Source organism: Centruroides vittatus, unplaced genomic scaffold (genome assembly GCF_030686945.1).
Source record: "Centruroides vittatus isolate TY-2023 unplaced genomic scaffold, ASM3068694v2 contig_726, whole genome shotgun sequence".
Lineage (NCBI taxonomy): Eukaryota > Metazoa > Arthropoda > Arachnida > Scorpiones > Buthidae > Centruroides > Centruroides vittatus.
Window position 1 is genome coordinate 193,332 of NW_027122463.1, and position 72,089 is coordinate 265,420.

The window sequence follows — 72,089 nt, forward strand, 5'->3', positions numbered from 1 at the left end:
GGCGGCAGAGGCAAAGATGACAAGCGTCTTACAATAACCGTTTATTTTAATTTCAAAACAAACTTACCAAGTAGGCCTACAATACAAGATGCGATCTAGATCGTCTGCAGCAGAAGGCGCTCCGGATGACGGCGATCGGAGAGTGCTGTCGGGGTCGTCGTTGAAGCTCCGGGGCAGTCGGGTAGAAGAGTCCGAGGGGTCGGTGACGGACGTCGACGAAGGAGTAGGTGGCTGGTTGGATTCCCGTCGTCCACTTCCTGGTAGAAAGCTCCGTCGTCTCCCCTTCGACCTTGATTCGGGGGTTTTTATACGATTTTCCCTCGAATCTTCCCCTCTTGATTGGTCTCAAGTCCCTTTTTCCTTTTCTCGATTGGTCAGTCTACTGTTTCTAAGCAAGACGAAAACCAAGTTCGGCCGGGGACGGCGCCCGGGCGTTGACAGCTACTCACATAATTTACACTGTTTGCCCCCCTCTCGCGGACATCTGGCTGAACCGATCAGCCAAACGTTCTGTGGCTGCCCCCCCTTCGAGACGATCCCGGGCTCATATGGTCTAACAGGTGTCCTTGACCATCTGTCTCTCTTCTTTCTCCCCTTTTTGTTAATTGTTTACATCGCGACTCTTGTATACGAGCACCGCGACATTCCCTTCGTCGTTTATTACCGCGTTGTGTTTGTTTTAGAAGAAATGCTTTACAGATGTCCGGTTTATAGCCCGATGCGCGTTCTTGCTCCGATTGACTTTCTGAAATTTTCCGATGTAGCGATCTCGTAAACAATCGAATTCCCGGCGCGATTTTAGGATCTTCACACTCTTTATATAGTTTTCGTTTTAATGTTTGTTATAGTATAATGTTTGATTTATATAACTACAAAGATTATCTTATGAAAGAGTTTATTCGTCTACTGTACACAATTTAAAAATTTTTTAAATGTGTTCGATTGGTCACTCGGTGCGATAAATCTTCGTACATATAAATAAAATACTATAAAGATTAGAAGTACGAAATAATCTAATAATCTAATCAATCCCTTTGTTGTTTTGTTTTACCCGGGCAATCCGCTAGTAATTGTTAAATTAATAACATTATACTATCTATCCTTAATAGAAATACACTATTACTACTTAAATAGAAATAAGTTGAAACCGGTTACTTTGTACTCGAATATCTGTAGTCTTGGGAAAGAAGTGGAAAGAAATTTTTATGACAACCGATACATAAATCGTAAATTTAAGGAAAATAAATTCTAGAGCTTTTTTTGTACCATTGTACGTCTCATTCATTAAATTTGGTTGTAAATGATGCTGCCAAAGTAACAGTTAATTTTTTAACACTGTACTAGAATTGTACACGTTTTTTCTGCATCCCCTTACGGATGGGACATACTAAATAGTGATATCACCGGTTTAACCCTCTTGCAGTCGTGTAGCGGGGAAGCTGTTTTACAGACCTGCACTAAAAGACTCGGGGCAGGTTGAAGGTCATTTGAGTGAATGTACTTGTATTATTTAAAAAATTCGTATAAAATCAAATTTTTATATTAGAAGTATGAAAAAAATATTGCTAGTACGCAAATATCAGTAGTTTTGTTTGGTATACTTTACATCCGCTTGTATTTTTTACTTTTTTCAAAAAAAATTCGTTTGTTTTGTTTACATTAACGACTTGTAAAATCGTGTCTAATCAAATCGCAAGAAAATCATTTAAACTCATATTTTCTGTTTCGCTATATGCTATTTAAATGAAGAATTTTGTTTTCTACATTTTCATATATATTATGTTTGTATAGTTATATATCTTCGCGAATTATAAGACATTATATGAAACAATCCCCTGACCTGTAAACACAGATTGTCAGAACAACCGTTACGTTAATGATCTGTAAATTAATTGCAATTTTATCTAATCTAATTAAATTTTAAGTTTGGTTAATGTAGTATTTGATAGTATACTATTAATTCTATGTTATATTTAAGTATTAGTTTATTACATTTATCGTAAATTATGTTAATTTTAATTTTAGTAAATTTTAGTATACTATTAATTCTATGTTATATTTAAGTATTAGTTTATTACATTTATCGTAAATTATGTTAATTTTAATTTTAGTAAATTTTAGTATACTATTAATTCTATGTTATATTTAAGTATTAGTTTATTACATTTATCGTAAATTATGTTAATTTTAATTTTAGTAAATTTTAGTATACTATTAATTCTATGTTATATTTAAGTATTAGTTTATTACATTTATCGTAAATTATGTTAATTTTAATTTTAGTAAATTTTAGTATACTATTAATTCTATGTTATATTTAAGTATTAGTTTATTACATTTATCGTAAATTATGTTAATTTTAATTTTAGTAAATTTTAGTATACTATTAATTCTATGTTATATTTAAGTATTAGTTTATTACATTTATCGTAAATTATGTTAATTTTAATTTTAGTAAATTTTAGTATACTATTAATTCTATGTTATATTTAAGTATTAGTTTATTACATTTATCGTAAATTATGTTAATTTTAATTTTAGTAAATTTTAGTATACTATTAATTCTATGTTATATTTAAGTATTAGTTTATTACATTTATCGTAAATTATGTTAATTTTAATTTTAGTAAATTTTAGTATACTATTAATTCTATGTTATATTTAAGTATTAGTTTATTACATTTATCGTAAATTATGTTAATTTTAATTTTAGTAAATTTTAGTATACTATTAATTCTATGTTATATTTAAGTATTAGTTTATTACATTTATCGTAAATTATGTTAATTTTAATTTTAGTAAATTTTAGTATACTATTAATTCTATGTTATATTTAAGTATTAGTTTATTACATTTATCGTAAATTATGTTAATTTTAATTTTAGTAAATTTTAGTATACTATTAATTCTATGTTATATTTAAGTATTAGTTTATTACATTTATCGTAAATTATGTTAATTTTAATTTTAGTAAATTTTTAACATTACATAATTTACGATAAATATAATAAACTAATACTTAAATATAACATAGAATTAATAGTATACTAAAATTTACTAAAATTAAAATTAACATAATTTACGATAAATGTAATAAACTAATACTTAAATATAACATAGAATTAATAGTATACTAAAATTTACTAAAATTAAAATTAACATAATTTACGATAAATGTAATAAACTAATACTTAAATATAACATAGAATTAATAGTATACTAAAATTTACTAAAATTAAAATTAACATAATTTACGATAAATGTAATAAACTAATACTTAAATATAACATAGAATTAATAGTAAAGTATTAGTTTATTATATTTATCGTAAATTATGTTAATTTTAATTTTAGTAAATTTTTCCAACGGTTCTTTTTTATCCAACTATCGAGTCGACAGTACTGCCATTTTAAGTACGTTTTTAACATGTACGTATTCATTTGGATTTTCCTTTGTCCTTTTAAACCGGTTATTTAAACGGTGACGTCAGACTAGGGTGACGTAGCGGAAGTGTGGCGTCACGTGACTAGGGTAGTCTTATTTCGTTTATAAAGCTTTTATATTCTTTTATAAATGTTTCAAATGATTTATTTTTTTAACAAGCGAATAATTTATGATATGTTTGTATTAAAGTATATCAAAAACCTTTTTATTTATATTATTTTCGATGCATATGTTGTTTTTAATATAGATACTTTAAACATGGAATTGGCTCTATAATATTAATTATGTTTTATTGTTATTTTATATGATGTTAGCAAATTTCTTAATAAAAATATATTTTATTTACGATTTTTCGATACAAGTTTAAATAATTCAAAATATATGCGATAGATGGCGGCACATATATAAAATAGAAATGACTATGGATATTTATAAATTATTTATTTTAAACGAAAGATGGCGCTGTGTATTTTTTTGAAGAAAGTTCAAACTGATAAGATTATTTTCGTGGAACATATAGATATTTTATTAATTAAAATATTTTTTAACAGAATCAAATTTAGAGATAAATTAAGCGAAAGATTAGATTCATATTATTTAAAAATTTCCATTGGATACTTCTTTATTTATACAATATTAAATTCCATTATTTGTAACTTAATAAAAAAACTAAAATTTATTTGATTAATGTAATGTTATACACAGATTGTCTACTTAGATACTTTAATTTTTATCTATATAGATCTCATCCAGTTATATCTGTGTATGCAAGAATGGAATTATGCATCCAAAATATTTTAATAAATTCTATTCAGAGTAAATGTAAAACTAATCATAAAGAAGTATCTTGTTTTCATCTTAAATATTGTCCTAAGTATGAAGGAAATCAAGCTCCTGAATTAGTTCTTAAGTAAAATTGGATCTCTTTTTAAAAAATTTATCTTTATTTTATAATATAAAAATCAATCAATCTTTATTAACAAAAAAGGATTATCCCTGTTATGGGGGTTGTATAATTTTAATTTATTCAAATTCTTTGATAATAGAACATTCAATAATAATGTAACTGTCAAGAATTTTTATACAATAGATTTCAAATTAGTTTATTATTAACATAATTAATAATTAATAACAATAATTGATAATCATCACATTATATCCAAACAACTTAACAGTATTATCATAAGTTGACTCTGCTGAGTTAACTTTCTAACATTTCTGTCGCCTTGATAAAATAGTTATATAAATTGTAGAGATCTTTTTTATTCAAATTATTTAAAATATTTCTATAGTCTAGGACAATATTCCCTATTGGACAATTTGCTCCCTTCTCATTCGAGATATGTATACATACACCAATTTTTCAAAAGACAATTAAAAATAAAAAATAAAACATATAAAGCTGATTTCTGGAAACTCTCCTGAAACTTCATCATCACAGCAGTTTAAAGAGAACTGTATAGAAAGGATATCTCTAATGACAAAATGGGACGTGAAAGAGCTATTTGAAATTTCTAATCTTGTTCGTCTCCCAAGTTATGCTTGACTTTAGAGAAATCAAAATCTTCTCCAGTACCTCCATGGAAGATATCCAATACATCAAGACAGGTAGTCTCAAAATGAGTAGTGGCATCGTAAGATTCAGAGATAAATATCTGACTTTCTCTGCCATCATCTTTTGGTCTATAAACATCACTCACCCATATAAATTTTTGTCTGATTGGTCCCAATACATCAAGTCCACGCTTAATCTCATTCTCCGGATTATTGGTTTCCACTGTAGTACTAACCATAGCTACAAACCAACCTTTAGCTGCAACTTGATGAGTGTAAGATACTAATGAAACATAGATATCTGATTTTTGGCCTACTTGTTTCTGTGGAATGATGATTTGACAAGATAATGCATCCTTAGTATTTGGAATAGGATGGTTCATCAAACAAATACAACAAACAACTTGTCCTACTTTTTCTGAACAATCAGGAACATAGGATGGGTCACAATATACTTGTTTGCATTTTGCAATCTCTTTTCCAGAACGTACACCAACTACTTTACCATCCTCCAGGACAATTTCATCAATAGGTTTATCCAACATGTACATACCACCATAAATAGCACTCAATTGTGCAAATCCTTGTGGCAGTTCTCCCAAACCATAAAGTGGATACAAATATGGGCTTTTTCCATATCGTGCCAGAGAGTCACTGTACAGCTTAATTTTTAAAATTGTCTCAACACAAGGTCTATTTAAATACTCATCATCTCGATACAAAGCTAAGGCATGACCAGTAAAGTCAGCTGTATCCTTATCCAATCCAAACTTCTCATACATTTGAGCAGTATTAGTTTTATTGGGGTCAATATCCTTCCATGTTTTTGGATCTTCCATGCTAAATTCTTGTATAAAAATCAAGAAGTTCCTGAAACGACTTTTTTCAAACATACCCATGAGATTTGATACTAAAGCTTCTTTTTCATCTGCAGGAAGTTCAAAAATTTTTCCACCTTTATAAACATAACTTCCTTCAACAGATTTAAATTCCAGGTAACATGTTACACCAGTGTGAATGAGCAATTTAACTAACTGACCATTAGCCATGAGAAACTATGGAATAAGGTCAATATTCCAATCTCTTGAGCATCCATATTCATCCAACTGTGCTGATGGCAAATTGAATTTTGCAAATAATTCTTCAAGTGGAGTAATAGAAGCACTTTCACCTCTATAATACTTGTTTCTATCAATGTGTAAAACTTTTTTCTCACTTACTGATAGTAGTCCACTAAGGATGCATTTTTTAAGACCAGTACCTAAAACAATAGCATCGTATTCTTCATCCATGATTTTATTAATGAAAAGATTTTAAAGCTCGGATCCGAAATACAACTAATTTTTTTCCGACTTTTATCAGTGAACCAACCACACCGCCAGCAGACGAATGGCTGCTCAAGCCCGTACAAAATGCGACCTTAATCTAAAATTATTTAAATTATTATAATTATTAATTCTAATAAGAGATGGTGCCTAACACTTACCTCAAGTGCCAAATTTTATTTCTAATCTTTAATCGTATATATCCAAAAATTATTAGAATTAGGACTATAGAATCAAATGGTGAATCAAAACTTCATATGGAATTAGAAGGTCATAATGGAAACATCAATGCATTATGCTGGAATACTAAGGGAAATAAATTATTTTTAGCATAGTGTTGGAATTATTAGATTTTGGAATGCTTATTTGTCCCATGATAATATAAAGTAGATTTTTATATAAAGTAATAAAATTTAAATGAATTATTTTTCTGTAATAATTATTTCTAAATAGTATTTTTTTTTAATTTTTTAAAAAAGTTAACTTTTTGTTTTTTTATAACAAAGTACTAATTAGAACATAGAATGAAATTTCCATTAAGTGATTAGTAAAATCTACAGCATTGTAAGGAATTACTGGTCTGTAACCTCCAGTGTCATCTGTTTTCCGGCTATAATATAAAACATCATTTACTAGCCGGTAATGGGATAACTTACCTACTATTTCTGCTGACATGGCTGGGTCATTTGGTAAGTTCCCAGTCGCTAAGTAATCGTACAGTCCGCTCCACTGTGAATCAGTTCGTTGAGCGTCTATAAGGTCTTTCTCTCGTTCAAATGTTGTTACCGCTAACAATTTTGCGGTTATGTCTAAGTCGTTACTTAGTTGTGGATCTTCCAATGGACGTCTAGATAAAGCGTCTGGCAATTGATTGTCCTTTCCACTTCTATGTTGGATTTGGAAACTAAATTCCTGCAATCTTAATGCCCATCTCATTAACCTACCTGAGAGGGATGTAGAACTATTAAGCCATCGTAATGCAGAATGGTCTGTTACGACGGTGAATTTGGTTCCGTCTAGGTAGATTTTGAACTTCTCTGTAGCCCATACAATGGCTAGACATTCAAGCTCCGTGGCCGTATAGTTCCTTTCGGCTGCGTTTAAAGTACGGCTAGCGTATGCAATGACTTTCTCCTGGCAAAGCACTGCTCCCAGTCCTACCGTGCTAGCATCTGTATATAACGTATAGGGCACACCTGGCCTAGGAAGCTGCAAAATAGGTGCAGTTATTAACTTACTTTTTAGCTTTTCAAAAGCTTGCCGGCATTCTTCTGTCCACTCCCATCGTTTCCTTTTCCGCCGTAATTGATACAATGGTTCGGCAATAGTTGCGTAGTTAGGTATGAATCTACAGTACCAGCTGCACATTCCCAAAAAGGTGCTAAGATCCTTCGTATTTCTGGGCGTCGGAAACTCTCGAACGGCCCTTACTTTTTCATCTTCCGTCGCAATGCCTTTATTGCTGACTTTAAATCCCAGGTACTGAACGTCTGGGCGGCAAAAGTTACTCTTAGCCAACTTAATGGTTAGTCCTGCAGCTGCCAATCGTTTGAGCACATTGGTCAAATGTTCGATGTGTTCTGTAAAAGTAGATGAGTATATAATAATGTCGTCTAAGTAAACTTGGCAATACTTCCCTTTTTCTTCCTTTAGGACTTTGTCCATTAGTCTTTGGAATGTTGCCGGGGCGTTTTTGAGCCCAAACGGCATGACCAGGAATTCATACAAGCCACTATTCGTAATAAAGCTTGTCTTCGGTCTGTCTTGTTCCTTTAATGGCACTTGCCAGTAACCAGATGATAAGTCCAAGGTAGTTATAAAGTTCGCTTCCTTAAGCGAAGTCAGTAATTCTGAAATAATCGGTAAAGGATATTTATCAGTCACTGTTACCTGATTTAGCTTTCTATAGTCGATACATAATCTCCAATCGCCCGTTTTTTTCTTGACCATGACGACCGGGGATGCCCACGGAGAATTTGATGGTTGGATGATACCATCTCTTAACATTTCCGCTATCTGGCGGTTCATTTCCTTTAACTTTACGTCAGAGTATTTATACGGACGTCCACATACTGGTGTCGCTTTGTCAGTGACGATTTCATGTTCTATCATATTAGTTAGTCCCGGCTTATCTGTAAACAGTTGCGAGTATTGCAATAATACATTTTTCAAAGTTACTAACCTTTCACCACTTAAAGTGGTTTGGAGTTCGTCCCACTTAGGTGAAATTCTCTCTTTGGGATGACTTACATCCAAAGAAATTGTCAAATTTTTAAAATCCATTGTTATTCTATGATTCTTGGCGAAATCACGCCCTAGTAAGCATGGCATTATAAGTCCTTTTACTACTACGCACGCCTGTCGAAGGGTAACACTTCCAATCTGGATTTTTGCCAGGAATTTTCCAACGGAGGTTCCCTTTCCTCCTTCAATGGCTAACTTAAAATTCGGCCCTACTTGTAACCGAATATTTCGATTCTGTAAAGAAATTCTCCTCCACACTAACTCATTGATTAAAGTAAAGTCAGAACCCGTATCAATCCGGGCTGAGGTTAATACTCCATTAATAAAAATATTTACCTCAGGCAACTTGGAGGCTTCACTCACGATTAGTCCTACGGTGGAGGTATTTGGATCCATATTGGAGACAGGATCCTCCTCTCGCTGTCTCCGGTTTAGTTTAAAGGTTTTCTTTTTCCATTACCCTTCCTTTTCCAGGTTACTTTTCTTTCGGGACTATTGGGCGTCTTGACATTTGTTTGGTCATTTTGTCCTTTCCCTTTTGGACAATTCCTCGAAAAATGTCCCACCTCACCACATGAATAACAGGTCATGGGTGACTTTGCCGGTGCAAAATTTTTCGGCTCTAGCTGCTTACTTACTTTTCGACAGTCCTTAATCTGCTTTGCACTGTCAGGAGAACCTTGGTCGTTTCGCCTAAATTCGTACTCTTTCGCAGTACGTACTAACTCGTTTAATGAATAAGAACTGCGATTTTCCAGATACTCACGTAACGGAAGAGGCATCTGGGCAACTACACATTGTATAATTTCCTCATCCCGAGCTAAAAATCTCCACGTGCGGTATAGCTGTACTGTGGTCCATATAAACTGCTCGACTCCATTGGTTCCTGTGTATTGTCGACTAAATAGTTCTTTAGCGACAGCTACTTCGTCAGCTAAAGGAGCGTAAAGATCCAGAAAAGATCGCTTAAACAACGGCCAACTGTTGCCGATTCGGTGGCGTCCTTCATTCTTCCACCACATTGCTGGGCTACCGCGAAGACAACTAGCGGCAGTATCAACCCATCTAGCGTTCGGTATTTGGTTCACCAGGAAATGCTGTTCGAGGTCCTGCAAGAAATCATTAGCAGTTAATGCTGACCTACCGTTAAATTGGATGGCTGGCAGCGGCGGTGCAGTCTGAAGCCAGACCATCGATGCATTAGATGTAGGCACTTCCTGTCTCAGAGTAGAAGTTTCGGGCCGTACAGCACTTGTAACGTTCGGTGTTGTTGGCTCTACAATTCCAGACGTGACACATGAAGTCAGATGAGTCACGGTGTTTGACAAGGATGACACTTGTTGCAACAGTACTGACAATTGTTGTTGCAACTGGTTATATTCGGCTCGGGTGACTGGTGCACTATCTTCCATTTTTTTTTTTTTCAGAGATTACGAGGTGTTATTCCTCTAAGCTAAAGTCAAGATCAACAAAGAAAGCAACAAAGTTTAATATTAACCTTTAAAGTCCCTGTTCGGGCGCCAGTTGTAAAGTACTATTTTAGTTTACAACGATTATCGACTCTACCGTGTCGGGAACAACCGTTAACCTACCGGGTACTTTACTCGGATTCGCGTTAGCGTGCCAGGCCTGGACTTTAAGCGTGCACCGAATTAAATAAAGACAATATTTGTCAATAGAAAAAAACCAAAGATTTAATTAATCGTTTAGCAATAACTATGTACAATATTAAGTAAAAATCAAACAATAATTTATTGAAAGAAATTCAACAAAGTCAACCCGACAATTCTCAATTCAAATCTAAGTCTAACTTAACTCTATCCCCTTTGGAATCCGACAAAACCAAAAGTTTAACTTATAACAATAATTCTTATAAACTAGAGATCCTAATCGTCACCTCAATATACTCGGAACCTATTTCCTCAAACTCTCAAGACTTTCTCAGACTGTCGATCCAAACTTCGAATCACTTCAAAATCACCTTGGAACTATTCGAGATCCTATCGGACACCTCTCTATTACTGCTGCGAAGCTCACCAAGCTCGTTGCTATCAGAATTCACCTCACCGTCTTCACTTGAGACTCGGGATTTATAGTGTGAGGTGACGTCACAATTCTAAATGCGGTCACTCCCCTCATTTACATACTTAAATGCTAACAATAACGTTTTTCATCGTCTGGCAGCCTTTTTTCCGACAGTTTACTCACTAACCTTTTACATTATTTGTTTTTACAATTCTTTCCGGGACGTTTTTATTACTTAAGGTTTAGCGAGTTTATTTCGTGCTTGTGGGTTCTCCCCCCCCTCTTCTTGGTGCGGACCTATTCTTTGCCGCTCGGGGAGCGCAAATGTGCGTGAGTCCTATGGCGCTTTTCTTTCGTCGGTGAGTTGGGTTTTATTTCTTCTCTTTTTAAATACTTAAGGTGAATGGTGAGGAAACCTTCGTCCTAACAAAACATAAGCCCCAAACAAAAATAGAATAATAAGCAAAATAAAAGTAAAATAAAAATAACGCTCGGACTTGGTTCCTTACAGCATTATAACATTCCATCCAGAGTTTGGTACAATATTAATGGCATATTATCACATGAGGAGATTAAAAATCTTATAGGAACTAGGATATCTTAATGGCGGTACTAGAATCATATCATTTTAAAAAGTGTAAAAAGAATATGACAGTTAAATTTAAACAAAGTTGATATGATATTGTCATCGATTTAGGGATCTTTACCAATATATAAGTTTTGTTCTCGCAAGAAAGTATTAGGGTCCTGAAATGGATAATACTTCCATGTGTTGCACATGATTACCAATGTAAATATCAAGTACAAATTTCTTCTCGTACAGCAGAATTGTAACTATAATCTAATCAATTTGTTAAAATTTTTGTAATTAAGTTATATAAGATGTTATTTAAAAGATTCAGCTTTTATTAATGTATATATGTGTCAATGTTAAACTAAATAGTTAAGATGTATTATACGGAACTAATATGTTGTTGTATGATTGTGATTGGTAATAATTGAAACACCCCATGTAACAGGTTTAATCCTATTACAATAAACATTACTTACTTACTTACTATATTCTATTTGTAAACTTAAAGACAATTATAATACTATCCCCCTGTAACAAGGTTCTCCTTATTACAAATAAAGTTTGATTGGTTGATAATTTTTAAATAATATTAAAACAGAAAGTATAAAAATTAATAAGAACAGAATTGGTTAGTTTTAGTTGCAGTTATACTTTCAATATTTTTTGAATGATCTTATGAAAAAAAAAGGTTTAAATAATTTTATTATTAGGACAATTACATTTCATTATTTCTATATATTTTCAGGTATCAAACTCATCAAACCAAAAATCACATTTAAATATGTAAGTACTATGCAACAAATTTTTCATTAATTTTGATTTAATTGCATACAGTATTTTATTAAATATTACACTTGAGATACGTGATTAATATTTATATATATTATTATCAGAAAAGTTTTGTATATAGAGCCATAATTTATTTTAAAAGTGTAACATTTTAACATCTTTAACACTTTACTAGTTAGGCACAATGAACAAAGAGCAGGGGATCAAGTTTCCTTTATATACATATGAACTGTTGGAAGAGGAGATTCATAGACTATTGAAACCTTTAAATTCAGGTAAACTTTTAAAAAAAAAACACTTCTTTTGACATTGATGAATATCCATGAATTACACACAAATACATCACAGAATTAGCAAATTTACATCAATTTTGTAAAGTTGATGTAAATTTCTTATATTTCCCATTCCCTCTTCCCCATTTTTTCAGTGATGAGCTTAGCCAATAATTTTCATTCTACCTTCAGAACAGTCAGCCTGATACATTGTGGAATGGAGATGTATTTAATGAAGATCCATTTAGGAATTAAATTGTGCTGATGGGAACTTAATAGATATTGCAGCTGGGTATGCTTGATGAGTCACTTCATCTTTAAAAGTGAGAACCATTTTGCAGTTTTTGTAGTAAATAAAAATATGCTTTTTAACAACACCAAACTTAGATTAAAAATAAACCAAATGGCACATTTGGAACCTGTTAATATACTTTTATCAAAAATTGTAAATTGAATGGTATATGCTCAACCTGAAGACATTTTGAAATATCAAATTGTAATTTAAAAATCTTTGCAAGTAAACAACTTCAACATTGAAATACAGTTTGGTTTATTCTATGTTCAGCATTGTTAAAGAGCATATTTTAGTTAGTTCAAATGATAAGCAAATAGAAAGTAGAGTGAAATAAAATTGTAGTCATTGTTAGAGAGGCTTCCAATGTAGCGATCATATTGACATACCAACAAACAAATACATGGTGTCAATAAAACAAAGAAAATAGAGACTGGAACCTATCAATTTTAAAAAATTGTCTGGCATTTTTACATTTTTTAAAAAATCTAAAAACATTACTTTCTTACAGCATGTCTAATTTTTTAATAAAAATAAAAATATTTATAATGTAATATAAATAGTTGTTATTAATTTTTAACGTTGTTAAAAACATGAAATTAAATTTTGCAGTTTCCAAGAATACTTCTTTATTAAACCATTTTCAAACTTTTATTTCATTTTAAATCTTTTATTCAATCAGTTTATAAATTAATCAACAAATAATACAATTAAATGCAAAAATTAAACTAATTTTCTCTAACGTACTACTACGTACTCTACGTACTGTCGGAACGTACTACGTTAGAAGAGAAATTGACGAAATTATCGATTAATTTGAAACCGTCCAGAAAAACTTTGAGAGAAGGAAGGACAAATATAAGGAAGCTGTTTCAACTTCTCACGATTAAAAGCCAATTCAAGATTAACAGAGGTAGAATATGTGGCAGCGTCAAGAAAAATACAGCAGTTAAATTAAATTTTGATTTCGACTGTGTGATTTTTATTGACGATGTTCTACCGCCTTATGACGTTGTCATTTGTGATTTCGAAGATGTTATATCGATGGAAGAGGATTTTAATGGCAAAATCGTCAGAAATCGGAATTCTCTTCAAGTGATGATAAACAATATCAAGTACGACATAGTACCAGCCACAAACTTTAGTGTAGACCAGAATTTGCAAAGAGAGCTAATAATACGAAAAATAAGAAATCTAAAGAATCCTTCTACACACGAATTCAGTAGCAGTTTGGGCAAAACTCAAGCGGAGTTCATAAGGAAGCAATCGAAATTTGCACATAACTTTATCAGGGTAGCAAAATTTTGGAATAAAACTTTATTCATCAATAGTTATTTTACTGGAAGATCGTCGATGATCGAAGCAATTGCACTTTACGTGGCCAAGGAGGAAGAAAGAAAATATTCTACTGTGTTCATATTGAGAGCATTCCGTGAGTTTTTGCAACTAATGACAAATTTGGAAAATTTAAATATTGTGTTCGACGAGCATTACAGTTTCAACGAAGTGGATTATCGTATAAGAGTGCAAAGACCGTTAGTGCTGGATCCTAGCAATCCTTATAATAATCTTGCGTATCCTTTTATACGTAATGAAACGGTGAAAGATGATTTTGAACAATTTGCAGCCATTACTATCAGTCGTTTGGAAGAATCCTTTCATGATTTGAATTTAAATGCTATTTTTGACCCTCAACCACTAGAAGCTCCAATTGAAGATGTTAGAAGATCGGTTCCCCCTATTGATAATTGGCTTTTTTCTGTCGAAGAAGAAGAAAATTCTAACAAAAATCCAAATGTGATCATCAGAGACAAGACAAAAGCTGTAAGACTAGGAGTGGAAATAATCAAGCATTATTTAGTAAGGAATATAAACATTTTTTATTCTAATATTCAAACAGAAGAAGAAATAGAAAACAAAGTAGTAAAGATTGTTTGTGAAAATATACTTCATTATCCTGCCGAAACAATATACCGTATTAGCCCGAATATAACGCGATATTTTTCGACCATTTATTTTCCGTTAAAAAATCGACTCGCGCTAAATTCGGGGTTTAAGTAATGGAATGTAATATAAACAAGGACATTTTCCTACAGAGGTTAAAACGCGACTGAACGTTTGACCAATTCCTAGCTCGACCGACCACTTCAAAACAAGCATGTGATCTAGTTAGTAGGCCTGCGCTTTTGTTTGCATAGCGCTACTATAGTAAGGCTATGTCTCCACTCGTTAACGTCTCACGCAACTGTTTTGTTTCATTTATTTTTTGCTCTAGTGACTAGCGACGGTTACTTTACTATTTTCTTTACTGGCCATAAAAAATGAGTGTGAGTAATAAAGGTAGTATTGACAAAAAAGGCGCATCAAAGAGTCAAATAAATAAAGGTACCAGGAGAACCTACGATATGAATTTTAAAATTATGGTTGCAAACGAGGCAGAAAGAACGAACAACTTGAGAGCTTCGAGGAAATACAGAGTTCCAGAAGTAAACATCCGCCTACGGAGAAAAGATTTAAGGAAATATAGGAATGCAAATTCTTCAAGAAAATCTTTTAGTGGACCTAAAAAAGGAAGGTTTAATGAAGTTGAGCAGCAAGTGTTAAAATTCGTAATATAAAAGCGAAATGAAGGGTGCCCAATATCCCGTGAAGTCATAAGATTTAAAGCGTTAGAAGAGGCTGCTAATTTAAACATTCCTAGAAAGGACTTTAAGGCAAGTATGGGTTGGTGTAGAAGAATGATGAAAAGGAATGGTTTATCACTACGACGGCGGACAACTCTCGCGCAAAAACTTCCTGACGACTTTAATGAAAAATTGCTGGCTTATCAGCACCATGTTATATTATTACGCAAAAAGCACAACGACAGTCTCGGAAATATGGAAAATGCAGACCAAACACCAGTCTATTTTGACATGCCTTCCGACCTCACGGTAAGTAAGAAAGGTGAAGAAACGGTCTTATTGAAGTCAGCTGGTTATGAAAACTTCAGAATTACTGTTATGCTTGCTGTTACTGCTGACGGACAAAAGCTTCGACCTTACGTTATATTGAAACGTAAAACAATGCCCAAAGAAAAGCTGTGTCCAGGAATTGTTTTTCGGGTCCAAGAAAAAGGTTAGATGACAGAGGAGTTGGTATTAGACTGGTTGAATGTGATATGGGGGAAACGGCCAGGTTCTCTGAGAAACTCCCGCTCCATGCTAGTCCTTGATGCATTTCGAGGCCACCTTACGACAAGTGTTAAGGAAAAAATTGAGGCATTGGATTCCGATCTTGTAATAATACCGGGTGGTATGACTTCTCAGTTTCAAGTCTTGGATGTGGTGGTTAATAAACCATTTAAAGAGAATTTTCGAAAAGAATACAACAATTGGCTATTATCGGGCAATCATCCATTGTGTCGACACCTTCAGGAAAAATAAAAAAAACCCCAGTCTCTCTTTTAGGAGAATGAATTGCCACTGCCTGGCAGAAGATCGAACCTGAATCGATAGTTAAAGGTTTCAAGAAATGCTGCATTTCCGATGATTTAAATGGGACGGAAGATGACATTTTGTGGGAGACTGAAAGCAAGAATGAAAATACTGATGATACCGATGCGACATCAATGAGTTCTCATTCTGAAAACAGTTCTGATTCTGAATAAACATTTCCGTTTTTTGTTGTTACTTACGTAATATTAATTTTGTTTTACATTACTTAATTTTATTGACATGAATTTAATTATTAGCTATAATTACCTAAATAAATGCTTATCTGATTGAATTTTACTTTCTTTGAATTCTTTTGTTGTACTAGAGTCCAACGTTTCAGTCTAGGGAGAGCTATATCACTCAAATCAGATTCTGGAATAGCAATCAAGGGTGCACCTATTAAAAAATGACCAGGGGTTAATACCTGCAAGTCATTGGGATCGCTTGACATTGGACAAAGGGGACGAGAGTTTAAGCATGCTTCCACCTGGGTTAACAACGTTACAAACTCTTCGTACGTTAACAATGTAGATCCTATAACTCTCTTCAAATGGAACTTCATTGATTTTACGGCAGATTCCCAAATTCCTCCAAAATGTGGGGCGGCTGGTGGATTAAAAATCCAGGTTATACCTTCACTAGCGATGAAATGAGCCAATTCACTACTCTTGTCGATAAGTGACACATTTTTATAAACTTCTTTCAGTTCTTTATCCGCCCTTTTGAAGTTGGAAGCACAGTCACTCACCATTTTAACTGGTTTTCCTCGACGCGCAATAAATCTCTTCAGCGCAGCTAAAAATGTTGGTGTAGATAGGTCACTAACCAATTCAAGGTGTACAGCCTTTGTGGAAAAACATACAAATATAGCAACATAGCACTTTGAAGATCGAACACCTCTTCCACCTCGTAACTTAAACAAATAAGGACCAGCATAATCTAATCCAGTAATAGTGAAGGGCCGACTGGGTTGCACTCTAGGGGCTGGTAAATCACCCATTAACTGAGAGGCAGTTCTTCCCCTGGTTCTTACACAGGTAACACACTTATGTATAACATTACGAACTACACTTCTTCCGGACAATATCCAAAACTGCATTCTAAGAATACTCAAAAGCAACTCTTGGCTAGCATGTAGGTAAACTATGTGATAGTACGTTATTAAGATTCGTGACATGACTCTTAGAGGGAAGCAAGACTGGATATCGTCGTGTTTCAGGAAGATTGGCATTCTTTATCCGACCTCCCACGCGGATAACGCCTACAGCATCCAAGAAGGGAGTCAACTGAATTATTCCACTGTGAACACTTAGTTCCTTGCCTAATCTTAAACAAGACATCTGCTCCCTAAAATATGATTGTTGTACAGACTTAATTATTGACATAATGGCTGTCTTTACTTCACTAGTAGTTAGAAAACCATGTAAACGGTTTTCTGGAGAGTTACGGCAATTATGCAGGAACCTCAAACATAATGATACGACGCGATATAATCTGGACCATGAAGAAAACCTTTTAAATATCCCATCTTCTTCAACTTCACAAGTAGCCGTCGTGTATGTCTTCTTCTCCTCAAGGTATATCTTCTCATCATCAACAGATTTTTCAGGTTCAGACCAAAGTTCAGGATTAATCTGTCTTAACCAATCTGGTCCCTGGAACCAAATCTCACAGTTAACTAACTCAGAAGGAAGAAATCCTCTTGTCGCACAGTCCGCAGGATTATGACTTCCACCAACGTGTCTCCACTTCACGGTAGGAATTGCGTTCTGAATTTTTTCGACTCTATTGGCAATAAACGGTACCCAACGATAAGACTCAGATGAAATCCATGCTAATACAACGGTGGAATCCGACCATGCAAATATGTCACGTATGGGAACATCAAGATACTTCAATACGGTTTGCAATAAATTAGCCAATAGGACAGCAGCACAAAGTTCCAACCTGGGAAGAGATTGTACCTTAAGAGGAGCAACCTTGGTTTTGGATGTCAGTAAAGTGACCTTTACGTCACAATTAGTTGACATTGTTCTTGTATAGACTACAGCACAGTAAGCCTTCTCTGAGGCATCGCAGAATGCATGGATATCAAGGACGTTTAACCTTGGAAGTGAAACAAACCTCGGAATCTTTAAGTTCCCAAGAAGGGTTAACTCATTTCGAAATAACTTCCACTTATGCTCCACTTCAGCAGTGATGGGCTCATCCCATGAAAGTTGACACTTCCACAACTCTTGAATCAGAATCTTTGCATATACAACACATGGAGCAAGCCAGCCCAAGGGATCAAAGATTTTTGCTAAATCCGAAAGGATTTCTCTTTTAGTATAACCTGCTTGCTCATCTGAATATGGAATAAAAAATCTGAAACAATCCTCCTGAGGAATCCAGTTGATTCCTAAGATCTTGATTCCATTATCCTCTTGAAGCTTTACAGACTCAGAAGAGTCTCTTAATTCCTTAGGTATCTTCTCTAGTACCGATGGGTCATTTGAAGTCCACTTGCGTAACACAAATCCTCCTTTAGTCATCAGGGCCGTTAATTGGTCGACCAGCAACTGACACTCCTCGGTGCTTTGTGCACCTGATAACAGATCATCTACATAAAAATCTCTTATAATAGCCTTAGAGGCAAGGGGAAAATTGTCTCCCTCGTCATCCGCAAGTTGATGAAGCGTCCTTGTAGCCAGAAAGGGTGCGGGTGTTGTGCCGTAGGTAACTGTAACAAGTCTATATTCATGAATTGGATCACTAGCATCATTTCTCCAAAATACTCTCTGAAAATCTCTATCCTTTTCGTTAATCAATATTTGTCTAAACATTTTCATTATATCAGCAGTAATGACGATGGGAAAGGTTCTAAACCTCATCAAAATTGGGAATAACTCTTGTTGAATCCTAGGACCAACCATTAAAATGTCATTCAATGACACGCCTGAAGAAGATTTCGTCGATGCATTAAAGACCACACGTAACTTCGTTGTTGTGCTAGATTCCTTCATAACTGGATGATGCGGAATATAATAGGAAATACCGCTTGATCCTGACTGATCAACTAATTCCATATGGCCTAGCTCTATGTATTCTCGCATGAACTCCTTATACAACTCATATGTTTCTGGTGTTCGACTGAGCTTATACTCTAAAGCCTTAAATCGTTGTAACACCAACTCCTTAGTATAGCCCAAACACGAGGGGTTCTGTTTAAAGGGAAGTCTCACAACATAACGTCCACTCTTATCCCGGTAATGAGTATCTCGAAAATGATCTTCACATTCTTGGTCCAACTTAGACATTCGCCTTGCCTCTGGGACAGAGTCCAATGCCCAAAATTTCTCAACTAACTCCTTAGTGGTCAATTGAATATTATTCACAGAGAATATAGGTTGATTGATGGTATGGAGAAAGGCAGTTCCCGCAATAATCCAGCCGAGTTTGGTGCAAACAGCAAACGGCAGTGTCTCCTTTCTCCGTATTATATCTCCCTTTAGCATTGTAAAGAAAACATTAACACCCAATAGAATGTCAACTGGTCTTGTTTCAAAAAAGAATGGGTCGGCCAGAACTAGGTCATTAAAATTGTTCAGAAGATGTGGAGGGAGAGGTACATTAGGAACATCCGACGTTATTTTTTTAATCACGAATGCTTTTGTACTAAATTTCAAGTCTGAACTAAAATGGGGGGTAAAGGTCAACTCTATTTCACCAGAAGTCACAGCATGAAAAGATCCCAAGCAAGAAATCCGAACATTAGCACTGTTTTTCGTCAAACACAGTCTATTGATACAGTCTTCTGTTACAAATGATGCCTCAGAACCGCTATCCAGTAAAGCTCGACAAGTTACGAAATTTCCAGATGAGTCGCTTACCTTGACTAGAGCAGTACAAAGTAAGACCTGTTTAGTTCCTTTAAGACCTACTCCGATAGTACTCGAAGGATCAAAAAGTCCAGCACAAGTAGTGGTAGTTGGACTCGATAAATCATATGGCGTCGATTGGGAGGGAGGAGCATCAGTCAAGGGTGGACTAAATGCCTTCCCAGAATTCAGAGTTGAAGACACTTCAGAGTCTCTACTGATATGTAACATGGTATGATGTAATTTACCACATATTCTGCATCTACTTAAGCTCATGCAGGTTTTAGCTTGGTGTCGAGCAGTAAGGCAATTAAAGCATAGTCTATTCCTTTTAACTACATCTATCCTCTTCTGAGTGCTCATCTGTGTGAACCTTGAACATTTAGATAAGGAGTGCTCATTCTTACAAAGAAAGCAAGTATTACTACCAGATACCAATGATGTCACTTTGGGATATGAACCACTTCTCTGTTCCTTAGGTGGCAACTTAATAACTTGAAGGGTTCTCGCATGATCCTTCAAGAAGGTAAGCAAGGTCTCTAGCGTGCCCAGCTCATCCTTCTTTAAGGTACGTTCCCACCAACTCCTAGTATTTTTATCGAATTTTTCCGTAATTAAATAAACTATTAGCACTTCAGAAAACCCGGTAATATCCTGGTCAAGCACACTCAACGATCGGACGCATTCATTTGTAATATCCACAGCTTGCAATATAGACTGAGATGAATCAGTGATACTCGGAATGGTTATTAATTTCTTGATCAAAGCATTTACCAGCTCACGTTTATTAGAAAACCGCTCGCGCAAGAGCTCCATTGCAGTTTCATAGTTAGAATCCAATATCGGAAGTGACTGTATAATTTTCAAAGCATAACCTCTACAAGATGATTTGGTTAATGTTACCTATGGTAGCCAAGATGGCGGCGGAGAAATTCTAGAGGCCGACGGGGAAATTCTGGACCACGGTGGGGAAATTTTTTCACTCTCCGTTCGAGATTGCGACCGGGATTACGTCATGATTTCGTCATCAACTGAAGATATCCGTAGAGGGCGCTTTGATTCTTCGAATTGCGTGTTATCGGAATTATGCAAATTTTTCCTCCGAGTATGAGTGGGCGTCTTGTCGTGCCGAGAGATTTCGTTGGTTTTTTCTTACTTTTGGAATTTTTGTATTACGAGGTAATTTGTAATGTTCTTAATTTTATTTGCGAATTTAGGCTGTTGGAAAAGTTGTTTATATTGAAAAGTAGGCTAAGCGTTTTCTGTGATTTTTGGAATAGATATTTCGCAACCGAGTCATGGCGGATTGTGATTTAGAATCGGACGGATTTTGGAAACAGTGTACTGGACGACGTTTTTATCAGTTAATCGAAGCGGAGTATTCCGAGTTGGGATTAGACGAAAGAATTGATGGCGGACTGAAATTCGCCGTGAAATTAGGCCTCCAACACGCCGAGGAAGTTTGCGAGGAATGCGGCCAAACATGCAAATTGATTTATCGCAGCGACCGGAATTCTTGCGCGATGCGTTGCCGAAAATGCAGGCGGAATAGTTCGGCTTTCGATGGAACGTTCAAAGGGAAATGCGGCAATGTTTCGTGGGCCAATCTGTTGGCATTCATATGGCACTATATTGGTTTAGAGTGCACGACGAGTAATTCGGCAATTTCCTCGGGCGTTTCTAAAAAGGCAGGAATAGACTGGGCTAACCACGTACGTTTCGTTATGTTAGTGTCCTTACACAATCTGACATCGTTTAAAATAGGAGGCGTCGGCAAAACAGTGGAAATAGACGAAACAGTGATATGTAAACGAAAATACGAGAAAGGAAGAAAGATGAAAAGCACTAAATGGGTCGTCGGAGGTTTGTGCCGGGAGGACAAGACTTGTTTTATATGCCAGGTTAATGACAGATCTGAAATAACTCTCAATTGGATCATTTCGAAATACGTTAACTCCGGCAGCTCAGTGTTCACAGACGAATGGAAGGGATATAACCACATCGACGATTTAGAAGGTATAGAAATTTCTCATAAAACAGTAAACCACTCTGAAAATTTTGTCAACCCGATTACAGGCGTTCATACTCAGAATATCGAAAGATTGTGGGGTCACTTAAAAAACAAGAAGAATTTGCCGAAACATTACACAGAAGATTTGTCGGATTCGTATATGTACGCATTCATGTATAAGAAGTATCACAATTGGACGTTAAAAAATCCCGGCGAAAAATTCCACACCTTTATCAAACACGTCAGAATGATATTTCCCGGTCGCGGAAAAGTACCTAGTTGGAAAGAACCGGAGACCATTCCGGCCGCTCCCGCACCTATTGCCAAGAAGAAAAAGGTGGAAAAAAACGAGAACATTGTTAAAAGAAAAGCGCAAAAGAGATCCTCTTCTCATGCCGGAGAATCAAGTTCAGTCGACGGGAAACGAAGAAAAAGAGGAAAGGCTCAGTAACAAAGTAAGTGCTCTTGTTTTTTCGTTCGTGTGTTTTTTAGTATTCTTAATATAGACCGTCGGGTAGAAATAACCTTCACGTCGCCGTTTAAATGTACGGTAGAAAGAAAAAATTTCGCGGTCGCCGCGTGCAATATACGGGCGGGGGAAAAATCCCTGCCGCCGTCTAGATTGTAGGGTAGAAAAATTTCCCCGTCGCCATCTTGGATACCATAGGTAACATTAACCGATGATTTTAAATATTGCAATTTCTGACAATTCGACAGATTAGAATTATTGTCCACACTAGCCTTAAACAGGTCATGGAACGATAACCAGTCCTCAACATTTCCACTAAAGGTCGGAAGAGACAATTTCGGAAGTCTTACATCCGGTACCTGTGATTTTAAACTATCGGCATCACTTGTGGAATTAACTCGTTGCTTAGAGTTCTTCCGTTCTACCGTTAACCAAAGTTCGTCAATAGTCTCTTCAATAGATTGCTGTTCCTCTATATACATTTCAATTTCCTTATCGTTACATTGCGAAAAGACCTCGTGAAATACGTCATGTAATTCAACCCTAAGTTTCTTAATTTTAGTTTGGAACAGTTCTATTTGGGTATTGTCTGCGACCAGCACTTATCCTTTCCCTAAGCTTGGTAGTGTTGGACTTAAGGACTTTCTTTTTGGTCAACGCACACTTAAGACCCTCCATAACACCGGGTAATAATAAAAGGTCAACTCACTTGCTCGAGCGTATTAAATCCTATCTCTGCGGAGTTAATCCAGAAAAGGGGAGTACCAATACTCGAAGGAGAAAGTTTCCAAAGTTTCCAATCCATTCCAATCCAGAATATGCTACACGTCCATTACAGTATCCGCTGCACTCCGTTACAATCCGTTGCGATCCGTTGCCATCCGCCTCGACGGACCAAATGTTTACGACGAAAATGGACTGTATACAAGCACACACAATAATTGCACTATTAAAACAACTTTATTACTTACAACAATCCAAAACACTGCGATAATACTGGCCGGACTCCTCTCGAATCCGTTCCACAGTCAAGATGGCGTCCGCGCCCCCAGGAACAACCAAAAAAACGCGCGAAACAAAAAAGCGCCCTCTCACAACATTAAAGTTTTCCAAAAAAAATAAAAAATAATTTAAACATACGGTATCTATGTAACGAAAGACACGAATATTACCATATCACTTTTGAAATGCCATCTAATAAGTTTTTGGTGTATAGTGAGTACTAAATGGGATTAGAATGTTGATAAACAATCTTAATTTGTAAATTCCTGTTCTATTGAAACAATGAATACATTTTAACTTCGAATTTCATACTCTCGAAGACGATAGCGTCGACGGTCTGGAACCAAAATGAAGTTTAAGAAAATTTGATAAAATTTAAAGATATTGATTGATTGCGAAAGTTATTTAACATTAATATTTACTCAGACGGATGAGTTGTTAAATATTGGATTTTTCTTAATTTTTATTAATAAAATTTGTTTATTAATTTAGTTTGTAGTTTCTCATTTCAATGTTTAAAAATATATAATCCAGCTGGAAAACGATTTCCTCCAAAATGATTAAAAATTTTTCAATTTGTATCGATAAAATATTTCGTGATTATTGGTATACAAACTGAGTTTCGACGTCTTGTTGTCGAGATTAATTATTATATGTTAAAATGGCGTAATTCTGAAACACATTCGCTTCTTTCCCTGTGGGTGGAGCTTAACTCTGCCTCTGGGTATCCGTAGATGACAACGGGTGTAATCGCAGCGTTACGCGGGCCTCTGTTGCCGTCTGCTAGTCATTTTTACATTGTTGTGAGGGGCTAGCCGTGGGTAGAGAGTCTGGGTTAGTCTCTATACCACTTATTCGGCAGCGCAATCGGTAAGATTGATCCGAGGATGGCTTCCTATGACCTTGTTAGAAGAGCAGAAGTTCGTGAGAAACCCCTGCAAGTTTGTTTTTCCTGGCACAAGCCTAGATATAGCGTTAGGCATGCTCATATTCGTTTAAGAGGAATTTCGAGTGGGAAGGTCGCGAGTAAGTGGAGTGGATGTAGGTTCGGATTTGAGTCAAGAACGAGACCGTGTTAAAATAATAATAATAAAATTATTTAATAGAATAAATCAAAAACAAAATTACAGGATATTCGATTCGAGACTTAACTCGCGAGAAAGAGAGAGAGTTTACATAATTTCTATGTCATACTATCTCGTCGTCAGTTTGAAGATATAGCTTCGGAGGTTTCACCAGAAGAATAAAAGCTTCGTGATGATCTGATTGGGTTTCGGCTCAGGTTCTTGTTGAAGACGGGAGACGGCTCTCTCTGGATGTATATAGCAGTAACCTTTCGGTGAGGAAGGCTCTGGACGGGGCGCTTTCTTTCGGAGTATCGTTTCGGGTAGATCTTGACCTTTCGAATATCTCTAACGAACTCCCTCGGAGCAAAGGAAATGATTCGCTATATTCCCACACTTTCCTTCAATTAGAATGGAGAATTTTCCGCACGTCAACAGGATGTGTAGGGATGTTCAGAGGTGTTGAACATCCAGTGTTGTGCCTAAGATTTTGAGATAAGGGGTATAAGAAAGCAAATTCAGCTTTCCTTGTGTCAGAAGTGTGAGACAACGTTTCCCTTTTTTTGTAACCATTATGTGGAAAGGTTTTATTTATTAAATTAATTATTTTATTACAAAATTTTAGGAAAATTTTATTAAAAGGTAGCAGTAGAATCTCACATTGTTAAAAGTAACGTCTTCAATAATTTTATTCATTAATTATACATTAATATAATTGTGAAGAATTTTATTTATAAATTGCAAAAATTTCTGCGAAAATATCAATATAGCGATTGACGAAACAATAAACAATCGACAATATAAATAATAAGAATGTAATATAACAATCGGGCGTCTTATTTAATTGTTTGACTTCATTTAATGCGGAGAGACGAAATACGCGTCTGTCCGGACTAAATGGGGGCAAAACCCAAATCCTCCTAGCCTTACCTCCTCGTGGTGCCACCGGGTTACTTCCTGTCTGCCACACTGTCGCGTTATCTAACCAGGACGTTTTCTTTTTCTCTCTGTATTCTATCTTTTTCTTTAACTTTCTTTCTTCTTTCTGTAACTTTCTCTCTTCTTCCTGGTTGGTGAGTGGCAGTGGACCAGATGGGCGGTATGCTGACAAGGCGGGGAGTATTTTTTCCTCCCCGTCGTGTCTCCACCTTGTCGTGGTGGGGAGGCTTGGTGATCTGTGCTGCAGTGTCTCGATGGGATTTCTCGTCAGAGTGTTGCGGCCGGATCCAACTAAGAGAGAGACATGCCTGAACTTGGGAGGCACGGTGTAGAGGTAGTGTTCCGCCTCAACTTTAAGTACGCATTGTCAGAAAAGTCATATGGCTGCTGACGACCACTCTTTTTATTACCGGAATTTTATTACTTCAGTGCTTACTATAACGATGTTTTATCTGTATATTAACCGTAATAATTTATTTATTTCAAATACAATAAAAAATGTCGTTTGACAATAGACTTCACTTCGATTTCAATAAAAAAAAAACCCCTTTAAAAACAATTTAAAAGTCAAAATATATTCATACTAGCAGATGAGCACAGTGTTTTTCGGGCAAAAAGTAACGATAGCGAAGATTAACATTATTAGATTATAATCGATCTTACACCGATCTTACACCCTTTACACCGGGGCACGAATTAGGTTCCCCTTCTTTGAAGACTTATTAGAAAATTTTTAGATGGGTCTAAAAATATGTCCGATTTCCCGCAAAAATGCATAAACCGCATCTAAAATAGTACAGTAGAAGCCGAGTTCTTCAGGTAAGTCTTAATTCTTTTCTTTTTCCCCGCTGAGAGGAAAACACGAAAAACAATTAAAATATAACAACGTTACAAATAAAATAAACAAATAGATTACAAACAAAAAAAAATTACATAGGCATATTATAGAGCAGTGTTTCCCAAACTTTCGACATCTGTGTACCCCTTCTATAATTTTCGTAACGCTGAGTACCCCTCGTCAAAAAAAAAAAAAATTGCATATACTTTAATAACAATCAAAATGCATTTATTTTTTCCTTTTTTAGTACATAAACAAAATAATAATAAACGAAAAATTAAATTTATTCATAATAAAATATAAATAAAAGTTACATTGTAAATAACATTTATTAGGATCAATGAGAAGGATGAAATTGTTTACGTTGAGACGACAGATCATCATAATTTGGTTTCCTGGTTGTTAATTTTAATCTGAGATGCGGTTCCACATCGAAAAGTCTGGTTTTTTTCGACTTAATGTCTACAAATGCTGAAAAAGCAACTTCACATAGATATGAAGTTGGAAAAGGCAAGATGTATTTCAGGACTTTTTCTGTTAAAACCGGATACCCACGTTGCATTTGTAACCAGAATGATGTTAAAGTACACTCCTTATGTTTATTTTTCAAGAATCCGTCTGAAGCTAATTCCAACAATTGGTCTTCATTCGCGTGTGACAAACCTTCTGGCATGTATTAATGTTGAACGGATATCTTATCCATTCAATATTTTTGTTTAAATCAGGAAAATAGTTTTTTAGGCCCACTTGTAAACTCTTTACATGCTGTGTTATGCATTTCAGAGTATCAGCATCAATTTTAGCAGCCGAACTAGTTATAAATTCATGACGAGAGGAAAACGAGTCCACTTCTTCATTATCAACTCTCTTTTGCCATAAATGGTAGCATTCACTTTATCTTGAACGTGAAACGATGAAATTTCTTTACCTTGCAACGATAAGTTGAGGCAATTTAAAACAGAGAATATATCTGCTAAGTGTGTCAGTTTACAAAGCCATTTCCAGTCATGTGACAATTTCTCAGCTCAAATCTATCATTAAGAAAAACTTGAAGTTCATGTCTAAGTTCAAATAATCGGTTTAGAATTTTCCCCCGAGATAGCCAACGAACATCCGTATGAAAAAGAAGCTGAGTATGACTACTTCTCATTTCTTCACACCTTTGCAAGAGTCGTGCATTCAAAGGACGGCCATTAATGTAGTTAATGACTTTCACTTTCATCCAGAACTTTCTGTAGATCAAAAGCCTTTCTCTGTATGAAACAATGTGTAGATATGACATTTAGGGCAACATTCTGAATTCTTGCAACGAGCCCTTTATTAATTCCGACCATACTTTTTGCTCCATCTGTGCAGAGAGAAAGTATGGCGATCGGTCAAAGAATGACCCTTCAAGATTTTTACATTTTTGGACTCTGTGGACCTTGAAACGTCGTGAAATGAAAAGAAATTACGGGGATTCTGTATGTATGTGTGCCATCATATTGTTCACTCTCTTTCAAGCTTAATAACTCCTGTACTTTTTGTCGAAAATTTCCGCAGGAAAGTTTATTTGTTATGAGGATTGATGCTTTTCAATTTTAGTGTTTCAGGGTCGAGAGGATGATGAAATAATGGGGATCGTGTGTATCTCCAGTAGGGTTGGTCTTAATGACGATTTTACTCATTAGTATCCACAAATTATTATTATTATTATTATTAAACTCATTCCTACCTTCAAAATTAAGGTTTTTGCCATTTTATAACAGTTAAAAATTTTTAAAATAAAATGTGATAAAAGATGGCTCCATCAAAATTTTAAATGTTTCAGGGAAAGTTGATCAACTCGTTTTTGGTTTATTTTTAATTTTTATTTTATTATGTTTTAGATTTAATTAACTGACTGTTACCTAGTATTAATAAACTTTTGTTATTTAAGTTAAGCATCTTTAAACACGTAATCGCGAATATCAATTAAGGTGGTATTTAATTAATTTGATATAAATTCAATTGCGACGCCTACGGATAAAGGGAAGTCGTGTCTTAATCGCAGGAGCATTGAAATAGAATTTGAATAACAACGTCGTGTCGTGACGTCTAATGACACGAGGCGATTTCGGCGCCACTAACTTCTGAATCGGTATTCCTGTCGCTGATTGGTCGGACCGTTGACTTTCTTGAACATACAAAGTATAGAGATTTGACCGTCGGTGGCCAGATCTTGTCGAGTATCTTGTTCGGCAACTGGAACAAATATGTTGTTCAAAATTTGTTTGTAATCCGAATTGTTCAAAAAGCGAGGTGTTCTAACCTCGAGGTTTGACTGTACTTGGTACTTGGACCAAATTAGTACACATTGCGTACTAATTTGGAGTGTCTTAGGAGTGTTCCAAAGTTCTGGAGAATTATAATAATCATCAATATACAACTTATGGTGTTTTCCAGAATAACCTCAAGGAGAGTGAGCACAATACTTCCAGATTGTCCAAAATCTTCATATTTTTCTGAAAATTTTGTAGTTTTTCTTGTTTAGACTATTATATCTAAAACATAATTTTTTATTCAGCTAATATATAATTTTATTCCATATCAGGAACGTTTTAATGGGATATACTGTCGAAATGTAAGTCATCCCTTCCAAAGGAAAAGATTCATCAATGCATAAATTTTCATATAGATAGAAATTTGTATTCTAGGAGGCTTTTAGGCTTTGGAACACGTTTCAGAGTTCGGAAAGTCAGTCTGTTGGATTTTGTGTTGAAGTGTTGACAAAATGAAGCATTCTAAGGAGAAGCTAAAATCTATTTATAGATATAGTTTCTGGAAAAAACAGTGTGAAAATTTTGGGGTCACTGCTCCAATTGTCATAAATAGAATTTTTTCTAATACTCCCCATTAGCATGCACAGTCCAAAAAATATCATTATTTCTATAGTTGTTTGTTTCTTAGAACCACATATAAATTATTAGGAGATAATAAATTTTTTGCACTGACCTGCTCAAAATGATTTGTTTCTTCTATTATTATAGAGATGTTATCTTGAGTGAATAGTAGTTTGAATATATTCAGTTCAGAAGTTGGTCCTGACATTAGTCTTGATCCAGATATATCACCCTGGAAGGAAGAGGACAGAAGAGAAAATTCTGAATCTTCAATCCACTTGTAACGATAAACAAGTCCAGATTATCCAGTGCTTGTACTTTGTCTACTTACTTATGAATCTGATGAATCATCATCAGATGATGATGAAAGCAGAAGCATATCTCCTTCATCTGAATCCGAATAAAAAAAATATTCATGTAGGTCTTCTGAACTATGTAGTTGATGCGACACATACATTTTCAATTTACTCCTGAAAATCTACTTGAACAAATCAAAACAAACCTAGAAATAATTAGATTGTGAAAAATATGACAGACGACTTATATTTATAATGAGTGCTCCATTAATGTAACCGTTTTAACCAATGAAATAGACACCAATGCATACATATACATATCCATGGAATTTTTTGCTTTTTTTTTTACTTTTTTGGGTTCAGGGGTTTCAAAACGTGACTTGAGACTCCTGATTTGAGACTCGGAGGGTCAAATTTGACCCAATTTCAATACTTTCAAATATTTTCAATACAAAATAAAAGTAATATATATATATAACAATAATTCCATAACAATATTAAACACATTTCGAGTTTTTTTATTTAGTACAGCTTTGAAAACAATTTTGTTTTAATAAATTTAGGAACATAACGATAGGTTAATGAAATCCTTCGATTACGTTTTAAATTCGAAGGATAGTTACTTAAATGATCTCTTATGTTCACAATGTTGTTATTTATTTCGTCTTCAACCTTTTCATCGATGCCGTGAAGATACTTATGATACATATCATCTTTAACTACTAAAAGGCTTCGTGGTTCTAGCAAAACTGATGCTAGAAGTCTATTGGAATTAGTCTACAAAATATACAAAAATTTTTTTAATATTTATAATAAAACAATTATACTTTTAATAATTTAGAATTCAAATGTCTAGAAGCAATTATTTCATTGAACTAACATTCAAAAACATTTTTCATAATAGCTGAAGGAAACAAAATGAGTGAAAAATATAAATTATAAAATTTGATAAAATCAAAGATTATATAGAAAGAATCAATACTTAAACCAGGTATGTCAATGATGGGCCATGACTGGCCCCCGAAACAATTACTTGAGGCCCATGACATGAATTCAATAATGCTATTTGTTTATATTTTATTATCTTGATACCATAGAAAATGTGATATTTTGTACTTAAATAAATAATACTTAATAAATAAAACTGTTGAACTCAATAATTATTATTATTGATTTTATTTTTATTTTTATTTATTCCTATTACTTAGAGACATTTATTTGATTTAATTTTATGTTTAATTTATTGTTTACATTATGTTTTCTCTATTTCATCTTTTGAATTTTAATTTAAAGTCAGTCTTTACAAGATCATTTATTACATAATTTGCACTATTTTGCATATAAAATAAGTGTTTACGAAATATTAGTAAATTAGTTTATTCTTGTACTTTGAGTTTTGCAATCCTTATTTTCAGATCAGTTTACAGACCTGCTTTAAGCCTGTAAATTGGCCAAAAATGTTTGTTCTGTTTATTAAAGGTATTGCTGAAAAAGTACAAATGGTGTTTTTTAATTTATTGACAAATCCTGGGTTATTAAAAAGGAGTTTTTTGAGTGGGTACTTTTGAAAGCTTCAAAAAGCTAAAAGCTAAAAAAGCTAAAAACATCTGGCCCGCTGTCATACTCCAGACAAAAAATTGGTGCAATTAAGTAGTTTGAGTTTGACACCCTTGATTTAAACAAATTATAAATGGTTTAAAATAAATTTTAAAATTTAATCATATTGTCAATTAGTTATTACATAATTATTCATATTTCTATGTAAAAATTTACAAAATTACCTCCTCTTTTTCATTGTTAGAAGAATCCTCTTCCTTTATTTTATGATAATAATTTAAAATGGTATGAGATCCTAGATTAATAGTGGTAATAGTTGGATAAAAGAGGGGACCGTCTTCATGTGGCTGAAATTATTAGTAAATTTAATAACAAATTATTTATATAATGTTTACATTATTAATAATGTAAATATATTTAAATTTATAGTGTATTAACAAATTTTTAATATAAATTACAATATTATTTATATACTTTATTTAATTTCAACTTACTGATGTATGATTTTCATTGCTTTAATTTCACATTTAGATATTTTGAAATATTTAAAAATGCTTCAAATAGTCTATAAAACAGCTTTATGAATTCAAGAAACAATAGTTCTGCCATGGAAATTGATGATTAGTGAGCTAAGAATTTCTTGGTTGTAATGACTAACAGCAATTCTTGTTCATATGGCAAGATATTAATCTCACACTCCCTTCTGGTGTAAAATGATCATTGTAATGAATAAGTCACTGAATAAATGTAAGTTGATAGAATAAAATACGATTTTCCCTATTTTAACATAAAGAAACATAACAACACTAACTATTTTTGACATTTTTATGTAAGAATATAGCTCTATTAGACATAAAATTATTGAAAAACTATTTCAGCATTTATAAAATAAACACTTAATAACATAATAATATGATTATTAAAACTTATAATTAGAGGTTTGGTTATAATTGTTAACTTCAAATGAATACAAATTTTTAAGTTGTCATTTCATGCTATCAGCCTTAATATGTAGCAGAGATAATGCTCAATAATTATCATTCTTTAAACATTTAACAATTAAAGCACCAATTACCAATGTAATTACAATTTTTTCACAAATATAATAGTTTAAATTGCTGACATTTCTTACTTCAGTCATATTTTAACTGTTGTTAAAGACAGTACTGCAAAACTGCAAACAACACTTCACAAATTTTTATTAATTAATAGTAATTCATAAGTAATAAATCTTCAAGTTATATAGTTTTTCATTGTTTTAACATGTTTTAATGTCAGAATCAGTAAAACTAAAAATTAGCCGTAATTGTAGTCTTATTTACATACTCAATAATAATTGAATGATAAAATTAAATGATCTGTTTAGATAAGTTTCAAAGTGATTACAATGATCAGATAATAGTGTATTTTATTCAAAAAATTGAGATTATTGTTCTAAACGTCATTAAACTATAATGATTAATTATCGTTATAAAAATAGTCAATTGTTAATCGTTTCAAATGCTTTTGTATTGATAATATACACTATCCTACCAGAAGTAATTGCACACCTATGCAAGTATCAGAAATAGTATTTTATTACAATTTTAGTACTTAGTGGAATCTGCTTTGGCTTTAATGATAATGGACAGTCTGTGAGGCATACTTTCCACTAACTTTCTGATACATCTGAAATGGTATTTTTCTCCATTCTTCCTAGCCAGTTCTCTAATAGATGATAATGGTTTGCATAAATCCTGATCCTTACTTTTCTCTCCCCATCTGATGATTATAAAACTCACTGTTGATCTGGTGACCTTTCATTTATGAATATCATCAGCAAACAAATCATTAATGTGAGAACTAACAATGATATCATATTCAGATTGCAAGTTCCTTGGATCAACTCATATTAACTGTGAATGGCAGATACCTGAGGATCCACAATTTATATTGTACAGTGTTGAACATATAGTTGGCAATTAAAATACAATTAACATTTGATTCACCTTGCAAATATGAGTGTCCAATTACTTTTAGTATGATAATGAATATTATAGACTGATTTTCATAACTAACTGACCTTGTAGAGAATTGCATTGTAATTCATCAATATTAATCAATTATATTAATTTTAACTTGATTAAAGTATTTCAATCACTTTGATAATAATTATTTCCTCAAAGCATTTTTTAAAAAGCATATAAAAGTATTAATTTTTAATATTTAAAAATATATTTTCTATATACTTAATATACAGCCCAACATATACTATTAATTGAAAATAGATATCAGTTACACAAATATTTTCATTATATAAAGTTTAAAAAATAAAATAAAAACAATTTATTTTAGCTTTTAAAATTCTATTAAAATATTTTCTAATTTTGCATAATACAAAAAAATATTTTCATTTAATTATTTAAATATATTTTAACAAAATTGTAACTGACAAAGTATTATATTCTAATCTCTTAAACTGATTGATAACTTTGCTAATGAGATAAACTGGTACACTATGAGTTATTTGGGTAACTATGCCCTTTTTGAATAGATCTTATATGCCAGGGGTGGCCAACTTTTGTGTACATAAGATCTACTTTTTATCTTAAAAATGTGTTGCGATCGACCTGTCGTCATAGGCATAGTCTAAGTCGGGCGGGGAGGTGTGAAATACATACTATGTTTATACACTGTGTTTCAGTACGAGGTGCACTCTTGCGAGCTATGGGTAGATAAAAAATAGTTTTGAACATATAGTTTGCTTATTTTCTAAATCACTTATTAAGTTTTCGAGATATAGACTCATATATAAAATAAATTTCCAGACCCAACTTTTGATATTTGCAGCTACGAGTTCATTCCGTACAGGCGGTACCTAAAAAATTCGATTTTTGGTCACTTTTTCAAGATAAATTATATTTTAAGTTACGAAAAATATAATTTTTTTATCAATTGCAATGTGTAAGTTGTGGTACTATTTGTTCGTAAATATGAAAAAGTTGTTATAAAAATGCACAGTATGGCTGATAATTTGATTACAAGATTTCACTTTTGCGATTTTTTTGGGTTAGGAAAATTTCTCATGCAAGAATGATATAAGATTTTTAGACTTATTTTTTGCTAATCTATCAATAGCTCGCAGGAGTGCACCTCGTATCAGAACACTCTGTATATCTACCTACGTAAAAAGCAACATAATTGTTTAACGGGTCAAAAAACTCGCGTCCAGAGGAATTAAAACAACACGAGTTAACAATATTTATTAATTCAAATTAGCTACAGATAAGGTAATAAAATAAATTGTAAATCTGTCTTTAACATTAATGGGAGGACTGAGTTTGCGTGTCTCTAACCAAAAATCATAATTAGGTGTATATCCTGACAAAGATAATAATAACGAGTCTTCGGTATGGGAATCAGTCGGGACAGAACATTGTTTAGTCTTCGTTAACTTTAAGTAAGAAAATACCCATTCACACAGATATGAAAATCCGAAACAAGAATAAATATATTCGCTACATTTGGGGATACTGAGATATTTTTCTCGGTTGACGTATTTCCAAAAATCCAAAAATATAGAGGTCTGTTGCCAAAAACGCTCACTTATTGAGTATATAGATAGGTAAAAAAAGCGAAAATTTAATTTAAAACATAAAGGAAAGGTACTTACATTGTAAACAGAAGAAAAATTAAAACTCAACGTTGTCACCGTGGATAAATAATATTGATTAATAATAATAATATTGTTAATACTAAAGAAAACAATTTACCGTATGACAGTACCAAATATTCGAGCTAAATGGCTGTTTTCCACAAGTCCAGTCATAACTGCATGCATATTGTTGCTTTTGCGCGTTGCGTTCAGTTACAAGTGTAACACATTAGCGAGGTCAAGGCCGAAGTTTTAAACTCGAAAATGTGTACGTCGGACGTTCAGTGCCGCTTTCCTGTAAGCCTAGAAATTTGACAATGGCGTTTGGAATGTCGAGCATGATTCCACTGACTTTCCAAATGCCATTGTCAAACTTCTAGGCTAACAGAAAAGCGGCACTGAACGTCCGACATACACGTTTTCACGTTTAAAACTTCGGCCTCAACCTCGCTATTAAGTCAAGACATCGCGAGTGATCGACCAAAATTGGCTTCGCGATCGACTTGTTGGCCACCCCTGTTATATGCAATTCAGTGATCATTTCATGATAAAACAAACAAGGCCAAATCAACCAAGAAAATGTTTTGGGATTCAAATGACCTGGATCTTTCAGAAGAGAAGAACACCTTTATAATTTTGGCCATATGGTCAGTCCTAATATTCTAAATATAAATGAAATTAACATTAGCAGAAAATAATTACCATAATGCCTTGTCCTGGTAAATATTCATTTACAAGCACATGATTTGGAACTTTATCTTCAAAGACACCAAGTTCTGCTATTTTCTTGGAATATATCTGTAACCACTAAATTTCAAAAATTATTACTACTACTTTTTGCTTGTTTAAAAGTCATAGTTCATAACATTTGTGATATGTACTTGTCCTTAATTACATATATTATGCTTTTGTCCATTTTGGACATTATCTTGAACTAGGACTTGTTATACTGAGGAAAGAGAATCACACAATTTCAAATTAAAATATCTTTAATGTAACTTATTCCTGTACGCCACTACATTTAGCATTTCAGGCTTTTCGTCCAACTGGACAAAAGCATAATATAGTTCATAACAGATAATTCAAAAATCTTAAAATTGTATATGAAATTTAAATTTAGAAAAGAATACTTCTTACATTTGGCATTGGTTCTACAACCATTCCTTTTGGATGAGGTAATCCACCTGAAAATAATAATTTTATTATTAAATTAGACAATTTTATTTTTAATGATATGCTTCAATAAGTCACTGTATTTACATATGTTGCATCAATGATGTGAAACATAAAATGATGTAAACATCCATTTATTTACATGAATGATCAAAGTAACATGACATCTTTGACCAAACATTCATGTCACTGTCCTAACACGTTAAAAATTCACGTCTTTCACCAGAGATCATGATCTTTTCAGGTAATTATGGTCAACAATGACCAGGCATTGACACAAATGGTAGTCAATCATTGGTCATTGTTGAATATCAGTGTGGCAAATTGTGTTTTTATGATTCACTTTTTTCTAAAGGATCCCACACTTGAGATTAAGAATATTTATTTAGTTATATAATGCAGGCATATGAAATATATTTATTTTCTGAACACCTCCTGGGTCCTAACATTTAAAGTAACTAATGTAAAACTAAATAAGGCATAAACTTTAGTATATGGCCTTCATAACTTTTTGACCTCTGGACAAGATGATATAGTCCTACATTATAGATAACATTTATTGTATGTTAGTAAAATAACAAAAACTGAATTAAGATTATAGTCCTTCCAACTTAGAAGTTAGTAGAAGCATAACAGGTTCCTTTTAGAATAGATTTAAAAGACATTTTTAAAGTAAAATATAAAATAATCAAAAAATATTTGCATTTTATTTCTAAAGTTTATGTTCATAAAAAACTTATAAAGATTAAATAAATATTAATGTTCCTTAACGGTTAATGTTACCCTAGGTGCCAAGATGGCGGCTCGACTCTGATTCCAGCAAGGAAACAGTGGGATGCACGTTCTAACCTAACCTAACCTATTCTAATAAATTACCATAATTATTAGCAACCAAATTATTAGGATAGGTTAGGTTAGAACGTGCGTCCCACTGTTTCCTTGCTGGAATCAGAGACGAACCGCCATCTTGGCACCTAAGGTAACATTAACCAAAATGTTAACACTTGAATTATGATTTAAAAATGCATTCATCTTCAGATGATTTGATTTCCATCAGAACAAAATATCCTCATTCAGATGGTACGAAACCTGAAACTATTTTAAAGATGCTGTTGTGCTTTTACTAATTCTAGTATTAAACATAAATCAAATAGAGTATGATCTCGTCAAAGTGCAAACTTAACAACTAACAATTTGTTTTGGTGCATTACCAAAGAGGAAATCTCTCTACTGCATCTGACAGTTGAAGGGAATATTAAATGATTTCCATCTATCAAGATATAAGATAATGAGGCACTGGAGAACCTAGAGAAATGTGAATCATGAAGATTACTTCTATTTAGCATCCAAGGTGATTTTTGTACTTGTGACAATTACTGTCATTCAATTACGATAAGGAATTTTTAATAATGGAAGTAATCTAGTTTATATACAGTTTAGTTATGATATATTTTCTTAAAGTTCATACCCCAATTCTGTAATCTTCTATTTGATAAAGTGGTCCACTTTGGTTTAGGAGCATTATCAACTTTTCTTATTAATAATTCCTCTTCACCTTCCGTTATGAAGTCTCTTATATAATAAATAGTGGGTGGAACCTATCAAGATATATCGATACTGTCAATTAAATCATATCCAAAGTTATTTTAAAAAATCCATTCGAAATTACGAACAAACCTCTGAGAGAATATATCTGTTTATTTGAAATTTGTCACAATCCATGTTTTTCATTAGAAGCGCCACATAACGGTAAAAGTAGAAATTTATTTATCTAAAAAATTAAACAGTTAAAATATATTCGTTTAATTAATTTATTAGTAAATATTGCCAGATGGTTTTAAATTTCTCAAAAAGAATTTTGTTTTAATTTTGTCTCGGTCCTGTGAACTTTAAAATACATTTTAAGCAAACCCATCATAGATTCGGCCATACACATATTTGGAGCGTTCCCGGGACGGAGAACGGAACCCAACATATCCAGAACTTATTGCCCATGAGAGATTCCTGGGTTTTTCACCCATTTGGATTCGATCCCCAGTTTTCAGGAGCGGTAGGCTGACGGCCATCCGGTGGGCCGGATATACTGTACAAACTGTTGTCAATGGCCGGATGGCCGAGCGGTTAAGGTGGCAGCCTACCGCTGTGAGGGACCAGGGATCAAATCCAAACGGGTCGAAAAATCCCCAGGAATTTTTCGGGGGTAGTTGGTTCGGATATGTCGAGCCGAGCAGCGCCGCTAGCTGTTTGGGCGCCCGTGTGCAATACCGATTTAATTAACTACGATTACCTACCGGTTTAACTGCGACTACCTACGCTGAGCTTGCCAGCAATACAAATTTGGCGCCCCCTGGACGTGCCGCCCGCGTGCAGTGCACGCCTTGCACGCCCGCTTACGGCGGGCCTGGTCGAGCCCCGTCCTCACCACCCAGCCGCCCCATTGTGGGCCTGGCCGAATTCTTAATTGGCTTGCTTAAAGAGGTCCTCTTAGTACTCACAGGGAGAAAAGAGTTTAAGAAAAAAAAATAGATGTCAAACTGAAATTTTTTTCTTTAAGTACGTTACTTTGTATAGTAGCAAAATAACTTTTAGATCGTTAAATTACGTATTACTGTATTAACGTTCATTTTGATGCAAAATTCGCCCAAATGCGCGTTAAGCTTAACTCTTAAACTAATGAAAGCATCTCATTGTAAAACAATGAAGACTTTCAGGGTTTTTACGAATCAATTTGTCTCAGCAAAGATTTATTATAGCTAATCACGACACACATCTTTCAAATTCTTATTTACCATGCTTATTGCTTGCAGTGAAAAAATATTGCTAAAGGGACAAAGTCCGAAATCGTAACAAAAACACAGAGGGGAGAGGTAAAAACTGTGCTAAAGATGTAATTATTTTCCCTATTAACGAACTAAAAATAGGATGCTTACTAATACAACAGCAATTATGCATTGAATTCGTGAAGCATCTCTGCGACTCTAATTTAAACAGAATGTACTGTACGCCGTCTAAATCTTACAATATTTACTGTAATTAGTTTTAGATCGTGAGCTACTTCATAGGTTTTTATTTATTCATTAACATGACGGAAAATGGTAGACTTAAAACAGTCTTTAGAACAACTATGGAAAAATATCTTGTGGGATACATCGATGAAATAAATGATTGCTATTTTGATAGAATGACCCCTCGGCAGTGACAGCCAGATGGCCGAACCCACCCCAGGAATTTTTCGTGTGTGGTCCATTAGGATGTCAGGCTCCATCCCCCACTCTGACCGAGCAAACCCGTAATGGGCTTACTAAAACAGTTCCGCTTAATGCCCACAGGAAGTTTTTTTTTAAAAAAAAACCGTAGTAATGAATAGAAGTGTAATATTGAAAGTGTATGGGATTATATTGTTATCGGCGAAAAATGAATGTTACAAATATTCTATCTTTTAAATCATCCGAATTTAGTTTGTTTTTCTGAATAAATGTTTAGTATTGTATCGTAATTTCCTGAAATGGTTATTTGAAAACATTTTAATTTAAGTCTACATTTCACAAATTTCTTGGTTACATAAGAATTTATATAAATTTGAAAAAGTGAGAATTATATTTACTATGGTCGATACTTATTTTCAAAATTCAAATGGCTCCTAATAAAATTCATTCATTGGATTATCTAAAAACAGTTTTTCTACTGAAATCACAAATTTAAAAATTTTTATAAAAACAAATTAAAATTTCATTCTCTTTTACGTATATATTTTGACTTGAATTAGTTGCTGGATTAGACTAATGGAATAAAGTAATGCAACATGCGGCCAATGTGCCAAGGAAGGGATACTTCTTGAGAAGACTTTCTATAGGAAACTGAGCCATATTTAAATGTTGGACACGTGAAGAAAACCACGTGTCAAAGCCGTGATGAGGTTCGAAACAGCGACTTTGGTTGTAAGAAAACTCAGAAAATACCAACACAAAATTAAAATAAAATAATATAATTATATTATTATTAAATATTATGTTAATTTCCACTTAATTATACAATTCATTATTTTTAAAATTTTATTAATTATTGAAAACAATCAATCAAATACATGATTAATAAATATCACAATATCAGATTATGGCCACTGATGTTAACAGTAAAGTGTAATTAAACTTTATCATAATGCTGTATGATCAATTTTTATTATTAAAAAATAACTTTTTAAATTTCTATTCATGTAAATTTATACTATTTAATTATTTTTTTACATTAAAAAAGTATATTTTTCCAAATAATTTATAAATTATTTGTATTTTTTTTCCAATTATAAAAACAACTGGCAAAATCACAATTTCTTTAAGTGCATATTCATAAATAAACAACAGAAAACAATAATATTATATTATATTCAGAATATAATGTAATTTATAATAAACATATAATTAAAAGATAAATTTTAATTAATTTCTTTCGACTTTATAACATTTCAAAAACAAGTAGCGAATGTAAGCTTTAACGAAACAAGCAGAATCTTGTAGACATATATTAAACTACCATTTTCAGATATTAAAAATTAAATTTAGAATAAAAAATTTCTTCATAAAGATAGTTTTTCTAATGCTTAATTGATTGTTTTAATTTCATCTTCAGAGCTGCTTTAAGAAAAACAAATACATCTGTTTTGAATTAAAACATAGTTCACTTGTATTTTTTTAAATCAAATCTTTCTTTTTGCAGCTAATTTCTGAGGATTTGTAGATAATGTCTATCCCTTCTACTGGAAGCAAGCAGGACCGATTGGCTAGAGCCTCATATTTATGGTAACCTTAAAAACATTCATTCTATTGCATTTCTTGTATAACTTAATAAAGTAAAGAATCCTTTCTTTGTTGTGAAACTTTATTTAAAAATGCAATACAATTCTTATTATTTTTATTTTTTAAATATAGTAGGGACATCGAAAAAGTAGTAATTTTAGTAGTAAAAATCTTCCTGGACCTCTGGGAAATCCTAATAAAGTCAACAAAACTTTTAGAACAACTTTCAATCAGAAGTATTTTTTCTACATACCATTTTTTTTTAACATTTGAAAACAGTAATTTAAAATTTCTTCTGTATATATACATGACATATTAATAAAATAACTTTTAAATCATCTTACATTCATAAGAAAATAAATAATATCAATATATTCAGATATGAACAATGAGAATGTTTAAAATAACAAAAAAATTTCTTAAAATAAGTATTACAATGTTTTGACTAGACTGATCTAAATATATCTAGAATATATTATTATTCTAGTTCAAAATTTTATAGTTATATTCAAGCTGGAACACTAGTACACCCTAACTGCACTGAATAGACTGCACTTCGTGCTTGTGAAAGCAAATCTGCTCTCTCTCAAAATGGCATTAATCCGAATGTGCATCCATGGCCGGCCCAATGGACGAGGCAATGAGATCTCAAGAAGCAAAGTGAGTGGTCAAAAATATTAAAAGCAGAAAAATAAATAAAATAAGCCAAATACAATAAATATACAACAACACACAAAATGATTCTTATGTATTGTGGCATCTGTTACTGTAGTTTCCAACTGATACAGTAAGTATACATTAAAGTTGTTTATAAATCATTCACACAAAAGAGTGCAATAGTAGAAGTGCTCTCTATTGGCATCCATTTTGGATACAGAAGTAACAAAAATCAGTTTTGCCTCAGGTGAAGTTACCATTGAGCTAGCACTGCGTGCACCGATTTTAAAGTTGCCAACATTAACAGCTTAGGATGCATTACTGTTCCAACTTGAATGAAACTTATATGAAAATTATGGATGGTCTTACTTTAGAGGTAAGCATTTTTAACATTTTATTTCATTAAATTTATATAAATCATTATATTAGTAAACTATTCTAACTTTGGCCATGAAAATTTTTTTACTAGAGACTAAGCAACCAACAAATGAAAAATGTAATGGTTATGTCATTTATCAATTAGAATTTAAATCAGTAATGTGTCATTGATACTGTGTTAATATGGCATAATGCATTGCAATTAACTGTCATCAAAACCAATTATAATTATTTTTCTTTACTGTTAAAGTATTAATTACATGTTTAAGGACTGAATTTCATTAAAAATAACTTCCTATTTTTTTGAATTTCTGATAATTTAATGTCATCAACAAAGTGAATTTAAATAACTGATTCAAAATGAACATAACAAAAAAATAATAATGCAATAATCAAGAAAATGTACATATTTCTTATCTTTCATTGTTTTTAAACATTAATTGCTTCTAGATGGATTTTATCACATAAAAACCATCTCAATTTCCTTACATATTATCAATATTAATTGTAATTTACCATACAAACAGAATATGAAAATATGGCAAACAATAAAAAGACAAGTATAAATAATAAAATGACACCAGTAATATCCAGCAAATAATATACTTTACTAATAACAAAAACAAACATTTTCCACAATTTAAAAAACATCAAAAACGTTTTTTGTTATTACAGTATTTAGTAAACTATATCATTTGCTGGATATTACTGGTATCGTTTCATTATTTATATGTAATTAAATCCAGTTTTGAAGTATTGCACAATAAAACTACAAATAATAGATAGAGAAATCTGACAATGTATCAAATGATTTTTAATTTGCATTATAATTCCAAATTTCTGAAATTTTTCTATAAGTGCAGTGCAGTGCATTGCTGAGATAGATCTCACAGTCTTCATAAATATAGTTTATTGCTTTTAAGTTATAAATTATTTCGGTTGTATCAAATTTAGTATGATATTTTTTCTTTTAATAAATGCAACTGCCTCATCAATACTGCTGAGGAAATATTAAAATGACAAAGATAATTCAAAATGTGAAGTGCAACCTCATAAATCTTATGAAAAATATTTAGAAATTTTCTTTGCAAAGAAAACAAACTAATGTTTTTCTTTTCAATGTGTGTTTAATTAATTTATCATCAAAGATTTGTAAAATATTAGAAATTCTAATGCATGATTGTAGATTTTATTATTTATAATATTAATTATTTTACTTTTTATACCATTTCATTTCATGATGGCTAAAATTATTTGCTGTAATACTTTTAATATTTACAATAAAAAATTTTATAAGTATATAACAACACTGAAACTTTTAAATTATTGCTTATTTCACACCAGAAACAGATACAAGGATGTATTAAACGTTAACTATACACAAATATGCCATTTTTGTCTTAACAATTTAATTTCAATAACTGAAACATTAAATATGAGATATCTGATTTTTCTCATCATAAGTAAAATCCAATCTTTACAAAATATTGGAAAATGCACTGCTGAAACCATGTTAAATTCAACTCATACAAATGAAAATGTTTCACATTAAAATGTTAAAATGAGAATTAACATGTATAAATAATAATGCTTGCTGTTGAACATTCATAAAAATATATAACATTAAGTTATATTACCACAAGACTGATCATAACAGTTTATGCTGTTCGATCATCATTTCATGCCAGAAGAATTAATAATGGCTGGTTATAGAATAGAAAAACAATAAAGGTAAAGGATACATGCATTTATAGTCTGTATATACAGTTAAGATTTGTTTATTTGGATCAAATGCAAGCAGATACAATCCAGATTAATGAAAATATGGATAAACTGAAATTAGTAAAATATTGAAATTAAAGTATAAAAGTCCTTACTGAAAATACTTTTTAATGATTGAAAATAAACCTACATGCTTTACTGATTGAAAACAATGTGGACATTAAAATTACTTAAATATAAACATAAAAATTACTCAGTATGTACAGGCACCTTTATCATTGAAAACATGAGATTTCTATATAGGTATATATTTATTTATCATTGTTTATGATAAATAAATATTATGTGATAGCCAATGATCTCATAATCAATGCAAAAAATAATCATTTTTCCACATGATTTAAAAAAAATGACTATACAAACCAATCTGGATGAACATGATTTGCCCGTAATTGCAAATATAAATCAACTCATATTTCAGCTATTTAATGACATATTTTACAACAAAGGTTACAAACTTTAATTGCATTATATGCAAAAATAAGAAAGTCACATTGAACTAGCTAAAGCATATCCTTATTTCAACTCTAAATCAAAGAAATCCATAACCACCATCACATAAGAATCTGCAAATAACAGCATATGTTGTTTGGTCCTCAAGCCTGTTGACTTAAGTGCATTCTCTAATATTCTAAAAGATGAATACATGACTAAAGGCTAATTTTTGTGCTGGAAATTTTATCCTGCAGTCAACCATTATAAAAAAAAAAAAACTAATTCTTTCTTTAATCAAATTATTATTATTATTTATAATTATTCTCATTAATAATAGATCAGCTTTCTTTCTATATAAGACCATCCAGCTTCTTTCATACATAATATTTTCTAAAGAAACAATTTTCCTATAAAATTAATAAATATATATAAAATAATTATATATATTAATCATTTAATTTTTTTATCCCATTTCCTTGGTAATTTTTTGAGTAGCAATTCATTTTCATCAATTTCCTCCATTGCTGCCTGATCAAAGTGTCTGAAACTCACCACCAACCAAACAAGAACCATCACTAAAAACACATTTAAAAAATTATTAGATACAATTAAAAGTAATATATTTATGATAATTATTATTAATTGACAGAAAATAAAAATTGAAAAATATATAAATAAACATGATTTAATTGTTAAAATATTTATTTTATTTCATAAAATGAATTCTGAATTATCAAAGTTGGAAGAGGAGTTAGAATAGAACCTTTGAGCCAATTTGAATTAATTTTTGTTGCAAGTATTGATGTTTGTAACCTTGAACTGTGTCTATTTTTTTATGTTTGTGTTTTCTAAACATATATTAGAAAACACTGTGTTCTTTGACCTCCTCTTAGCACAGCTTCAAGAGAATATTTTTAGAGAAGAATGATTCTTTAAATACATAGAATATAATATAATATCCCAAATATACAGTTTATTATATTTAGAATTAAACAAAATTATAACTACTGTGAGATCTGGAATTCCCTCAGAATTAAACTTGTAATAATTCGTTTTAGGAATTTTCCCCTAATATAAACATCCTGTCTCAAAACGGCCCTGAACAAGAAAATATGCGTCCCCGGCCAGATAACTGTCAACAATCCTTTGTTCTTAAGCTTTAAACGGATCATCTTGCAACCTAAGTTTATACTTAACGTTCGATACTTAACGTCATATATTTTGAATCCCAGGAACACCTATGACACAAATCGTCATCCACCTTCGATCACGTGACCTAATTTCCCAGGCTAAACTTATAAAAGCCACTCCTTCCACCCCCTTGGGGGAGTCTCTTATCACCTGCCGGACAAACGCCATTGCAGGTCGTCACCGACTCGGACTACTGTCCGAACATCTCTGCGCTCAGTCCCGACATTATAAACTGTGCCTATTTCGGATACTACTCTCCACCTTGTGGTTATCAAAGTGCTAACTCTAAGGAAACGAATTATGAGGTATGAACTGAAACTGTAAGCTCTCTCTTGAACCCTATGCGACTTAGGGAATTTAGTCAGATTTTGTATTGGTGTCCTTTGTTAAATTTAAGAAATCTTGTTTTATTGTTAAATGGTCTCTGTGTCTCGAATATCGCTTTCGCCTTATCGTTGTCCCCATCTCACCCCCTATCCACTCGCGTAATGCGTAACGCATCGGCCACGTAACAGCTATCCTGACAAGTGAGACGAAGAAAAGAGAGACACGGCTTCCTCCTACCTCTCCCCGATCTCACACTACTGTATATACAATGCCATAACTAAACAGGTGCAAATGCTCGAGCACAAGGCACAGGAAGAAGGGGGCCCTAAAATGGAACTGACAAAAATTACCAAATATACTATATTATTATATTTCTTATGTACTTATTATTTATAAATAATTATTTCGTTGTTATTTTTCCCCCCTTCAAAAAATTAAGGAACCTAAAATAAACCCTTGCACAGGACAATGAAAAGCTAGTTATAATACTGACTCTACATAAAACAAACACGAGTATTATGTAGAAAATATGAAAAAAAAGGATGAAATGTAAAAGAAAATGATAAATTAACCATATTTGTTTCTGTGATAGATTTATTTAATCTACAAAAGAATCATAATTGAAAAAACCAATAAATTTGACAAGATATTTTCAGTTTAGTTAGAGAATAGACTTACTCTTTTTAATAATGTGAATTTTATAATAATATTTTATCACATTTTCTAAGCAATATTATTGTTTTGAAAAATAACAGTTGCATCAAAAACAATTATTAAATAACTGAAATAACACTTATACAATTTTTATACAACAAATCATATACCTTAAAAAAAATGCTGTAAATGAATATTATTTCTCCTTATCATTAATAATGAGTAACAAAATTATTTCAATTGACATACTGTTTCATTAAATTTCAACCAATATTAAATGAATATATTAAATACACCATAATTGTCTAATGTGTTTACAATAATTATAAAATGTAATTAAAATTTTACTTCTAATAACAAATTTCATCAAAATGTTTCATGTTTGATAATTGTGTAATAAGTCAAAGTGCTGGTTATTATATTTTGGGAAGTGGCATGAATTGTAAGAATTAAAGTAAAATTATTAATAAAAAACTTCTTATAACAAAAATTTCTTTATATAATTAAAACTTTTTCAAATGAATGCAACAACTCCATAAATATATAAAATTTAAAAAATTAAGAAAAAAAATATGACACCGAAGAAAAAAAATCTATATTAATATTTTATATAATTATAAAATATTAATACAGTAGAGCATCGATTATCCGACTTAATTGGGGACTGGAGTTGGTCGGATAACCAAAAAGTATGAAAAAATACATTATTAGTATAGTGTATTAGGCCTGGTTTAAATACTAGCCTCCCTTTCATGGTCGAGCCAGTGCTGCCAGCTAAAACATGCAAAAATTTAACAAAAATAATATTAAAGTAGCCAAGACATAACCAAATATTGTAGCACCACATCACTAGTGGACATTTGAATTTGCCGACTAGAACGCTGTCGGTTAACCGATAAGTCGGTTAATCGGGGGTCGGATAATCGATGCTCTACTGTACTGTACATATAAAATAATAATATATAATTTTATATCATAATTTAAATCTATTACTAGTTTTTAGTATATTATGATTTACTATTACTTATATAGTTTTTGTGCTTTTTTGAAATTAAAAAAATTAAGTAAATAATAATTTTCCTGCATTTTGTGTAAATAACTAAAAGCACAGTTTTAACGACAGGAACAATGTTTTAAATAAAATTAACCATAAAACATCAAAAATACATGTAGTAAGTATTTTGTTATTTTAAGATTAATTTTCATTAATATATTGCTCTTCTTATTAAAACTACACTTTTAGTGAAAAGAATTAGATATAAATATAACAAAAAAACATGTGTTTTATAGTATTTTAAATAATGCATTATAAAAAGTTTCATAAATTTTTTAAATATATTAAACCATACATCATACATAATTCTGCAATGATTCTATAAGTTAAAATAACATAAAATATTTTTCATAAAATTATGATTAGAAGGTTATTCAAAAGATATTAACTTCTAGGCATTAATTGGTACAGAAGGAAGAGAACAGTATGCAGTCTACTGAGAAATGCCAAGGATCCCCAGATAGGAAATGCCTCCCTGGAGTGCACAGTATCACCATCTCAAATAACAGATTTAACAAAGAATTAGTACATACAGGTACTCCTCACTTTACGACCAAGTTCCGTGCCGACGACTACGTCGTTAAGTGAATTGGTCGATAAGCAAGGAGCTTGTGCCAGGAATATAGGATCGTTGTAAAATTATACAAATTATGCAACAAACTTCAAATTTATTCATAAAAAGACTATTATAGTCTTCTTTTTACTCTTCTTCTTTCTTCATTTTATTTGTACTAAGAGAGTACATACCCTGATCCTGCTTGTGGCATTATCAGGGAGTTTATACAATTAACATAGTGATTACATATAATTGTTAGATGCGTTAATAAAAGGATGAGAGTGAACAAAATAAAACATTAACAAAATAAAAACAGTAACAGTAACAAAGATTGACACGCGACAAAAGACTATTATAGTACGTGCAAGCCTATTATAGTACGCTTAGTGCTCATGTCACCATTCGCCACTGATCGACACTCAAGCTGAGAAAGGGGATTCCCCAAATTGCAGGTCGAAACTTGATTGGTCATAAGTGCGAGTGGTCACTAAGCAGATAGGTCGTAAAGTGAGGAGTACCTGTATTGGAGCAACTATGCTATCCCTCACAGTGAGTATTAAAAACTGTGCATCTATAAGCAAGGGGAAGACCACCATGGCCTTAGTTGCTTCTGCCACTAAAAACAATATCAATGTCAAGCTAATACCAGTTTCTAATACCAAAGTAGGACCTTACCAAATTGAAATATCTAAAAAATTGGAAATTTATAAGCCCTCATTAGAGTCGAAAGTGCCCCCTATGCTTTAGCACCACAGGACCGAAGGGTTGACACCAAGTTTGCGATGACTAGTTTGTCAGGACTGACACCACTGTGTCTTTTACGCAGACACAGAAGCCTTGTTGGAGATAGTTTCAGTTTTTTCACGAGCGGTCATGTTGTAGGTGTTTGGATTCGATGGAGATGATCTGGGTTGAGGAAGTGCACCAATCACTATTCTAACAATAACAAGTATCCATTTATTTAGCTAATTATACAAAAAGATTAATATTTTATAGTAAAGGTTATGCTACGATTTAACAAATTTGCATTCTACGTTGGGAGAGAGAGAGAGAGAGAGCTTATATCTAGATAAGTTGTATAGATACCTTACAATGCCAGATTGATGGAGTTCACGGTTAGATGGCTCATGGATGGCCCTTTTGAAGGAGTTCTCTTCTTCAAGAAGTTATTTTAAAGAAGATCTCTTTCTGAAGGAGTCATTTTAAAGGTGTTCACTTATTCAAGGTGTTCACTCTAGATGGAGGAAGGTATCCGATCGTAGGTATCCAACTATGACCAGAGTGAACTTCAATGATGATGGATTCTCGGACGAACGTCTGTCTCCTTGCTGGTGGACGAACTCCTCGTAGGACAGGTGAACTTCTTTTGCCAGACAAACCCTTTTCGTCATCAGTCATTGCCTTTTATTGGGGGTCCTCCCTCTTTTTCCCTTGCTCCTTTTTGGCAATGTTGCAGCACCTATGTCCAATAGCAATTTCTCATCTCCAAGTTCCTGGTGACACATTCAATGTATCTTAAAAGGGAAGTGACTCCACAAAGGAATAAAATCATATCCTTTACAATTTTAACAATTGTGGGAAAAATTATAGCAAGGTTTTAATTTCAGATTTAAACTTTAACCCATAAAATATCTTGTCAATTTGGCTCTCTCATACATTCTACCTCTAGCAGCACCTTCAATAGGGTATTTTAATTAAATGTTTATTGGCAAGCACTTTATAAATTCCATTTGTAATGTAATGCATAGGTTATCAATCATTTTTTTAAATATTTATGCAAATGTAAATTTTCCATTTTGAGTCTGATGTTTGAATCAATCGAATAAACCTGATGATGGTTGTTAAACACAGTTGAAAATGTTAGTTTCAGAAATAAATTAGTTTATTGGAGTTCAAAGGTGCTCAACAATTAATTTTATTTTGTAGTACTAATGTATATTCTTCTCTTTCAAATTGAATAAACCCTCTTAATTCAAATGTTACAATTTTAAATACAAATTTAACTAAGCAGTCTCTGAAAACACACCATGTTACTTAGAAAAAAGAACATGGTAATGTTAGTTAAAGATTAACTATAATTCTAAAATTAAATCAAATATTTATAATCTGATAATTTTAACATTGTTTTAGCACATGAATATAAATTATTCTTATATTCAATACTTCAAGATATTATTTAATTTCTTTATTATCCACAAGATTTAATTATCTTCTCAATATAATTTTTTCAAGATCAATTTCAGAAGCGGGAAACTGTAAAACAATTCAGAACATTTTCTTGCTTGATATTTTTGAAAATGGTCTATACCAGGGATGGCGAACCTATGGCACGCATGCTCAAAGTGGCACGTAAGAGAAATCATCTGGCACGTAATGTATCATATGATTTCTGTCTTTTTCAATCATCCTTTCTGTTTATCATTGATCATCTTTTTTTTCAATCAGATTTTTACGTTTATTCGAATTAAAGCGTATTCGTTTAATTTCTTTAAATATCATTATTCGAAGTTTAAGACATTGGCAGGCATTAACATCTTTAAAGTTAAGTATGCTTACAATATAGCACGCGGGCTCAAAAAGGTTCGCCATCCCCGGCCTATACCATTATCAACAGAACTAGACTCTATATCTTATAAATTATGTTGTAACAGACTGCATTGAAATTTGAAATATCCAAAAAGTAAATGGCCAATTTACAACACAGACTTTTAAAGTCCTTACGATAAAATGAGCATCAAAATAAAAAACAAAAAATGATTTCCAAAAGACAATTAAAATGGTTACTGTTTTGAAGAATGACTAAGGAAATGATTAATAAAATGCAAAAACACAATGTGAAAATTTCAAAAAAATTACTTATATCTGGATATCAATAATAGGATAGTGTATATCAAAATAATATCTATGACAATGATATTAATTTAAATATTTCAAATTAACTTAAGTTAAACAATATGAATTACAAATTAAATTAAAATAAGCATTTTATGGAAAATATTGTTTCATACATACCACTAACTGTTACAGGAAATAATGCAGCACCATTTATTGCCAAAGTTTTATAAATATAAGCTTCGACTAGAAAATAAGCTAAATAAACCACTAAGGAACATACTGTCAGAGATAAAATTCTGAAATAAGAACAAAGTACAAGTTATATTCGTAAGTATAAAATAAATGTAATTATGAACCATGTGCATCTTTGCTAATATAATATACATTTATTAATATTTTCATATAATGTAAATGTTAATTAGTGCATTATAGATTTTGCATATGAACTGATGAAATGTTGGCATACCAATGATCATTTATAGCATTTGAATACTTCAGATTATTCAAGACTATTCTGCTATATAATTTGTTCAGACAGTGAAGTTATAATGAGATAATTAAACATAGCATGCACATTTTTATTATTTAAATGTCTACTAGAACAGATCATATTATTAGGACTTATATACCAGTGTCCAAGTATTATACCTTTCGTCCAAGTCCAGTTATACCTTTATTCTGGATACATTTCCTCATTTTGCAGGACTTGGACACTGGTATAATAAATCCTATTAATATAATCTGTCCTAGTAGACATTTAAATAATAAAATTGTATAATAAGGTCACAAAGGCTTAAGAATTAATAGCATGCACATGTTCCATTGATATGTAATACAAAAATATATAGTAATTTTAGTAAATCTGCCAACAAATTTTTGCAATAAAAATCAATATAAAATTTTATAAATATTTAATCTACATAAGTTTAAAATAACAATGATTTACAAATGCCAGGATTTATTGGAGGCTCCAAATGTGATGTAAATTTGTAAGGAAGATATTATTTTAAACATTACATTGCATTTGGAGCTGTCTAATAAATCCTAATGTTAGTGAATACATTGTCCCATGTTAAAAGATGGAACAACCAGGCCATGTAGCCTGGTTGTTCCATCTTTTAAATAACAATGATTAAATATTTAAATATTAAATATTTATTTTTTAATTATTATATTAAAATTTTATATATATTTGTATATTTTATTGGTTTTAAATTCTACTAACATTCTGTAATTTGAAATTATTATTATTTTCATATTCTTTTATGTATTGATGTTCTATTAAGAACCTGAGGAAGACCTTTAAATTATGGCTGAAAACATTTGTTTGAATAAATCTGAGTTGCTGGAATTTCAAAGGTGTATTCTTTGCTGCTAATTATTTTTAATATACAAAAAATAGAATTTTAATGAATTAAATTAGTATTTCATTGAAGAAAGTAGATTAAAACAAAGAAATTTTACAATTAAAGAAATACATTTACAACCTTAAATCAAGTGCATAAGGAAGTATTCTAGGAACAGTTGTATTATTTTATAATACAGTGGAACCTCGGTATACGTCTGCTTTAGAATATGTCCAATTCGGAATACGTCCTGTTTGAACGAAACAAATTTTGCTCGGTATATGACTTTTGTTCGGTATATGACTTAATTCAATTGTACACACCATCTACGAACAAGTAGCACTATCGGTGTACTAGACCAGCTAGACATTCGCAATCCCACAGTTAATAACTTTGTTAAATTTCTTCTGATTTTAATTTGTAAGTAAAATTTTATTACTTTTATTAATCATGAATTGCAAAAAGGCAAATGAAAAGCAACAGAAAACTAAAAAATTGACTAGAATCACAATGGAACTGAAAAAAGAGATTGTTGAGAAATATGAAGGTGGCATAGGTGTTCGAGATTTAACTGTTGCATACTGTATTCCAAGAATGACGATATCGACAATCGTGAAAAATAAAGACATTATTAAATCTGCTAAGGGGTTTAATCAATTTCTAAACAGATTATTAGTATTAAGGAGAGTTTGATTTGATTTGATTTAATAATTTAAATAATATAAAACAATATACTGTAATAACTTTAAAAATCTATAATAAAATTTATTTTTTTATTAATGTGCTCAAACAGTGTTTAAATTATTTTACAACCCCATTAATATATCATATAAAGAGGGTTTTTTTTTACATGAGAACGGATTAATCAATTTTACATTACTTCTTATGGGAAAGGTTGGTTTGGTATACATCCTATTCAGTATAAGTCCAAACATCAGGAACGGATTAAGGTCATATACCGAGGTTCCACTGTATTTAACTTACATTTCATTTTTGATCACATATTTTATTATATTGTATCATAATAAAATGTTTTATTCATATTTTCAATTAAAAAGACAGTTTCTTTTTATATTGTGAATGTACCATCTAAGACATCTTCATTTCTGTCACGTCCAATCACCAGGAACAAAAGCAATCTTCCTTCACAGGGATTACATTTTATTAGGGGCTATACATCTGCAAAATTATGTAAAACAGTTAAAAAGTTCACTGGTGATAAGCCAAAATACTTTAAAAATATGAACATAATTTCAATAATGTATATATTTTTATTTTATTAGAGGCTATGCTTCTAATGAGGTTGTCTCTTCAAAGGAACACTGTTTTTGTTCCCAGTGATTGAATACAATGAAAATGAAAACAACTTATTTTCTTCTATATCTTTTTTTATATTAGTTTATTCATATTTAGTACAAATCTATAAATAATCTGATGAATTAATGACTAAAATCTAACTAATTAGTTATGATTTTGCTATTAACTTCTGGTATACCAGTTGCAATTAATGCTTTTGGAAATATAAATACTACTGAAAATGATATGCACTCAACAAAAAATTTCCCATTCCCATTTTGGTGGCTAGTAGCCTAAAAAGGAAGGTCAATTGCCAAGATTATACAGTCTGGAACACGAAATTAATAAATGGTGGTCCCTATTTGGGCAGACTTTGTCTTCAAATACTTAACTACAATAAGATCCATATGACAAAAAAAACTACGAAAAAATTTCCCTTCAAATTATTATAATTGCAGTAACTATTACAATAAGAATAATTTACAAAAAATATTCTCTGACAGCTCTGACAGATACAAATCAAGGATTCTAACAGAGAAAACTTATAATTAAAAAATATATAAGTTTTGTATATATTCAATTATGTAATTTTAATAAGGATATCTCTTAACACTCTCTCACTTTATTTAGTAAGTGGTAAGTTATTGAAAAGTAATGAAAGAAATAAAATATTTATAAATTTTAAAGACTGTTAAAAGAAAATGTAAATTTTAATTTGTCATCTACAATGGGTAAAATTACAGCTCTGAATCCAGTTGTTGTAACCAGTGGTACACTCAAGATTTAACCTTCAGGGCAGCGAGTCAAACGAATAATAAATTTTCTAATGCAAATCGAATAAAATTACCACCTTACAATTGCTAATTTTTTTTTTTTTTTTTTTTTTTTTTTTTTTATAACTCTTTCCGCCCTGTGGGCACTAAGAGGGCCTCTTTAGTAGGCCCATTATGGGTTCGGCCAGGCCCACAATGGGGCGACCGGGTGGTGAGGGACGGGGCCCGACATATCCGAACGGACCACCCCCCGAAAAATTCCTGGGGATTATTCGACCCGTTCGGATTCGATCCCGGGTCCCCCAGAGCGATAGGCTGCCACCTTTACCGCTCGGCCATCCGGCCGTCTGCAATTGCTAATTAATAAGTAACACAGAAATAGAAGACACCATGCAATATAAGTAAAAAAATTTTAATTAGGAAAACATTTTTGGAAAATTTACCAGCTTTTTTTGTTTCCTTTTACTTAGGGCAGGGGTGGCCAACAAGTCGATCTCAATTGACCGGTCGATCGCCAAGCCAATTTTGGTCGATTGCTAGTGATGTCTTGACTTAATGTATTATATTTGTGACCGAACGCAACTGTATGCATGCAGTTATGACTCGACTCATAAGCAGTAAGTGCCCTTCGTACTGAAACAGTGTATAAACATAGTATGTATTTCACACTTCCCCCTCCCCACTTAGACTATGCCTATGACAACAAGTCGATCGCGATACATTTTTCCGATAAAAAGTAGATTTTATGTGCACAAAAGTTGGCCACCCCTGACTTAGGGGATGCCAGGGTCCCTTCTGAATGCACCAATAGTTGGGAGCAGTGCCGTAACTAGGCAGGTGCAACAGATGCACTCGCACAGGGCCCACTTGTAAGAGGGGCCCAAAATGCATGTATTTGTTTATTATTTTCCCAAACTTAATTAATTAAGGGACCTAAATGCAAATTCTTGCACAGGGCACAGGAATGGCTAGTTACAGCACTGGTTGGAAGCCAACTAAATCATTCAGAGCCACATCTGTACCTACAAGGGCTTAAATTGCCAAAAGTTTTATTTATCTGATATATTTGTGTACATACTAATAAACAAATGCATCGTATATAAAAATTATAATAATTAATAATTTAAAGATACATACTGTTTATGCTGTAAAAAAACTGCAGAATGTAGATATATAACAGCATTTGCAATAGACCAAAATCCAAACAATCGATCCAAACCCAACCCACCTGAAAAAAATAAATAAATAAATAAATTGGACCAATAAATTTAATCGTCCATATAATTTGAAATCATTAAAATGACTTTATTTATTTATTTGTTTTGCCTTTTTGAAAATCCATGTCCGTGCTTGCATTTGAACCTCGAAAAAATTTTGTTCTCATGAAGCCATCGTCGATGAAGCATCTTATTGCTGTACCGATATTCATAAAAGACAGAAAGGCAACTAAACCTCTTAACGTAAACACCGACCAATGTGCCATGTTTATCTTTTTTTTTTTACATCTCAAGCATCACCTTCTCCTTCGAATATCTGCCAATTTCCAGCATGGGAAAATAAATAATCATTCATGTTGCCAGTTTCTTCGTATGTAAAATTTTTTTTATTTTTTAGAATTTTATTTCTATTTTTAAACATTAAATATTACTAATAAAATTTTAAATGTATGGAACAAAAAAATGTTTTAAAATAAACTGAAATGTCAAAAAATTAGACCAGCGTTTCTCAACCTAGGGGTCGCGGTGATACTAAAGGGGATCGCGAAACAATAATGAAATCATTTTATGAGAAAAAATCATTTATTATAAACTTATAAACACTTTACTTACAATAAGAAAAGTGTTTATGTAAAGAAAAGAAATTAATGTGATGGTTGCATTTGTTTTTCATTAAAATTTTCTCCATACGTGGATCTACGTTAGAAACACACAAAAGCAAATTGTTTTCGAGTGATAAAAGACGATTCCTGTATTTAGTTTTTAGCGCAACCATAGACGAAAAACCCTTTTCACAGAGATAAGACGTGGCGAAAGGGATTAATATTTTCAATGCTTCCATATTCGTGTCGACGAGCAAGCCAAAATGTATTTAAATCTTTAGATGTAAATTGCAATTGTAGCGTTTTGTCGGCAGACATTTCAATGAGCTGGTCGTGAGTCTCAACTGATAACTTAGCAGCGGCAACAACATTTTCACTAAACGGATTCAGTACCCATCTCTTCGAGAAATCATTTTTATCTTCCGGGAAATACGCCGTCAACTGAGTTTTTAGCTCACGCAAATGCATCTTCATGCAATCCAAACTGTTGTGAATAATAGTGTCTTGTTCATTCAAATTTTTCTCAATATAATCCGAAGTGAGTGGGAACGTATCCAAATTTTTGCTCTGAAGGCGAATAATCCAGATATCAAGCTTCTTAATAAACGTATGAACTTTGTCTGTCACTAATAAAATGTTTTTATCATGTCCTTGTAAATTCACATTTAATTCGTTTAAATGCGAAAATACATCAGCTAAGTAAGCCAACAACAACATACACTCGTTATTCTGTAAAAACAATGAAAATAGCATTTGTTTATCCTGGAAAAATATTATTAATTCATCTCACAATTCCAATATCCGCGTTAACATTTTCCCTCGCGATAACCATCTAACTTCTGTATGGAAAAGAAGAGATTTTTTATTTTCGCCCATTTCATCGCATAGTTTAGCAAACAGCCTGTTTAGTAACGGTCGGCTTTTAATAAAATTAACCAACTTTACAGCTTCACGAAGAATTTGATTGAGATTTTCCGGCATATTTTTTGTGACAAGAGCGTGTCTGTGAAAGAAGCAGTGCGTCCATTCCGCCCTTGGTATAAGACGATCTCTTAATATTTTCATTAATCCACTGTTCTTTCCTGTTATCGCTTTTGCACCATCCCTACGTACTGCAATACATTTCGTCCAATATATGTTAGTATAGTTTCTCGTAGCTTCATAAAAAACAACAAAAAGACATTGTCTTGTTGCATGACCCGGTACTGTTTTGCAAAACAACATATTTTCTTTGATTGGTGTGTCCCTATCGAATTCATACCTCACAAAACATAAGAACTGAGACATGTTTGCTACATCTGTTGATTCATCAAATTGAATACTAAAAAATTCACATGAACTCACTTGCTAAATTATCTGATCGCGAACATCGGCTAATGACAGCACGACTTGTTCAAACGCATCCATATGCATGTTCAAACATGCTCTCACAGAGAGTATTATAGAAGGAGATCAAATTACAAAGAGCACGTACTGTACACATCAAGTTGTAACTTCCTCATGTATGTACTGTACACGCCATACATGCATGTTCATACCCGTCGCCATAAACGCAGCGACATAAAATAATAGGAATAGTTGTATTACATTTTTTATACTGTCGGTATTTTCTTAATGTATAAAATTAGTGCAATGTGATTATATAATATTTTAAAAAATTTATATTTATAATTACAGTCAAAATTCAATTAGTAATAGTAAGGCTTACTGTTATTATTCCTTTGGGTGGGAGTCGCGAAATATTAAGTTTATTTATATTTACTATTTGGGGGGTCGCGGAGCTAAGAAGGTTGAGAATCACTGATATACAGTATACTTCATATTGCAAATAATTTATTTGATTTTTTCAGGGATTCTGATTATAACACCATTTTTAAGTACTCTTCGTCGTTTAATCATTTGTATTTCCTGTTTAGTCACTTTAAAATTTATAAAAATGATTATTATTCTGATAAATCTACTACCTGAAAATCAGAATATGTGAACTTTATACATTAAATCTGTCTAAAACGGGAAATACAATCTGTCTAAACAGAAAATAAACCAGAACAGAGCGATTTGCTATGTAAAATACTATTGCAAGTCCAGAAACCTATCTAATGCGGAAACGGAAGACTTAGCGAACCAATTACACAATAGAAACCAAAACAATTCCGTTTTATTCAAGTTAACTGTAACCAAATTCTAAATCATAATTAATGCATGGCTTTTGCAGCCTTGGTTCATTATCGAAATTATTGACCGCGACCTGTTCTAGAGTTAACTCATTTCTTAGAGTAACGAATATTTAAAAAATACGCGCTAATCTTACGGGGAAGGAAAGTCTCACTCTCTAAAAATGTAAAAATGTAGTTATTAAAAACAAAATTGGTTAGGATTTGTAATTTTTTCGCCAAATTCTTAGAACTAAGTTTCAGTATTGTATGAACAATGATAATAATTAATTTCAAAGTAATTATTCCTACAGAAATTATAAGAATAATATTTAAATAAAAATTGAGAAGTTCTCTGTTAGTCTAACTCGTCTTTGAAACATAAAACACATTGAAGGCGAAGCAACTTAAATACGAGACATTTTTTCACTTTTCATTTTTTGCATTAATGAAAACTTAACTCTTTACCTTTATCCGTAACCATTAACCTTTATTACCCCTGTATAAAATGGAAAATTCTGGACGACACCATCGCGTTTCGTTTTAGACAGGTTTTTCTGTAATCACTAAAGATTTTTACTTACTTATCACTTTTATTTTCATTAGGATACGACTTCAGATTTGCAGATGGAGTTAAAGAAACTGCAAGAAAGGCAATTATATAAAATTCATATTTTCTCAATATTTTCACTTGTGGAATAGCTTACAGTGATACCTCGGTTTTCGTCGATAATCCGCCCGAAAACAATCGGTAAAATCCGAAACCGACGAAAACCGAGGCAATTATTTCCATATGAATCAATGTAAATCCAATTAATTCGTTCTAGACACTCCAAAATACATACCAAAATAACATTTTATAGAGAATTAATATAGCGTTAAATAATAAAAGCAATAAGAAATTAACATAAAAGACTAATTAGCATAAAGATAAAAGCATTAAGATTAAAGATAAGATAATTAGCATTAAGATGAAAGCAATGGAATTGTTCGGCTAGACACGCGGGGTAATGTCTTGTCTTGTAGAAGCTAGTTGGACATGAGCTCCTAGCCTATATCGCCCCGTGGTAAAATGTGACGTAATTGTCATGTAATAGGAGTTGTATGCGTTTATGATGGTGGTATCGAGGGGAATAATGCCTTCCGGGAAATCCGTTTAAAAGTAACTGGCCCCTATTCAGGCGTTACAGACGTGGAAAAAACCCGGAAAACTTCACGTGGCCAGCCCGCCCTGGCGAAAGCGAACCCACGACCGAATTCCCAGTGTTCAGGGAACAAACACCGCTTGGCCACTGGTGGGCCGTCGTGGGGTAATGTTCACACAACGGGAAATAACACCACACTGCGCCAGAAAACGCGTAGGTCACCCTTTGTTTTCGCAAAATTAGCAGCGAGGTCACTTGAGCACGCCGACGAAATCCGAGGCAATCGACGAAAACCGAGACAAATTTTTCGCGAAAAGAATCGACGAAAACTGGAACCGACGATAACCGAAGTCAACGAAAATCGATGTATTACTGTATCAATAGATTGACAAGCACGCAGCGGAGTTGAGTATCATAGCATTACTAGATGACCGATTGGCATTTGAATTGTAAAACTGTGGCAAAGTATTAGTTTAATCTTTTTTTCTTGGTTTTTGAATTATTGTTCGTAACCAATTGTGTAGTATCTAGTAATCATTGTAATTTAATTAAATGTTGTTTGTTACTAGCATTACTCTGTTGATGATTACTATTAACTATAGTTTTTGGTAGCACAATTTTTTACTATAGCATGGCCAGATCCACGCACTACTAATCCCACAATTTTAGTCCACAAGCAGGTGCCACAGGTGTTTGCATGAAAAACTAAATATTTTACATGTTGTCTTTAAGACATTGACTTACTGGGTCAGAAGCAGTTTTGTGAGAGTCTAGTCAGGCATACATGGTCGATACCCAATCGAATCCACATCACTATATATTGCTAATATTAATTAATTATAAGGGGAGTCTATCCACTTTCTGACGTGACAACTTAATCCTTTTTTTTATAGAATAATTGCAGATAAATTTGCATATATTGTCAAGGTGATCAGCTATTGGATGCTTTTCATGTGATTGCTAGGTGTACTAACTTAGAAAAAATTCGTGAAAGTATTTTCGGTATACCCATTATTCCGTTTGATAATTTTTTGGACCTTATTGGTAATGCACGCAATTTTGATTTAATTAATTTTGTTCAGAAAATTACCTAAAAAATAATTTAATCTTTTGTTGTCTTATTGTTTCAGCGAGCCTTTGTACGAAGTGTGGTGTACATTTTTGTTTCATTTTGCATATTGGAATATTCGATTTAGCCCAAAGGTGGCATTTGCTTTCTTCTTTTAAAAGTGTGTTCGTGGCAAAGAATTTTTGGGAGTCTATCCACTTTCTAACGTGACAACTTAATCCTTTTTTTTTATAGGTGGGTGTGATTAATTTCTTTTATATAATGTTCTTTTTTTTTCGGATAGTTTTCCCCACAATTTTGTTTTTCTTTTTTATATATATATTTTGTTTAAATATATATTTTTGATATCGCTTTGTATAATATATTTGTTTTTTTATGTATATTTTAATTTTCTCTGTAATAACTTATGAATTGTATTAGTATATTAGTTTGTAACGTATAAATGTTATGTATTGATTTTTTGTATTCCCCGCATCATGGGTTCTTCCCAGTATGACTAAATTAAATTAATTATATTTAATTTATTTAAAGAGTTTACAGTAATTGAAAAACTTAAAGCATATTTTACAACACTTTAGCTTACATAAATAAATTTTATGTTAATTTAATCGTTCTTGATTGCATAGCAATTTTACTAAACAGGTGTGGGACCCATATAAACTTTATTTTTGTCTTTTTTGTACCTTGAGTAACAAAATTCCCAGGTTTTACATTCCGTATCAAGCAAGCTTAATGCACGATGTACAGAGATACATCAATGTTACTGATGTGTAAAGTCGTGACGTATATATATAACGGTGGTAATCTTTTAGACATAAAATAGCATAATGCATATTAATAAGTTTAAATATTTTAAAATCGTACAAATTGTTAACGAAGTTTGAAATGTAATAAATACTAATTTCAAAATCCAGCAACGAGTTGTGTAACTTTCTGGGCAAAAAAAAAATTAAACTATGGTGGAGCCATCTGATACGATATTTTATTAAAACTTTTTTGTGTTATACTACTTTTCTTTTTATAATTATTTATACGATACACTTTTTAGACCGGGCCTGGCCAACCCGCGGCCCGTCACGTTAAATTGTGTGGCCCGCTAAGCAATATTAGATACCTATCAAAACTTTTGTTTCCCGTTATGTGTACACCAAAACAATTAAATAAATGAAAATTTGCATGTGTCATTGTTATAATGCACAAGTGCGAGTACGAATTCTTGATATAACAATAAAATCTTATTCATTTTGTATTTGTTTTACTTTTTTAAAAGCATGTTTGACTAAATTGTGGCCCACCGTAATTTTACGCGTGATCAAAGTGGCCCGCGAAACAATTTGGGTTGGCCAGGCCTGCTTTAGACTATACGGGCCGTTATATCTGATAAACTTTGGACTATATTTTATATTTAAAAAGAACGGGAGTCTATCCGCTGTTAGACGTGACTGCTTAACTCTTTTGCTTTTCTTTTTTAAACCATCGCAGAGAAATTTGCATATATTGTCAGGGCGATCTGCCATTGGATGCTTTTCACGTGATAGCTAGATGTACTGTACAAACTTAGAAAAAATACGTGAAAGTATTTTTGGTATTCCTAGTATTCAGTTTGATAAGTTTTTGGCCCTCATTGTGTACTTTTTGTACGAAGTTTGGCGTATATTTTGTGTTAATCTGCATATTAAAATATTTGATTTGACCGAAAGGTGGCATTCGCTTCTTTCCTTTAAAGTGTGTTCGTTGCAAGGGATTTTTGGGAGTCTATCCGCTGTTAGACGTGACTGCTTAACTCTTTTGCTTTTCTTTTTTAGGTAAGTTCTTGTTTTATTATGTCTCAAGGAGTAAAGAGGAAGACTTTCTCACCAACTGTTCCGGAGAGAACACCAAGTAGACCTAGAAGGAGTAGTTTCGGTCAGGACGAGGAGGTTTCTGAATTACTACAAAATTCGAATTTTGATGTATCGGAAGGTGTTCGTTTATTACTGCGTATGCATGCGGTTCTCAATGGTAAAGTGGAGGATTTTATAAAGCGGCTCGACCATCTTACGGAATGGCTTAAGAATGTGGATGAGGCTCTGGTTGACTTTGAGGTTAGATTAGTTAATATTGAGACTAGGATTGGTTCGGGTGGGTCGGAGATGACGAGCTCCTCCCTTATTGATAATATTAGTATGAATGTGTCGAAAATGGAACGAGAGATGGATTATATGGACAATCAGCGGAGAATTAATAACTTGGTTATTCATGGTTCGGAGGAGGGAGCTGGAGAATCTGCAATGGAAACATTGGAGGTTGTTAAATCTTTTGCTGCGAATAAGTTGAATTTGCCTCTGTTGCGATATGTTGATGCCAGGCGAGTCGGTAAAAAATTGGGTGATAGGCCTAGAATAATAATTTGTCAGTTTAGTTCTCTTAGTGATAATTTATCTTATAAAAAAGCAGTTATTGTGTCGCGTAACTTAAATGTTTTTGTTAACGATGACTTTTTCTCAACGACTAAGAGACATTAGATATAAGTTACGTGTGTTTGGAAGACAGAAGAAATCAGAAGGTGCTCATAGTATTCATTTATCCTATGATAAAATATTTATTGATGGAGTAAAATATGGATATGATGAGAATTTGGGGAAAATTATTGTTGTCTCCTCATAGCAACCAGTAATCCAGGCTACCTCTACCGTGGCGTGGAATTGCGCCGGTATCAAAAATAAGCCAAATTCATTTTGGAAATATATATCGCAATTTGATGTAATCTTTTTATCTGAAACTTGGTATTCTGCTAAAGGTAATAATAGTAATCTTGAAGTTTTATCGGATTATAATTGTATCATTGGTGATGCTTTTCGTGATGGTAGTAGGGGTAGATTCAAGGCTGGATGGTTGTTGTTTATAAAAGTTGTTTTTGTTATAAAGTAATTTATAGAGATGATTTTTTGGTTTTGATTAATATTATAGTACCTACGGGTGAATTTTTGTTATGTTTTGTGTATATGCAAGAGCATAATTGGCAGGAAATTTTTGAGATTTTAATTAATTTTCATCTTAATGAAGATTCTAACCTAATTATTTTGGGTGACCTTAATGCTCGGATGGGTGCGGAAAATATTATTCCTGATTACATTGGTGATGTTTTTGGTATTGATTGCTTTAAAAGAAGCAGAATATCTAAGGATGCTATTGTGAACAGCAGAGGGCAAAAGATGCTTCAGTTTTGTATAGATAAAAATTTAATAATATTGAATAGTAGAATGTTGGGTGATGAAGCCGGTGAATATACGTTTGTGTCTAGTTTGGGTTCATCGGTTATTGATTTTGGTCTAACAACTTCCTGTGTATGGGGTTGTGTTAAATCTTTTTTTGTTGATGATTGTTGTTTATCGGATCATTTTCCTATAGTACTATGTTTGGACAATCCTGCTCAACTTAAGGTGACTAATAAGGGCAGCTTTTACGAAAGAATTTTTTGGAATTGTGAGACTATGAATACATTTGTGCGAGACTTTGAGAAATATTTGTTAGATTGTGATTCGGTTTCTCTATCAAGTGTTAGTAAAGTAATTGTTGAAATAGCTAATTTGCATAATATGAACTCTAAACCTAAGGACTATTTAAATATTAATAATTGGTTTGATCTGGATTGTCGCCTAATGATCTGTAACAGAAATAGAGCTTGGAGAGCGTTTAAGAAACGTGGTTTAGAATCGGATCGTAAATTATTTGTGTTATTTCGTAGTTTGGTTAAAAAGATTTGTGTAGCTAAGAAAAAAAAGTTCTTGTATACGGTTCAGAATTCGGATATCTTTCGTAAAAATAATAAATGGTTTTGGAATTTGTGTAAAATTAGAAATTATAATAGTAAAGTGAATATTTCTTTGGAGGAATGGTTTACTTATTTTTATTCCTTTATATGGTTCTGCACTTCCGTATAGTGTAGATTTGTCTGTTTTCAATGAGTGTTTAAGTTGGTCTGATGAAATTTTGGATGTAGACATTATGGATTCCGAATTGAGCTATGTTTTAAGTAAAGTTAAGGTTGGTTCTGCGCCTGGGGTTGATGGTATACCTTCTGAATTTTGGAGAATGGATTGTGTTTTTCCGATACTGCTCAGAAGTTTTGATAGAATCTTGAGAACGGGGGCAGTCCCAAAAGATTGGGGCAGTGCTATTTTATGTCCGGTATATAAAAATAGCTCTAAAATAATCCCTAGTAATTATAGAGGAATTTCACTGCTGAACTGTGTTTCAAAGATTTTTTGTAATATATTGTATCACAGGTTGGTTACTTGGTTAAATTTGAACAATATGTTATTTGAGAATCAGGCCGGTTTTCGTGAAAAATATTCTACGTTAGATAATATATTTATTCTGCATACCCTTATTTCTAAGACTTTAATGAGGAAAAGGCGAAAAATATATGCATTCTTTGTTGATTTGTCCTCAGCTTTTGATACGGTGGATAGAAATTTAATGTGGAAAAAACTTTTGAAATATGGCATTAGTTTTAAATTTGTTTCTTTACTTACAGAATTATATAGTGAGTCTAATGTAAAGATTAAACGGGGTCGTCTTTGTTCTAGGTCTTTTTTTACTGCTACTGGGGTTAGACAGGGCTGTGTTTTAAGTCCGGTATTGTTTAGTATATATTTAAATGATTTAATTGAACAAATAACTAATTCTGACTATGAAGGTATAGAGGTGAATGGCATTGGTATCAAAATATTGGCTTACGCAGATGACATAGTCTTGATAGCCGACTCTGTTAGAGGTTTACAAGGATTTATGAATATTTTGGACAAATATCTTTTAGAAAATAACATGAGTTTGAATCTTATGAAATCTAAAGATGTTGTTATTGTTTTTCGTAATGGTGGTAAACTTGCTAAGTCGGACAAATGGTGGTTTAGAAACGATGTGATTCAGGTAGTTTCTCAATATAAATATTTGGGTGTTGTATTTAAATTTAACGGAAATTATAAATCCCATATTCAGATTGTGAAAAGGAATGCTTTTATTAAAACTGATAGTTATTCAGATGTGTAGGTCGGCTAAACTACGTAATTTAAAAGATTGTTTAAAGATTTTTAATTCAATTTTCACATCATCTTTGTTATATGCTGCCGAGGTTTGGGGTTATCAATCTGAGTTGGATCCGGTCCTGGCTAATTTTATTAAAAGATTATTTGGTTTGCCTCGTTGTACCCCAAGATATTTGATTTTTATGGAATGTTCGCTATTACCTTTGTCTTTTACAATACTAAATAAGTGTTTGAATTGGATCTTTAGGACTATTGATTTGGATGAAAAGCGATGGAGTAGAACGTGTTTAGGTTATGTGTTAAATAAAAGGGATCTGCTGTGGTCCAAAGGTTTAAGGAAAATTTGTGCTGATAACGGTATTAATTTTGATGAATTGCTAAATAATTATCACTGTTGCGCTACTTTGAAATTAAATTATTTTGACAACTTTATCTTTGATTTAAATCGTCGTATTAATGTAAGTTCTTATAATGTTTGGTATAAGCACTTAAACAAATCTTTCTTCGACTGCTTGATTTATAACAATAATCTCTCTTTTAATATTTGCTCCACGATAATGCAAATCAGATGTAATTCCCTTAATTTTTTACAGAACCATCGCAGAGAAATTTGCATATATTGTCAGGGCGATCTGCCATTGGATGCTTTTCACGTGATAGCTAGATGTACAAACTTAGAAAAAATACGTGAAAGTATTTTTGGTATTCCTAGTATTCAGTTTGATAAGTTTTTGGCCCTCATTGGTAATGAATGTAATTTTGATTTAATTAATTTACCTAAAAAATAATTTAATTTTTTGAACAAATCTATTATTGTTTTATTGTACTTTTTGTACGAAGTTTGGCGTATATTTTGTGTTAATTTGCATATTAAAATATTTGATTTGACCGAAAGGTGGCATTCGCTTCTTTCCTTTAAAGTGTGTTCGTTGCAAGAGATTTTTGGGAGTCTATCCGCTGTTAGACGTGACTGCTTAACTCTTTTTTGCTTTTCTTTTTTAGGTGGGTGTGATTACTTTTACTTTTTTACTTATATAGTATTCTTTGTTCGGATAGTTCTCCCCACATTTGTTTTCTTATATATATATATATATATAAATTTTGGTTAAATATATAATGTTATCGTTTTGTGTAATATATTTCTTTATTTTTTGTATATGTTCAGTTTCTCTGTAAAATTTATGTATTGTATTTGTATATTAGTTTTGTTGTAAATGTTATGTTTTGATTTTGTACTCCCACATCATGGGTTCGTCCTAGTATGACTAAAAAATAAAAAAAAAATATTTAAAAAGAATGTATATTTACTTTTTTTAGTTTTAAGAATTAATTTTTCATGTTTTAATAAGATAATTTATAAACTTTAATCATTAGTGTTGTCTATATTCTTAATGGAAAAAAACAAATCATATATTAGGCTATATTAATTTATTTACTTTGGTATACAGACAATGTGGATATTTAAAAATATACAGTAAATTCATTTTACATATAGCTTTCAGTTTGGTGTATCAATTTTGTTTTACTGCTATTTATTTTATCGATCTTATTATCAAGAGTTTTACAAATGTCTGCAAGGACGTAAAGTAATAAATTTTGCGAATTTTCAATAATATATTTCCGGTTTAATCTTTGATATTTTAAAAGATTTTAAAATTTCTACTCAATATGTAACCGGTTCATGAATTAGGATGAGGATTAAAATTCATTAATTCTATTGTATTCTTCTTCTTGGGGGGAATGAAATTTTGAGATGGTAAATTCGGATCAATATGCGTGTAGCTTTCGTTTCCTTTTCTGACACTTCTTCCAACACCACTCGAATGGTATCGAATAGTTTTTCTAGTTTGGCAGGTTTCCATTTTATTAAGGTTCCGTCTTGGATAGATTTTACTAAATTTATCCGGACGATGAGTATATCTTTTTAGATTTGTAATAAAATGTGAAAGACTAACAAACTTATCAATGGCTGCCCAAAAGCAGGGCCGCCCCTAGCTTTTGTGGGGCTCGGGGCAAATCTGAAATTGCGGAACCCTTTCTAAAAATAAACTAAATATTAGTAAAAAAACCAAATGTAAGTTTGTTTTTTTACTAAACAAGTAAATTTTAACTTCGACAAAATACTGAAATTGGTGCTTTAAATTAATCTAAAGGAGGAGAAAAAATGAAAACAGAAGCTGAAGATAAGAATCAATTTACGTTACAATTATGCATTTCTAGCCAGTTTGCTGGCCCCTCTTCGGACTATTTAAATATATATTACACAATATTGTTTAAATTTAAAAATTACTATTTACAATAAATGCCACTTATTTATTATAGAGCATTGCTGTATTTTGACATTTAGACGAAATTTTAAACTTAATTTGAGGCAGTTGAATATATTACATAATAATTTATTGAATTTAACTTTATGTTTCTTACAACCTTTTGAATTATGCACTTTATTACTGTCGTGATTGACATAAATACAAGATTCCACATATAAGTCATTTTCATGTTGAATCTACCCGAATATATTGATAGAGGTACAGTACACGTTACTTAAGAATTACTTACTAAAAACTGTACCAGACAGCACCACGCATTGTATAATGTAGTTATAATAGAAAAATTAAAAATTTCCTTAAATGCTACCCCGAAATACCGTCCTGCAAAGTTTAACAGTGGTAATACGAGAGGACGCAGCTAAGTTTTTCAAGAGCCAGTTTTCTTCGGAGTAATTACTAAAATTATCACTAAACACCTTTGGCTGGTAAGACATTTATTTGCTTATATATTAACATTTTCAACTTATTCTATAGGCTATCCTCAGGTGACAAAGCTTGGAACATCAGTTACAAACTGTTCCAAAAGAGAGTACAATTAATATTAGAACTACAACATAACGGAATATAATTTACATGTTACTTTTATTTATATTTAATTTATGGCAATTCAAGTGCCCTAGAACTAGGTTATGCATCTCAGGCTTTTAATCATACAGCAAAACGCATTTATAATTATCATTCAGCACTGCGTTAACACGAGGGCACGTGAGATATGTCCATAATAAAACTATTCAATAAATTAGTATACACACCAGTGGAGGTTGCTGATGTTCATGATAAATCTTGATTCCGTTTTGGATTAATTTATAAGAGTATCGTTCTTCCCTGTTAAAAAAAAAAATTATCACTTTGACGTTGAAATGTACTGTAAATTAAACACCAGATTTTATAATTTAGTGTTATTAAGCGTACATTTCGATCAGAGTTGGTCATTTTAATAGAATTTGTGACACTCTAGCGTTACCTCACTGATATTTTACGGCCATGGGTATTGTACATAATATAATTGTACATGATGATTTATTTACAACGTTTTGCAACATCAAAAACTCAATCCACACGTTAAAGGATACATATATCATGTTTAAAAAACATAGATTTCATAATATTTGAAAACACTTCGTTAATATTCGTAATTAATGTACCGGTGTTCAACGATATCTAGAAAAAAATTTAAAATTCGAAATTCATCCATTTCAGGACATGCTCAAGACATTTTCGTAAAAAATGTTTTTGCCAATACTCATCATTATGATATCTTTAATGCTGCAACAAACATTTCATTTGTACAATACACTCGTGCTACAAGAAAATACCTACGCGAAAACACGCACTTTCTACATCTGCATATTACAGGAATTTTGTCACATATTCAATGAAATATACATAAAATTTATACAATAATTATCTATATAGTCGTATATATGCGAAAGTAGAATTGTCATACATAATAGGTAACGACTAAAATGCCTGGATGCTGTCATTCGCAGCCTTATCGTACTTTTCTTCCAAACAGACTTGCCTGATTGTAAATTGAGGTGAAAAGTTTCTGCACGGATGTACTGCTATCAAGTAATCGCATTGTATCAGACTGAAGCCGAAATGAAGTACTAGTACTCGCCAAAATCACATTCAGTCTCTAATTGTTCGTAATTTATTCACGTGTTTACAGTAGCATTTTCAGTTTCACAACGACATCCAAATTTCTTTAATTCGCATAAGGTTGCGTTTATACAGACGCAAAAGTAGGAAAAGACAAGCGAAAGAAAACTTTTCGGATCAGAATTTCTACTCGCGATGCAGTTTATGCAAAAGAGGGAAACTGTCCTCAAAAGTTTAACAGGTTGAATTTTCTCTGGTATTTCTCTCTTCATAAACGCAGCTAAGTTACGGTTAAGGTGTTCTTTGTGCCAGTATTCCTTGTTTCATTGACGTTACTTGATGCGTGGTAAAACTGTTGTACATTACGTTCACGTCAATCTAAATATATACTACAACGCAGAAACATTTATGTATACATATAATTTATCATTTAAATGTTGTAAATTCTTCTACGATGTAGAAGATGAACGCCTTCTTTGGATACTTAGTGAATTGTTTTATTTCCACTTCGACAATTCTTCTTTGCAAGAACGCCACTCAGTTGGATGACGGTTGAGAAAACTGAATACATTCCATTTATCATCTATAAAACAAAAAACAAATTCTGTAAATACTATCGAAATAACATTTGAAATCATTTAACTTATTCCAAATTTTAAACATTTTTATTCAATTACTATTTAAAAAATAACTTTTATATTATTAATTATAATATATAAAATTGTGTATGGTGCCATCTAGTATGATATTTAATTATAAAAAAGTTCATATATTATAATTATTATTATAAAATAGCAAACAGGCTTAATTTTGAGGAAAGTGATGAGTTTTACAATTTTTTTTAAATATATAAATGTTAATAATGTGTAAAATTTCCACTTTTGAAACCCCCTAAACCCAAAAGAGTAAAAAACGGGAAACAATTCCGTGTGTATTGGAATTTATTTCGTTTAATATCTCATGATGGGGTAAAGATTAAAAAACGAAATTTGGCTTGGTGGTTTGTGCATTGATGCTATTAAAATTTGGTGGTTAAAGATCGAGGAGGTGGGGAGATAGTGGGTAGTCACATGTCATATCTCGAGAGGGGTCGGACTTAATAACGATTTTATTCGTTATTAGCATTGAAATTTTTTTTTTATAAATTTCATTGCTACCCTGAAATTAAGCTTTGTGCCATTTTATAATAATTTAATAACATGAGATTTTATTATTAAAAAAGATTTTAACAGATGGCGTTAAATACAATTTTATTTATTACGATTAATAATATAAAAGTTTTTTTAAATAAAATCTTTTAACAGCTGGAAAGTTACGCAACTCCTTGCTTGATTTTTCATATATTGCAACAACATGAAGAGTTATGACAGAAGTGCCATTCTTCTCGCAGTTGCACTTCATAGTTTGGCATTTCAAAGTGCAAGATCGTTTGAAAAGTCTTGTCTTCATTGGCAGAGTCCTCCACTAGCAGAGTTAATAGGACAAAAATGCTTTATGTAGCTCAAAAATAGCAAATGTACAGTACCAAATGAGTTTTTTTACACCAGACTCAAAAAAGTGGCCCATTTTGGCGCAAAGTAGCCAAACATTGCAACATTGCTGTGAATAACTATTCATATTCTACAACGCTCCCTAATGACGAGCAGCGGAAGTATGCTTTTACTAGTGAATGTGTACAGATAACTCTGTAGTATAGATTCTCCGATTACTTTAGTGAAGGTGTTCTGTACATTCACTAGGAAAGGAATACGTTCATTGACCATCCGTTTTCAGTCTAACATATAACAATCGGAAAGTAAAAGCTACGACCAGTTTAATTAAAGTTTTAAACGAATTATCTGAATATTCGCGTATTTAATTTACAATATTCATCGATACGTAAAAACTGCGAACTAAATAATGTCATATAAGCTGTTTTACTTAATTAACTTTGCTCACCCTTACGACAAAGTCTCTTTTAATTACGAAAAATCCTCCAATCGATATTCCTATGGCTCTTCCTTCGAATCTCTTCATAAAATCGATTATCTGTAAACAGGAAATGCATAAATATATCTTCGTCTATAATAATTTATAAATACAACATTTCGCAAACGAGGAAAAACATGTACTTTATACTTATATTCCATACTTAAATTTGCATCCGAAAATCTTCCAATAGAAATGAAATTGTCGTAGAACTGTAAATCAATTCAAAAGATAATTTTTATTTGTAGTCTAAATTTGTTTTTCGTGCTAGAAACAATGGAAAAACATACCTGAGAAACCAAATTTGATAATGCCCAGGCTGTCAAAACTGATCCCGATAGATAAATTACGCATAGTATTGTTAAAACGATTCGAGTTTCTTCAATCATATCGATAAAAATTATCGCATACAATTGAAAACTGGAGGCATACATAAAATAAATGTAAACAAGTGGAAAATATACATTCCACCTGTCACTAATGTTGTAAAAATTGCCATATTTCAAAATGACTCTCAATCAAATTTTCTATGAATTCATTCAGATACAGATGATGTTTCTTTGCATCGACCAATTTAGAAGATAATTGGACCAATCTGTTTCTTATAATAACAAATGCAATCATACAGCAAGTAAGAATCGAACATGTCTGACCGCATGTATAAAACCACCATAATTGAGTTAAAACTGAGCAGGCAAAAGCTTCGAATGCATCTCTGTTCTCGCGGTATATTGAAAAATATGCCGTCATCGAAAATAAATAACTTATAACGCAAACTACAAAAGACACAGCGAAAATTGTTAACAAGTATATTTCTTTTTGTTTTACCCATTCCATTTCTCCTTTATAACTACTGATTCTACAATGAATTGTGAATTTCCTTCTGTTTACTATAGTCATCTGTATGGCCATGTACAGAGATATAAATGATAATAATGCTTTCAGCTGTTTTGAGGAAAATCGCATAACGTAAAAAGCAGAACACATGATATCATCTTTGAACATTACAACGAAACAATATAAAGCCAAAAACCACATTATTACTTCTACCGCAGAAGCGTAAATCTTATACAAGAGGGATGGCTTCTTGCTCATTGAGTTCCCTATGTTGCAAGAACTGCAGGGCAAAATAAAATCCAGTGCGAAAATTGATTTTACTGATATTATTGGGGCCATTAAATAGCGAATGCAATACGT

The 72,089-nt window shown here is 32.3% G+C and overlaps 5 protein-coding genes, 2 long non-coding RNA genes and 1 pseudogene across 8 annotated transcripts; 1 reads left to right on the forward strand and 7 right to left on the reverse strand.

The window, feature by feature from the left end:
• Window positions 1–3,454: 3,454 nt before the first annotated feature.
• LOC136980794 (uncharacterized) lies at window positions 3,455–12,569 on the forward strand. Its single transcript, XR_010881603.1, has 4 exons — window positions 3,455–3,531; window positions 11,912–11,949; window positions 12,131–12,230; window positions 12,420–12,569. It is a non-coding gene; the product is annotated as an uncharacterized lncRNA (long non-coding RNA).
• On the reverse strand, window positions 4,741–6,382 carry LOC136980813 (rab GDP dissociation inhibitor beta pseudogene; annotated as a pseudogene).
• A 3,791-nt stretch (window positions 12,570–16,360) lies between the features above and the next one.
• Window positions 16,361–17,094, reverse strand: LOC136980842 (uncharacterized). The gene is made up of 2 exons (XM_067277045.1): window positions 16,505–17,094; window positions 16,361–16,391 (listed from the first exon to the last, which is right to left on the reverse strand). The coding sequence occupies exons 1-2, from the start codon at window positions 17,092–17,094 to the stop codon at window positions 16,361–16,363; spliced, it is 621 nt and encodes a 206-aa protein (XP_067133146.1).
• Window positions 17,095–17,122: 28 nt separating this feature from the next.
• On the reverse strand, window positions 17,123–19,492 carry LOC136980843 (uncharacterized). Its single transcript, XM_067277046.1, has one exon. It carries the CDS (start codon window positions 19,490–19,492, stop codon window positions 17,123–17,125), a length of 2,370 nt encoding a protein of 789 aa, XP_067133147.1.
• A 10,345-nt stretch (window positions 19,493–29,837) lies between these two features.
• Window positions 29,838–37,442, reverse strand: LOC136980815 (alpha-ketoglutarate-dependent dioxygenase alkB homolog 6). 2 transcript variants are annotated; one of them, XM_067277008.1, is made up of 6 exons: window positions 37,377–37,442; window positions 37,168–37,297; window positions 35,664–35,710; window positions 35,229–35,324; window positions 31,117–31,239; window positions 29,838–30,112 (listed from the first exon to the last, which is right to left on the reverse strand). In XM_067277008.1, the coding sequence occupies exons 1-6, from the start codon at window positions 37,428–37,430 to the stop codon at window positions 29,858–29,860; spliced, it is 705 nt and encodes a 234-aa protein (XP_067133109.1). In that variant the 5' UTR covers window positions 37,431–37,442; the 3' UTR covers window positions 29,838–29,857. The 2 variants fall into 2 exon arrangements, with proteins under 2 accessions (XP_067133109.1, XP_067133108.1); XM_067277007.1 differs by having other exon boundaries at window positions 35,229–35,333.
• A 6,610-nt stretch (window positions 37,443–44,052) lies between these two features.
• Window positions 44,053–55,315, reverse strand: LOC136980816 (uncharacterized). Its single transcript, XM_067277009.1, has 4 exons — window positions 55,103–55,315; window positions 54,914–55,004; window positions 50,539–50,657; window positions 44,053–44,319 (listed from the first exon to the last, which is right to left on the reverse strand). The coding sequence occupies exons 1-4, from the start codon at window positions 55,257–55,259 to the stop codon at window positions 44,195–44,197; spliced, it is 492 nt and encodes a 163-aa protein (XP_067133110.1). The 5' UTR covers window positions 55,260–55,315; the 3' UTR covers window positions 44,053–44,194.
• A 469-nt stretch (window positions 55,316–55,784) lies between these two features.
• LOC136980844 (zinc finger BED domain-containing protein 5-like) lies at window positions 55,785–56,882 on the reverse strand. Its single transcript, XM_067277047.1, has 2 exons — window positions 56,433–56,882; window positions 55,785–56,357 (listed from the first exon to the last, which is right to left on the reverse strand). The coding sequence occupies exons 1-2, from the start codon at window positions 56,880–56,882 to the stop codon at window positions 55,785–55,787; spliced, it is 1,023 nt and encodes a 340-aa protein (XP_067133148.1).
• Window positions 56,883–70,876: 13,994 nt separating this feature from the next.
• On the reverse strand, window positions 70,877–71,301 carry LOC136980808 (uncharacterized). The gene is made up of 3 exons (XR_010881610.1): window positions 71,183–71,301; window positions 71,036–71,104; window positions 70,877–70,952 (listed from the first exon to the last, which is right to left on the reverse strand). It is a non-coding gene; the product is annotated as an uncharacterized lncRNA (long non-coding RNA).
• Window positions 71,302–72,089: the final 788 nt, after the last annotated feature.

Excerpts from the sequence above, each read along its gene's own strand:
- LOC136980842 (XM_067277045.1), bottom strand. The coding sequence starts at position 17,094 with ATGCAGTTTTGGATATTGTCCGGAAGAAGTGTAGTTCGTAATGTTATA. Across the intron at positions 16,392-16,504 it reads ACATTGTTAACGTACGAAGA|GTGCACCCTTGATTGCTATT; the intron begins GTTTGTAACGTT and ends ATTTTTTAATAG.
- LOC136980843 (XM_067277046.1), bottom strand. The coding sequence starts at position 19,492 with ATGCTAAAGGGAGATATAATACGGAGAAAGGAGACACTGCCGTTTGCT.
- LOC136980815 (XM_067277007.1), bottom strand. The coding sequence starts at position 37,430 with ATGAAAAACATGGATTGTGACAAATTTCAAATAAACAGATATATTCTC. Across the intron at positions 37,298-37,376 it reads ACAGATATATTCTCTCAGAG|GTTCCACCCACTATTTATTA; the intron begins GTTTGTTCGTAA and ends ATATCTTGATAG. Across the intron at positions 31,240-35,228 it reads TACCAGGACAAGGCATTATG|CCACATGAAGACGGTCCCCT; the intron begins GTAATTATTTTC and ends TAATAATTTCAG.
- LOC136980816 (XM_067277009.1), bottom strand. The coding sequence starts at position 55,259 with ATGGCACATTGGTCGGTGTTTACGTTAAGAGGTTTAGTTGCCTTTCTG. Across the intron at positions 50,658-54,913 it reads GTTTTTTTACAGCATAAACA|AATTTTATCTCTGACAGTAT; the intron begins GTATGTATCTTT and ends TTCTTATTTCAG. Across the intron at positions 44,320-50,538 it reads ATTTCCTGTAACAGTTAGTG|TGATGGTTCTTGTTTGGTTG; the intron begins GTATGTATGAAA and ends ATGTGTTTTTAG.
- LOC136980844 (XM_067277047.1), bottom strand. The coding sequence starts at position 56,882 with ATGTCTCAGTTCTTATGTTTTGTGAGGTATGAATTCGATAGGGACACA. Across the intron at positions 56,358-56,432 it reads CTCTTCTTTTCCATACAGAA|GATAAACAAATGCTATTTTC; the intron begins GTTAGATGGTTA and ends ATATTTTTCCAG.